This window comes from Delphinus delphis, chromosome 3, assembly GCF_949987515.2.
Source record: "Delphinus delphis chromosome 3, mDelDel1.2, whole genome shotgun sequence".
Taxonomy (NCBI): domain Eukaryota; kingdom Metazoa; phylum Chordata; class Mammalia; order Artiodactyla; family Delphinidae; genus Delphinus; species Delphinus delphis.
The window spans coordinates 40,358,251-40,430,339 of NC_082685.1; the positions used below are offsets into that span (position 1 = coordinate 40,358,251).

The 72,089-nt window shown below is 38.6% G+C and overlaps 1 protein-coding gene across 2 annotated transcripts; it reads left to right on the top strand.

The window, feature by feature from the left end:
- Positions 1–22,465: 22,465 nt before the first annotated feature.
- On the top strand, positions 22,466–55,434 carry SOX30 (SRY-box transcription factor 30). Of its 2 annotated transcripts, XM_060006829.1 has the most exons (5): positions 22,466–23,477; positions 25,468–25,707; positions 26,924–27,103; positions 33,230–33,722; positions 54,395–55,434. In XM_060006829.1, the coding sequence occupies exons 1-5, from the start codon at positions 22,466–22,468 to the stop codon at positions 54,774–54,776; spliced, it is 2,307 nt and encodes a 768-aa protein (XP_059862812.1). In that variant the 3' UTR covers positions 54,777–55,434. The 2 variants fall into 2 exon arrangements, with proteins under 2 accessions (XP_059862812.1, XP_059862813.1); XM_060006830.1 differs by lacking the exon at positions 33,230–33,722 and having other exon boundaries at positions 54,395–54,513.
- The last annotated feature ends 16,655 nt before the right edge of the window (positions 55,435–72,089 follow it).

Sequence of the window (72,089 nt, forward strand, 5' to 3'; positions counted from 1 at the left end):
TTATAGTTTTCTGCATACAGGTCTTTTGTCTCCCTAGGTAGGTTTATTCCTAGGTATTTTATTCTTTTTGTTGCAATGGTAAATGGGAGTGTTTCCTTAATTTCTCTTTCAGATTTTTCATCATTCATTAGTGTATAGGAAGGCAAGAGATTTCTGTGCATTAATTTTGTATCCTGCAACTTTACCAAACTCATTGATTAGCTCTAGTAGTTTTCTGGTGGCATCTTTAGAATTCTCTATGTATAGTATCATGTCATCTGCAAACAGTGACAGTTTTCCTTCTTCTTTTCCAATTTGTATTCCTTTTATTTCTTTTTCTTCTCTGATTGCCATAGCTAGGACTTCCAAAACTATGTTGAATAATAGTGGTGAGAGTGGACATCCTTGTCTTGTTCCTGATCTTAGAGGAAATGCTTTCAGTTTTTCACCATTGAGAATGATGTTTGCTGTGGGTTTTGTCGTATATGGCCTTTATTATGTTGAGGTAGGTTCCCTCTATGCCTACTTTCTGGAGAGTTTTTATCATAAATGGGTGTTGAATTTTGTCAAAAGCTTTTCCTGCATCTATTGAGATGATCATATGGTTTTTATCCTTCAATTTGTTAATATGGTGTATCACATTGATTGATTTGTGTATATTGAAGAATCCTTGCATCCCTGGGATAAATCCCACTTGATCATGGTGTATGATCCTTTTAATGTGCTGTTGGATTCTGTTTGCTAGTATTTTGTTGAGGATTTTTGATCTATATTCATCAGTGATATTGGTCTGTATTTTTCTTTTTTTGTAGTATCTTTGTCTGGTTTTGGTATCAGGGTGATGGTCGCCTCATAGAATGAGTTTGGGAGTGTTCCTTCCTCTGCAATTTTTGGAAGAGTTTGAGAAGGATGGGTGTTAGCTCTTCTCTAAATGTTTGATAGAGTTCACCTGTGAAGCCATCTGGTCCTGGACTTTTGTTTGTTGGAAGATTTTTAATCACAGTTTCAACTTCATTACTTGTGCTTGGTCTGTTCATATTTTCTATTTCTTCCTGGTTCAGTCTTGGAAGGTTATACCTTTCTAAGAATTTGTCCATTTCTTCCAAGTTGTTCATTTTATTGGCATAGAGTTGCTTGTAGTAGTCTCTTAGGATGCTTTGTATTTCTGTGGTGTCTGTTGTAACTTCTCCTTTTTCATTTCTAAGTTTATTGATTTGAGTCCTCTCCCTCTTTTTCTTGATGAGTCTGGCTAATGGTTTATCAATTTTGTTTATCTTCTCAAAGAACCAGCTTTTAGTTTCATTGATCTTTGCTATTGTTTTCTTTGTTTCTATTTCATTTATTTCTGCTCTGATCTTTATGATTTCTTTCCTTCTGCTAACTTTGGGTTTTGTTTGTTCTTCTTTCTGTAGTTCCTTTAGGCGTAAGGTTAGATTGTTTATTTGAGATTTTTCGTGTTTCTTGAGGTAGACTTGTATAGCTATAAACTTCCCTCTTAGAACTGCTTTTGCTGCATCCCATAGGTTTTGGATCATCGTGTTTTCATTGTCATTTGTCTCTAGGTGTTTTTTGATTTCCTCTTTGATTTCTTCAGTGATCTCTTGGTTATTTAGTAACATATTGTTTAGCTTCCATGTGTTTGTGTTTTTATGCTTTTTTCCCTGTAATTCATTTCTAATCTCATAGCGTTGTGGTCAGAAAAGATGCTTGATATGATTTCAATTTTCTTAAATTTACCAAGGTGATTTGTGACCCAAGATGTGATCTATCCTGGAGAATGTTCTGTGCACACTTGAGAAGAAAGTGTAATCTGTTTTTGGATGGAATGTCCTATAAATATCAATTAAATCTATATGGTCTATTGTGTCATTTAAAGCTTCTGTTTCCTTCTTTATTTTCATTTTGGATGATCTGTCCATTGGTGTAAGTGAGGTGTCAAAGTCCCCCACTATTATTGTGCTACTGTTGATTTCCTCTTTTATAGCTGTTAGCAGTTGCCTTATGTATTGAGGTGCTCCTAAGTTGGGTGCATATATACTTATAATTGGTATATCTTCTTTCTGGATTTATCCCTTGATCACTATGTAGTGTCCTTCCTTGTCTCTTGTAACATTCTTTATTTTAATGTCTATTTTATATGATATGAGTATTGCTACTCCAGCTTTCTTTTGACTTCCATGCAGTGGAATATCTTTTTCCATCCCATCACTTTCAGTCTGTATGTGTCCCTAGGTCTGAAGTGGGTCTCTTGTAGACAGCATATATATGGGTCTTGTTTTTGTATCCATTCAACAAACCTGTGTCTTTTGGTTGGAGCATGTAATCCATTCACATTTAAGGTAATTATCAATATGTATGTTCCTATGACCATTTTCTTAATTGTTTTGGGTTTGTTTTTGTAAGTCCATTTTTTCTCTTGTATTTCCCACTTACAGAAGTTCCTTTAGCATTTGCTGTAGAGCTGGTTTGGTGGTGCTGGATTCTCTTAGCTTTTGCTTGTCTGTAAAGTTTTTGATTTCTCCATCGAATCTGAATGAGATCCTTGCCGAGTAGAGTAATCTTGGTTGTAGGTTCTTCCCTTTCATCACTTTAAGTATATCATGCAACTCCCTTCTGGCTTGTAGAGTTTCTGCTGAGAAATCAGCTATTATCCTTACGGGAGTTCCCTTGTATGTTATTTGTCTTTTTTCCCTTGCTACTTTCAGTAATTTTTCTTTGTCTTTAATTTTTGCCAATTTGATTACTATGTGTCTCGGCATGTTTCTCCTTGGGTTTATCCTGTATGGGACTCTCTGCACTTCCTGGACTTGGGTGGCTATTTCCTTTCCCATGTTAGGGAAGTCTTCGACTATAATCTCTTCAAATATTTTCTCAAGTCCTTTCTCTCTCTCTTCTCCTTTTGGGACCCCTATAATGCGAATGTTGTTGCGTTTAATGTTGTCCCAGAGGTCTCTTAGGCTGTCTTCATTTCTTTTCATTTTTTTTTCTTTATTCTGTTCTGCAGCACGAATTCCATCATTCTGTCTTCCAGGTCACTTATCCATTCTTCTGCCTCAGTTATTCTGCTATTGATTCCTTCTATTGTAGTTTTCATTTCAGTTATTGTATTGTTCATCTTTGTTTGTTTGTTCTTTAATTCTTCTAGGTCTTTGTTAAACATTTCTTGCATCTTCTCGATCTTTGCCTCCATTCTTTATCCGGGGTTCTGAATCATTTTCACTATCATTATTCTGAATTCTTTTTCTGGAAGGCTGCCTATCTCCACTTCATTTAATTGTTTTTCTGGGGTTTTATCTTGTTCCTTCATCTGGTACATAGCCCTCTGCCTTTTCATCTTGTATATCTTTCTGTGAAGGTAGTTTTTGTTCCACAGGCTGCAGCTGTAGTTCTTCTTGCTTCTGCTGTCTGCCCTCTGGTGGATGAGGCTATCTAAGAGGCTCGTGCAAGTTTCCTGATGGGAGGGACTGTTGGTGGGTAGAGCTGACTGTTGCTCTGGTGGGCAGAGCTCAGTAAAACTTTAATCCTTTTGACTGCTGATGGGTGGGACTGGGTTCCCTCCCTGTTGGTTGTTTGGCCTGAGGCAACCCAACACTGGAGACTACCTGGGCTCTTCGGTGGGGCTAATGGCAGACTCTGGGAGGGCTCACGTCAAGGAGTATTTCCCAGAACTTCTGCTGCCAGTGTCCTTGTCCCCATGGAGAGCAACAGCCACCCCTGCCTCTGCAGGAGACCCTCCAACACTAGCAGGTAGGTCTGGTTCAGTCTACCCTGGGGTCACTGCTCCTTCCCCTGGGTCCCAATGCGCACACTACTTTGTGTGTGCCCTCCAAGAGTGGAGTCTCTATTTCCCCCAGTCCTGTCGAAGTCCTGCAATCAAATCCCACTAGCCTTCAAAGTCTGATTCTCTAGGAATTCCTCCTCCAGGTTGGGAAGCCTGATGTGGCGCTCAGAACCTTAACTCCAGTGGGTGGACTTCTATGGTATAAGTGTTCTCCAGTCTGTGAGTCACCCACCCAGCAGTTATGGGATTTGATTTTACTGTGATTGCGCCCCTCCTACCATCTCTTTGTGGCTTCTCCTTTGTCTTTGGATGTGGGGTATCTTTTTTGGTGAGTTCCAGTGTCTTCCTGTCGATGACTGTCCAGCAGCTAGTTGTGATTCTGGTGTTCTCAGAAGAGGGAGTGAGAGCATGTCCTTCTACTCCACCATCTTGGTTCCCAACTCTGCATTTTTACTTCCCCCCTACACATTTAATGTTTTTGACATCATATGTTACATCATTTTATTTTGTGCATCCCCAAATACTTATTGTGGATATAGAGGATTTTTACTATTTTTGTCTTTTAACCTTCCAAATAACTTCATAAATGGTTGATCTACTACCTTTACTATATGATTGCCTTTACTAATGAGATTTTTCCTTTCATAATTTTCATATTTCCAGTTGTGGTCTTTTCTTTTCCACTTAGAGAAGTCCCTTTAATGCTTCTTTTAAAGCTGGTTTGGTGGTGCTGAACTCTTTTAGCTTTTGCTTATCAGTAAAACTCTTTATCTCTCCTTTAAATCTGAAGCAGATCTGCCTTGCTGGGTATGGTATTCTTGGTTGTAGACTTTTTCCTTTCATCACTTTGAATATATGATGCCATTCCCTTCTGGCTTGCAAAGTTTCTGATGAAAAGTCAGCTGAGAGTCTTATGGGAGTTCTCATGCATGTAACTAGTTGCTTTTCTCTGCTGCTTTTATGATTCTTTATTTTTTGTCATTTTAATTATTATGTATCTTGGGGTAGACCTCTTTGGGTTGGGTTCATCTTGTTTGTGACTCTGTTTTCCTGAACCCTAATATCTGTTTACTTTCCTACGTTAGGAAGGTTTTCAGCTATCATTTCTTCAAATAAGTTCTCTGCCCCTTTCTCACTCTCTTCTCTTCTGGGACCCAACGTTAGTACACTTGATGTTAGTACACTTGATGTTAGTACACTTGATGTTGTCCCAAAGGTCTCTTAAAATTGTAGAGACCTGATTTTTAAAAATTCATTTTTCTTTTTTTCTGTGCAGCTTGGGTGATTTCCACTATTCTCTCTTCCAGTTTGGTGATCTGTTCCATCTAATCTACAGTTGATTCCTTCTAGTATATTCTTCAGTTATTATTTGGTTCTTCTTTATATTTTATAATTCTTTGTTAAACTTCTCACTGTTTTCATATATTTTTCTCCTGGGTTCATTGAGCATCTATATGATCATTTACCTTGAGCTCTTTATCAGGTAGATTGCTTTTCTCAAATTCTCTTAGCTCTTCTTCTGGGGTTTTCTTCCTTTGTTTTGAACATATTCCTCTGTCTCCTCATTTTGCCTAATTCTCTGTTTGTTCCCGTGTTTTTGGTAAGTTGGTTATGATTCCTGACCTTGGAGAAGTGACCCTGTGTAGGAGATGTCCTGTGGGGCCCAGTGATTCATTCCCCTCTGATCACCAGAGCTATATGCTCTGGGGTGCCCCCTATGTGGGCTGCATGGGCCCTTCTTGTGGTGGGAGTGGCCCCCAGCTTGGTTGGCTGTTAGGCCTTGCCTCATAAGGTGGCTGCTGGTCTACTGGTGGGCAGGTTCAGACCCCAAAATGGCCAGCTGTGGGACCCTTGGGGCCCAGAGCTGGTGCTGGCCTGCTGGTGGGCAGGTAAGTCCCTGGTGCTAAAAGGCTGGAATGAGGCTCCAAAATGGTGCTTTCCAGCACCAGCGTCCTTGTGGTAGAAAGAGTTCCCAAAAATGGTTGCCACCAGTAACTATGTCCCCAGGGGGAGTCCTAGTTGCCTCCCGCTCCTTTGGGAGGTTCTCCAAGATCAGCAAGTGGGTCTGACCCAGGCTTCTTTTATTTTTAATTAATTAATTTATTTTTGGCTGCATTGGGTCTTTGTTGCTGCACGTGGGCTTTCTCTAGGTGCTGTGAGTGGGGCTACTCTTCGTTGCGGTGCGTGGGCTTCCCATTGCGGTGGCTTCTCTTGTTGCGGAGCATGGGCTCTAGGCGCGCGGGCTTCAGTAGTTGTGGCTCACAGGCTCTAGAGCACAGGCTCAGTAGTTGTGGTGCACGGGCTTAGTTGCTCCGTGGCATGTGGGATCTTCCTGGACCAGGGCTTGAACCTGTGTCCCCTGCGTTGGCAGGCGGATTCTTAACCACTGTGCCAACAGGGAAGTCCCCCAGGTTCCTTTTAAACTGCTGCCTCTGCACTAGGATTCAGAGCATGTGAATTTTGTATGCAGTCTTTAAGAGGGGAGTATCTGTTTCCTATAGCCATCTGGCTCTCCTGCATGCAAGCCCTGCTGGGCTTCAAAGCCAGACATTCTGGGGGCTCATCTTCCTGGTACAAAACCCCTGGGCTGGGAAGACTGATGTGGGCCTCAGATCCCTTGCTCCTTGGGGAGAGCCTCTGTAATAGTTATTTCATCCCATTTATGGGTTGCCTATCCTGGGGATATGGGTCTTCACTCTACTGCATCTCCACCCCTCCTACCCGTCTCATTGTGGTTCCTTCTTTATATTTTTAGTTGTGGAAAACCTTTTCTGCTAGTCTCCAGGTCATTCTCTTAGACATTTGCTCTGTAAATAGTTGTAATTTTGGTGTGCCCATGGCAGGAGGTGAGCTCGGGGTCTTCCTACGCTGCCATCTTAGTCACACCTCCTCCATGTTTGACTTTTATTACTGGTTCTGACTAGCTGGGGAACAAAAGTGGTTGAATGCTAATACACAGAATTTCCCCTCTAAATATTTCCAGCATAGCTTTCCTCTGTTTCCGTGAAGAAACATCAACTTGGGAAGAGAATTCAAGGGATTTCAGAGACTAAACCACATCACATCACTGATACTGCATGAATTTACACCATTTAAGGAAATCTTTTCTCTCTGTAATATTTTGTTTTTGAAGATCACTACTTGAGAACACATTTTTAGGCAGAATCTCAAAAACTACTACCTCCTTGGATTTGACTCATCATGGATGCAATCTGGAAGTTATCCTCCTCTTTAAATTACTATATTTAAAAGTACAATTCTGTGATTATAGAATTTCAGGATGAGTAACTGCAATTAAATCAGAATCTAAGCAGAGTAACTCTCTCTATATCCAAAATATCTTTACTCTCTAATTATATTTAGGCTTTGTTTTACATATGTCTGAAGATGAACATCATCTTTTCCATTTCCACACTGAATTTTGGCCCAGCTTATCTTTATTTTCCCAGTTAACCAGGCTTGAAAATTTGGAATCATTGTTGGCTCTTCTCTATTTTTCTCTAATAATAATGGCTAACGTGTTCAGTGTTTGTTACTTGTGAAATTCTGTATTGGGCCCTTTATATAGAATATTTAATATCCTCACAACAATTCTTTTAGGTATATAGTATTATTACACCCATTTCATAGCTGAGGAAACAGCTTTATAGAAATTAAGTGACTTGCCCAAGGTCACATAGCTAGTAAGTGGTATAGCCAGGGTTGGAAGCCGGAAATGTAATACGTGAGGTTATGCTCTTAGCCATTTTTTCTATACTGCCTCCTAATAACATCATCACATTGATTTCCAGATTTATCCATTCATTTATTATTTATTCATTGCACAAACACTTCTTAAGCAATCATTCTAAATCAGAGACTATAGAAGGAGCTAGGAATTGATTAAGACAAGGTCCCTACTCTGACAATTTAGGGAGAGAAGCATGTTAACAAAACATTCAGGCATATTACAAGTGTTTAATTAATGTTGTTTTTGTTTCCCTTTCTATCAATTTGCATGCTTTGGGATGAAAATAACTTGGAACCTGACTTACAAAAACTTAAACAACGTGGGAAATTTACTTACATCACAGAAAAGTTTGGAGTTTGGCAGTTCCATGGTCCATTCAGTGGCTCAGTGATGCCAAGGATTGGAACACTTTTAATTCTTCTGCTTCACTATCCACACAATATATATGAGAGCTCTCTCCTCGTGTTCTGAAAATGACTGCCATGGTACCAGACATAACATCCTCACACTATAACATCTAAAGCAGAGGGAAGGAAATGAACAGAAAAGAGCTTTTTTGTATATCTGCTCTTTTACAGGGAAAAAAATTTCCCTCCAGAAGCATCCAACATACTGCTGTTTATGTCTCAGTGGACAGAGCTTGGGTCACATGCCCACCACTATACCAATCTCTGACCATAGGGAACAGTACTTGGCACAGTGCCTTCTGAACAAAAGCAGGGTTCTGTTAGCAAGGAAGAATATGGAGGATAGGCAACCAATAGTATTGCCATATCCCCTTTCCAATATGAGTGCCAAAACAGAGGTATACAGAAAGTGCTGTGAAAGCATTTATTAGATAAAGAAATGTTTCACTCTGGCTAGAACTACTGGCTTTTTTAAAAATTGAAGTATAGTTTATATATAAGTTATAGGTATACAATATAGTGATTCACAATTTTAAAAGATTATGTTCCATTTATAGTTATTATAAAATATTGGCTATATTCCCCTCTAGGAGCTTTATGGTATTTGGTCTTACACTTAGGGGTCTTTAATCCACTTTGAGTTTATTTTTGTATATGGTGTTAGAGAATGCTCTAATTTCATTCTTTTACATGTAGCTGTCCAGTTTTCCCAGCACCACTTATTGAAGAGACTGTATTTTCTCCATGGTATATTCTTGCCTCCTCTATTGCAGATTGATTGGCCACAAGTGCATGGGTTTATTTCCGGGTTCTCTATTCTGTTCCACTGATCCATATGTCTCTTTTTGTGCCAGTACCATACTGTTTTGATGACTGTAGCTTTGTAGTATAGTCTGAAGTCAGGGAGTGTGATTCCTCCATCTCTGTTCTTCTTTCTCAAAATTGTTTTGGATATTCAGGGTCTTTTATGTTTCCATATACATTTTAAAATTATTTGTTCTAGTTCTGTGAAAAATGCCATTGGTATTTTGATAGGGATTGCATTGAATGTGTAGATTGCTTTGGGTACTATGGTCATCTTAATATTAATTCTCCCAATCCAAGAACATGAGATATCTTTCCATCTGTTTGTGTCATCTTCAATTTGTTTCATCAGTGTCTTATAGTTTTCTGAATAGAGGTTTTTTTATCTCCTTAGGTAGGTTTATTCCTAGGTATTTTATTCTTTCTGACGCAGTGGTAAATGGTATTGTTTCCTTAGTTTCCTTCCTGATAGTTCACTGTAAGTGTATCGAAATGCAACAGATTTCTGTACATTAATTTTATATCCTGCAACTTTACCAGATTCATTGATGAGCTCTAGTAGTTTTCTAGTGGCATATTTAGGATTTTCTACGTATAGTATCATGTTATCTGCAAACAGTTTACTTCTTTCTTTCGAATTTGGACTCCTTTTATTTATTTTTCTTCTCTGATTGCTGTGGCTAGAACTTCCAGAACTATATTGAATAAAAGTGGCAAGAGTGGGCATCCTTGTCTTGTTCCTGATCTTAGAGGAAATGCTTTCAGCTTTTCACTGTTGACTATGATGTTAGCTGTGGGTTTGTCATATATGGCCTTTATTACGTTGAGGTATGTAGAACTAATGACTTTTTGAGGACTGGTACATTTAAGCTGAGTCTTGAAGGGTAGATAGGAGTTTACCAGGCAAAGGATGAATATCTCAGAACACTAGGGATGATGGACCTTAAAGAGTATTTAGTGCAAACTCCATTCAACACATGCATTTCCTTCACAGTATTTTCCAAATCTGCCTCATTCCTTTCTATGACCTATGCCTCCAGCCAAGTCAAAGCCAACAGTGCTTTGGCCTCCTCAATTTGGTCAACAGTGATTATATGTAGTAAGAGGTCCAAGATAAAATAAATGCGATAACCACATTTTTGCCAGCTGACCAAATACTCTTTTGATCAAAATAAGGTAATAAAGGACATAATAGGCACACTGTAAGGGGCCTTAAATATTTGTTCCTTTCTCAGCTTCTTTCCTCTCTTTTCCCATCTTTCCCATTTATTAACTATCTTACACTCCTAGGGAACACCAAAATTGAAAAGCTATCACTTACTTTTATTCCTCTGATAGAAACGAAATAGAAAGTGAAGGGCACCATATAATAGAGACCAAAGAGCTCTACTTACTCGTTATTCAGTATTAAAACTATATTAGTTATCCTCTGCTGTGTTACAAATTATCCCCAAAACCTAGTGGTTTAAAACAATAATAAACATTTATTATCTCACATAGTTTCTGTAAGTCAGAAATTCAGTAGATTAGCTGGGTGCTTTCAGCTCATGGTCTTTCATGAGGTTGTAATTAAGATGTCAGCTGGGTGTATAGTCATTTGAAGGCTTGAATGGGGCTAGAGGATCTACTTCAAATATGGTTCACTTACATGACTGTTGGCAAGAAGCTTAAGCCCTCTCCATGTGATCTCTTCATAGGGATCTTTGATACATAGAAGCAGGGTAAATTAGCAGAGAAAACATGAATCATTAGATGGTGTTAGTATAACTAGATTACTGTGTGAAATTAACTTGGATCCCTATTTTATATCACATAAAAGTTCCATATAGATTAAAGGCCTAACTATAAAGGTAAAATTATAGAACTAATGGAAGAAAATATAATAGAATTTCTTTGAGAAATTTGGGATGGAAAAATATTTCTTAAACAAGACCCTGTAAGCCTAAAATATAAGGTGAAAAAATGATGGATGCAACCACGTTAAATTAAGGATTTCTGTTCAACAGAGGATGTCAGAGACAAATGAACAGATGAGTCACAGATAAGATATTTTCAATGTTTGAATATCTGTAATAAACAAGGGACTCATGCATATCAACAAGGAAAAAGTGGAAAACACAATAATGAAGTGGCAAAGGGTCTTAATGTACACATCATTGATGGGGAAAGGTGAAAGACTAATAAGTTTATGAAGAGATGCTCAACCTATCTAAAAATCAGAGAAGTGCAAATTAAAACAATTGGATGCTTCTATACACTGATAAGGTGGGCAAAATTTATTGAACAAAACCAAATGTTGGTAAGGAAGTTGGAAAAAGGAAATCCTTATGTACTGCTGTTAGAAGTTTGAAGTGGAATAGCCACCTGGGAGAGCAATCTGTTAGTGAAGAGTGGGTATATCTGCAGAGCAACTGCTGTATAGGTTTATGAGGTCTTGTCCACAGCAACACTGCTTGTGGTAGGAGCTCACTAGAGGCACCCAAGAGTCCACCATTACAGGAATGGAGAAGTAAAAAGTGATGCACAGAATGCATAATTCAGAAGCTCAGAACCAGATATACCTATACGACAAGGGTAAACTGTTTAAACTTGTGCTTCATAAGGGCAGAAAGTAGATCAGTGGTTTCCAGGGCCTGGGAAAAGGGGAATGGGGAGTAACTACTAATGGGTTTGAGGTTTACTTCTGGGATGATGAAACTATTCTGGAATCAGATAATGGTGATTGTTGCACAATGTTTTGAACATACTAAAACCCACTAAATTACACACTTAAAAAAACACTAAAAAAAAAAAATCAGGGCTTCCCTGGTGGTGCAGTGGTTAAGAATCCGCCTGCCAATGCAGGGGACACGGGTTAAAGCCCTCGTCCGGGAAGATCCCACATGCTGTGAAGCAACTAAACCCATGCACCACAACTACTGAGCCTGCGCTCTAGAGCCCGCGAACCACAACTACTGAGCCCATGTGCCTAGATCCCATGCTCCGCAAAAAGAGAAGCCACAATGAGAAGCCCACATGCAACAACGAAGACCCAACACAGCCAAAAATAAAAACAAATAAAAGTTTTTTTAAAAATCAGTGAACATATCCACTGTAGAAAATACAGATAAGCAAAAAAATTTCCAAAAAGTGAAAAAAAAAAGAAACAATCTGAGTCTATATCTAGGATGACATGTGTAAATTAAAAAACAAATACATGTATACACAAAACATTGTATATCACTAAATGGTACATATATAACCGAGGTTCCATTAAGTATTTTAAAGGGGATGGGGGCTTCCCTGGTGGTACAGTGGTTAAGAATCCATCTGCCAATGCAGGGGACACAGGTTCGAGCCCTGGTCCGGGAAGATCCCACATGCCGCAGAGCAACTAAGCCCCTGTGTCACAACTACTGAGCCTGCGCTCTAGAGCCTGTGAGCTACAACTACTGAGCCTGCGTGCCACAGCTACTGAAGCCTGTGCACCTAGAGCCTGTGCTCTGCAACAAGAGATGCCACTGCAATGAGAAGCCCGTGCACTGCAACAAAGAGTAGCCTCTGCTCCCTGCAACTAGAGAAAGTCCACATGCAGCAACAAAGACCCAACACAGCCAAAAATAAATATATAAATTAATAAATTTATTTAAAAAATAATAAAGTGGGTGCCTGGGGGATGGAGGTGAGGGAGAGTAGAACTGGAATGGGAATAGAAATGGTGAATGAAGAAGTGTCATAAAAAAATGACATGATATGACATGACATAAAATAAAACAGGAATGAGGACTGCAGCAGGTAGAATAATAGCACCTCCAAAGATGTCCATGTCCTAATCCTAGGAATGAGTGAATGTTTTACCTTATATGACAAAAGAGATTCTGCAAATGTGATTAGGGATTTTAAAATAGTGAGACTATTCTAGATTATCTGGGTGGGTCCAATGTAATCACAAGGTTATGTAAAAGATGGAAAGGGAAATAAATGAGCCAGAGAAGATGAGGTAGTGATGGAAGCAGGGTCGGAGCGATCCAGCTGTTAGCTTTGAAGATAGAAGAGGTTCATGAGCCAGGAAATGTGGGCAGCCTCTAGAAAGAGGAAAAGTTAAGGAATGGATTCTTTCCTAGAGCCTCCAGAAAGAATGCAGCCTTCATGACATCTTGGTTTTAGTCCCATGTGGCCCATTTCGAAATTCTTACCTAAAGAACTATGTATGTGTTGTTTTAAGCCACTACATTTGTGGTGATTTGCTACAACAGCAATAGGGAACTAATACAGGGACTTGTACAAACCAAAAATAATAATCTGCTGGTCTATGGAAAACAGTTAACTCAATTCTCTGCACTGAAAGCCTCCCCACCAAAGTCTATCTTCCCCCATAAACAATTAGCACTTGGTTCATTCTATGTCTGTTCTAAGAATTACCGTGACACCTATAATATGAAATTTCTAAAATGTAAGTTCAATTAAACTCATAATTTTTAAAAGATAAAAATACACCTTTTCCACTAATTTCCATGGATATTTGGTTCCTCTATGTATTAATCTGCTTAGGCTGCCCTAACAAAATACCACAAACTGCCTTGCTTAAACAACAGACATTTATTTTCTCACAATTATGGAGGCTGAAAGTGCCAGATCAACATCCGGTAGAGGTGGTTCCTGGTAAGAGCTCTCTTCTCGGCTTGCAGATGGTCATCTTCTCACTATGTCCACATATGGACTTTCCTCAGTGTGTTTTTGAGGTGATCATAGGAATGGAAAGAGTTCTCAGGTGTCTCTTCTCATAAAGATACTAATCCTGTCAGTTCAGGACCTCACCATTATGACCTCATTTAACCTTAATTACTTCCTTAGAGATCCCATCTCTAAATATAGGCACACTGTGGGTGGGGGTGTAGGGTTTCAGCACAGAAATTTGGGGGGCCTCAAACATTCTGTCCACAACATTGCTTTATTCGATTCATTTTAAGTAACCTTCTTTGAGGACACTGTTGTGACCCTGAACAGTTTTGGTATGAATTTAAAATTTCTCTTAAAAACGTAAGTTGTGTAAGGGAAGAGGAATCATTTGTCTTATTCTCTGTTATATTCCTAGTGCCTAGCACAGAGCTTGTCACATTCTAGGGGTTCAGTAAATATTTATGGAATGAATAAATCAGTCAGTCAGCGAATGGAAATTCTCCTCTAAGCCTTCCTTAGTCAATGGAAAAGAACCAATCCCAGAACTTTCTGTAACACATTACCTATTAAGAAAAGAAAACAGAATATATTAGTTTCCAAGGGCTGTTATAACAAAGTATCACAAACTAGGTGGCTTAAAACAACAGACATTTATTCTCTCACAGTTCTGGAGACTAGCACATTCAAATCAAGACTGATTCCTTCTGGAAGCTCTGAGGGAAAATCTGTTCAATGCCTCTTCCTAGCTACTGGTGGCTCTCAGCAATCCTTGGCATTTCTTGGCTTGTAAATGCATCCCTCCAATCTCTGCCTCCATCTTTATATCATCTTCTCTGTGTCCTCTCCTCTTCTTATGACACTAGTCATTGGATTTAAGGTTCACCCAAATCCAGTATGATTTCATCTCACTTGTTAAGTAATTACATCTCCAAAGACCGTATTTCCAAATAAGGTCACATTGTGAAGTTCTGAACACTACAAGGAATCTGATAGCAGATAGATTTCCATCATTAAGTAAATAAATAAATAACACTTCGTGCTATGCCTTATATAAACTGTCAAGGAACCAACTACTGAAATTAATATTTTATGTTATTTGACAATTATTATTGATGCCCTTCCATGAGAGATAAGAGAAGAGAGCAAGAGTCTATCAGATCCATTAGCAAATCAAAAGATAGCTTTCTGTGAATAGAAACTTACTGTATGTGAGTGGGATTCAGATATTGAATTTAGCAGGTAAAAACTTCAAAGGAGCTGTTAAGAATATGTTCAAAGAATTATAGAAAAGTATGATAATAAATAGGAAATCAACAACTAGAAGTTATTAAAATTTGGAATTCTAGAGTTAAAAAGTACTACAATTAAAATGAAAATTTCACTGGACACCTCAAAAGTAGAATTGAGATGGCTGAAGGAAGAATCAGCAAGCCTGAAGATTAGATTAGATCAATAGAAATGATCTAATCCAAAGAATACAGATAAAAAGGACTGAAGAAAAATGAACAGAGCATCAGAGACTTACAGGATAACGGTAAGGGTCCCAACATGTGTTAATGGGAGTCCTCAAAGGAGAAGAGAAAGCCAATGGGTAGAAAAAAAATACATGAAGAAATAATGGTTAAAACTTTTCCAAATATGATTTAAGAGAAAACAAAACATACAATCCAAATGTCAACAAATCCCAAGTAGGATAAAAATAAAGAGAACCACACCTAAACTTATTACAGTCAGACTCCTGAAAACCAAAAACAAAGAGAAAACTGTGAAAGCTGCAAAAGAAAAATGACTCACTATGTATGGAAAAAACAAAAGTATAATTACTGGCTGACTTCTCAGAAACAGGAGCATAGTGGAATGACATATTCAAGGTGTTGAAAGAAAAACAAGTCAACCATGAATTCTACATCCAATTAAACTAGCCTTCAAAGATGAAGGTGAAATAAAAATATTTGCAGATAAACAAAAATGAGAGAAGTTGTTGCTAGCACACCTGCCTTCCAAAAAATACTAAAGGAAATGATGCTTGACAATAACTTGGATCTGTGGGAAGGAAAGAAGAACGTGGGAAATAGTAAATGTGTGGGTAAATATAAAAGACTACATAATTTTTCTCTTATTTTCTTTGAAAACCACAAGTTTGTTTAAGGCAATAAATATATTACTCTATTATTTGGTTTTAATATATATTATAATAGCATAAAGGAAGGAGGAGGAAATGGAGTTCTACTGGTGAAATAGTGCAATATTTTATCAGAATCAAGTCAGTATAGGAAGACTGTAGAAGACTCTGATAGGTTAAAGATGAATATTGTAATCTAAAGAGCATGCACATTTGTGTGCACACATATACTCTCATACACACACACTAAACCTCATAAACTCATCTAAAAAAATCAACAGAGGAATTAAAATTGTAAGCTAAAAATATTTAACCAAAGGAAAGCAGTATAGGAGAAACCAAAGAACAAAAAGCACAGAGAAAACAAATCCAGAACAACAGACACAATTCTAAGCATATCAATAATTACATTAAATTGTACTGGACTAAAACCTCCAATTAATAGGCAGAACAATCAGATGGGATTAAAAAGCATATTCTGTTTACAGGAGAAATACTTTATATTTAAAATACAACACATCAAATGTAATAGGATGGGAAAAGGTATACCAAGCAAACAGTAACCATAAGAAAACTGGAGAGGCTATATTAGAATAGATTTTAATAACAAAAATATCGCTACAGACAGAGAGGGATATTTCATAATGACAAAAAGGTTAATTCATCAAAAAGTTACAACAATTACAAATATACTTGCACCTAACAAGAGAGCCCCAAAATATGTGAAGCAAAATTTGACGAAATCAAAGGAGAAATAGACCATTCAGTAACTATAGTTGATATTTCAATATTTCTCTCTCAATAATTGATAATACTAATAGATATGACAAGAAGCAAATCAGAAAGGATACAGAATACTTGAATATTATTAAACAGCTAGAATGCTCTACCCAACAACAGTAGAATATACATTCTTCTCAAGTACACATGAAACATTCTATAGAATAGACCATATGCAAGGTGATAGAACAAGTCACAATACATTTATAAGGACTGAAATCATACAAAGAACATTCTTTGACCACAGTAGAATTAAATTAGAAATAAAGAGCAGAAGGAAATCTGGAACGTCTCCATAGAGTTGGAAATTAAACAGTACACTTCTAAATAAATCATAGGTCAAAGAAGAAATCACCAGAGATATTAGAAAATATCTTCTACTGAATGAACACAAAATCATGCCATAGCAAAAGTAATGGAAAGCAGGTAAAGCGGTGCATAGAGAGAAACTTATAGCTTTAAATGCTTCTATTAGAAAAGAAATGATTTAAAATCAATAACTTAAAAAATCAACTAACTAAGCTTTCATCTTCAGAAATTAGAAAAAGAAGAGCAAATCAAACCCCAAGTAAGTAGAATGAACAAAATAATAGTGCCCACAGCAGAAATTAAAAGAAAAAAACTAGCAGAACAATAGAGAAAAGTCAGTGAAACTGATGGTTGGTTCTTTGAAAAGACCTATGGAATTGACAAAACTTTAGTAAAATGACCAAGAAAAAAGAGAAAAGATACAGATTACCAAAATTAGGAATGAAAAGGAAACATCCTGAACTCTACAGAAATTTAAAAGATTATGAAGAAATATTATGAACAACCTTATGCCAACAATTTGATAGCTGAAATGGGCAAATTCATAGATAGAAATTATCAAATTGACTCGAGAAGAAATATAAAATCTGAATAGACCTATATCAAAGACATTAAATTATCTGACTTACTAAAAAATCTTCCTATAAAGGAAAGTCCAGGCCCAGATGGCTTTACTGGTGAACTCTATCAACATTTAAGGAATTGATAATACCAATACAACACAAATCCTTTCAAAACTAGAAGCGAATGGAACACTTTCCAGCTCATTTTACTGATACCAAAGTTTCAAAGATATCACAAGAAAACTACAGACCAATATCCATCATGAATATAAATGCTAAAATTCTTAGAATAGTAACTGTGTATAATACTGTATAAAAAAGATTATACATTATGACCAAATAGGTGTATCCACTAAGGCAGGCTAGTTTAACATCTGACTATCAATTAATGTAATACATGTAGTAGTAACAGACTAAAGCAGGGGTCAGCAAACCACAGCTCAGAGACCAAATCTGGCATGACTTTTGTTTTTTTAAATAAAGTTTGATTGGAAAACAATCATGCCCACTCATTTACACGTGCTCTATAATTGCTTCCATTCTACAATAAAACAGAGTTGATCGGTTGCAACAAAGATCATATAGCTCACAAAACCAAAAATACTTACTATATGGCCGTTTCTGGAAAATGTTGCTGACCCCTAGACTAAAGGGGAGTATGACAATCTCAAAATATGTAGAAAAAGCTTTCGATAAAGTATCAATATTTACAATACATCAGAAATCAAATCATTTGCAACTGTGTAAATTTAAAATGAAAAAATTTAGATGTGAATTTAAAAAAAGAAAAAGCATTTGATAAAATGCAACAAACATTCATGATAAAGCTCTCAACAAACTAGGAAAGAGAGAAAGAAACATCTTTAATTTGATAAAAGGCAGCTACATAAAACCTACAACTAACATCACGCTTAAAGATAAAAGACATTGCTTTTCCCCTGACACTAGGTACAAAGCAAAGATGTTCACTCTCACTACTTGTATTCCACACTAGACTGGAGCTTCTAGCCAGTGCAGTAAGGCAATGAATACAAAATCAGTACATAACCAACTAGAAATGAAATTAAGAAAACAATTACATTCATAATAGCATCAAAAATTAAAGTATTTAGAATGAAGTTAACAAAAGAAGTGCAGAACTGTACACTGAATATTATACATTGTCAAGAAAAATTAAAGACTGAAATAAATGGACATATATCCCATGCCTGCAAACTGAAGACTCAATATTGCTTAGAAGTCCACTTTTCTGAAATTGATCTATAGATCCAGTGCAGGCTACCTAAATCAGCAGGCTTGTTTTTGGTGAAAATTGATAAGCTGATACTAAAATTTATATGAAAATCTAAAGGATCAAGACTAGCCAATATGATTTTGAAAAAGAGCTAAGTTTGAAAACTTATATGACATAATCCCCAAATTTACCATAAAGATATAGTAATCAAGACAATGTGGTATTAGCATAAAGACAGACATAGATCAGAGGAACTGAACAGAGTTCAGAAATAAAGTCATGCATATATTGTCAATTAATTTTCAACAAAAGAAAGTAATTCAATGGGAAGAGGATAGTTTTTTCAACAAATGATACTGAAACAACTGTAGAGTGTTAGGTAACGAACTAGTTCTTTCTTTGCATAAAAATTAACTTGAAATGGGTCATAGTGCTAAATGTAAGAACTAAAACTAAACTCTTCTAGAGAAAATCACGAGAGAAAAATCTTTAATCTTAGGTTAGGCAATGATTTCTTAAATATAATCAATGGCATATTGACAAATTAGACTTCATCAGAGGTAAAAATGTTGCTCTTCAGAAGACACTACTAGGAATGAAAAAAAAACAGAACAAAAAGACAAGCCACAGACTGAAAGAAAATATTTGCAAAACATATATCTAATAAAGAACTTATATCCAGAATATATTAAGAATCCTTAAAAATCAAAAATAAGAAAATCAACAACACAATCTAAATAGGCAAAAGAAACTTAAACAGAACTAGGCAATAAAGATATATGAATAGCAACTAAGCACATGGAGAGATGCTCAACATTATTATTCACTGTGAATTATTATTCACTGTTTTAAAACACAATTATTTACTATTATATTCTACTACTATAATATATTCTATATATACTATATAGAATGGATAAAATTTTAAAGGCTTTTGACACCAAATATTGGAGAAGAGGTAGAGAAACTGGGACCCTCATATGTTGTAGGTGGAAATGTAAGATGATACATTTTGCAAAGCAGTTTGGCAGTTTTGTAAAATGTTATACATAAACTTACCACATAACCTAGTAAGTCTGCTCCTAGGTGCCTACCCAAGTGAGATGCAAACCTATGTCCCCACACATATTTATACATGAATGGGCATCATATTGATAGCAGCCAAAACCTAGAAATAATCCAAATGCTCATCAGCCAGTCAGTGGATAAACAAAATGAGTGGGAGACATCTTACAATAAAATATCCCTGAATAATTAGGTATTTCCATACTATGGAATACTACGCTGTAATAAAATAATTACTGATACATTAAACTTGGATGAACCTCAAAAACATTATGCTAAGTTAAAGAAGCCAGACATATAAGCCTACACATTATTTGATTCTATTTATATGAAATATCTAGAAAAGGCAAAATTATAGAGACAGAAAGCATACAAGCGGTTGTTTGGGGTTGAAGGTGGGAGCAAATGGGAACAAGAGGACTTTTAGAGTTAACTTACCCCAACTTTTTTGAGTTTATGAAAATGTTCTGAAACTGGATTGTAGTGATGGTTACACAACTTTAAATATTTATTAAAACACATCAAATTGTACATTTAATTGTAAACATTATATATAAATCAAACCTCAGTAAAACAGTTTTTTGTTTTTTAAAAAGATTGCTTTCTGCTTAAAATATACTCCCCATATACTATTTGCACTGCTACCACAGAGGACTGACACATCACGTGCCTTGAATTACTAATTCAGATTGGAATATGTATTAGTCTTGCACAAAATCAACACTAACATGATTTATTCCTTTGCCTCTTTCACTAGCCTTTGTTTTGTCAGTGGTTCTCAAAGTGTGGTTCAGGGACTTACTCAGAGTGTCTGCTAGGTTAACAGTACTTTCATAATAATTCTAAGACAATATTTGCCTTTTTTACTTCATACTCTCATGAGTGCACAGTGAAGCTTTCTAGAGCCTATATGGCATGAATTACAACAAACTGAATGCCGAAGCAGCCGTGAGAATCCAACTTTTTTTTTCCACTAAGACAGTAGATTCACAATTCCACTCTTCTAATTTTGGGGAAAACATAGTTTTATCATGATAATGTGTTATGTTAATATGTAATGGGTTTATTATAGATACTTAAAATGAACTGATAACTATTCATTAATGAATGAATTAAAATGAATTGATAACTATAACTAGTCCTCAGTTTTTATTTATAATATGGCAAATATTGACAGATAAAACCACATAAATAAAAGCTCTTTGGAATCTTCAATCATTTTTGTGGATATAAGGGGTTCCTGAGATAAAAATTTGAGAACCACTGCCCTTGACTACCTGCCAGTTGTAAGAACTCCTATTTGCCACATTTGACAACAGGGCATTAGAAAGAGAGTTGGGTCAGGTCTTCTTTGAGAGCTAACTTGTTCTGGTGGCAAAAAATTATCTGCTTCAAGATAAATTTATAGCTTTTAATCAGGACATCACTTAGAAATGTAACAAATGTTAATACAAGATTTCTTCTTTCTCTTGGTGATATTTAATGGAAACAAACACAATACAGTACTAGTAAAAGGAGAGGCATAAGCACGCGAAGGACTTGAAGCAATGCCTAGCATAAAAGTAAGCCCTTAATATAGGTAGTGATTATTACTATTTTATTATCAGACTACGACAGTCTTTATTCATTTAACAGGTATTTACTGAATGTCTACTATACGCCAGGCTCTATGATTGGCATTGGAGATTTACAAAACACAGTCGGCCCTCAAGGAGTATAAGTAAAGTGGAGGAGGCAGCAGAATAATGCCATAAAGAAATATGTAATTACAAATTGTGGTAAGAACTTTAAAAGAGGTGATAGAGGTACGAGTCCATAAAGGAGTTTTGACCTGATTTTCAGAGTCAGAGAACACGACTTTGAGGAAGTACTAGTTGAGGTGCAATTCGGAATAGGAGCAGGAGGTGTTAAGGAGACACAAGGGAGAAATACAAGTGAAGGCATATTCAAACATCTTTGAAGTAGGAGAAAGAATGAGGAGAGGCAGTGTAGCTAAAGCTGGGGCTAGAGTGGTAAATAGGAGAACTACAGCCCAAGCCATTTGGGGCCTTACGGACCTTGCCAAGACTTTAAACCTTTACTGAGTGGCCTGAGAAGATTTGTTTTTGGAGAGAGGGTGTGGGAAGACTAGATTTGTATTTTTCAAAGATTCTTGGCAGCTGGAGCGTAGTGAGACAAAAGCGAAAAGCAGGGAGACTATTTACAGAGCTATAGCAGTATCCAGGTGAAAGATCCAGGTGAAAGGTGAAAAAAAGATACTGCTATAGCAGTATCCAGATGTAAGAGCAGAACAGAGTAATGGTGGGAGAAACCGAAAGAGGTGGATGAATTTGGGATGTATTTTGCAAGCAGGGCCCACAAGAGTGGTGATAAATATAAAGTTTAACTAGCACAGTAATGGCCAAGTCGAACACTCTTCCCAGCAAGATCAGCTAAGGGGATTATTGAGAAGTTGCAAAATTTGCCTTCTTTTCCCTTGGCACAAATCCAAAGACCCCGGTGAGAGTCAGGGCCCACGAGGTATTCTGGAATTGCAAACCGCGTGTACAAGGCAGGTATGTCCAGCTCTTGTGCAGAACTCACACGGCTTTATCTCCTGGAGGTCAGTGGCGTGGAACCGCTCTGTTTCCTGGGCAACGCCATTGTCGGGCGCTCCGGACTGGGGAGAGGTAACTAAGGACAACGGACTGAAGAGAACACCGGAAGAGAGGGAGAGTCACAGGGGGAAAATGGGCAGCACGTGCCGCGGCCCGGCCGTAGCGGGCGATTCGAGGGCTCGGTACCAGGGGTGCGTGGAGGGCGGGAGGAGCCGGAGAACGTGCCTGTGATTGGCGGACCGCGGGTGGGGGGGTACCAAGACACTTGTGGTTGGGCGAGGCCAAGACCAAGGGCTGCTTTTTGAACCGCGTAGGGTTCTGGGTAGCAAAGGCCGTGGAAGGGTCTTAACTGAAAGGGGGAGGGGAGAAGGTCGCCAACAAACGGCTGAGCTTACAATCCGGGCCGGGAGTAGGCCGGGGCGTCCCCCTCCCCCCATGGAGAGAGCCAGGCCGGAGCCGCCGCCTCAGCCGCGCCAACTGCCGCGGGCGACCCCGCCGCGCCCGCTGCGCCCCGCTCCGCCCCCGGTGGCTGTCGAGGGCGCCTTCTTTCGGGCAGCGGCCGCGGAGCCCTCTGCGTCGCCGCTCGCCCCGTGCGCGGCCGCCATTGTGACGTTAGGCTCGTCGTGCGGGGAGGCTCCGGCGTCGGGCGTACAGCCCGCGGCACGGCGGGTACTGCAGGTGAACCCGGAGCAGGTGTTACTGCTGCCGCCTGGGCCACCACTGCTTCAGGCCCGGGAGGAAGGCGCAGCCGCCTCTCCCGCGCAGGCGCGGCTGCTGCAGCTGAGGCCCGAGCTGCTACTGCTGCCGCCGCCGCCGCCGCCCGAGGGCTCCCCCTGCAGGCCTCAGTTGCACCTGGGGCAGCCCCTGCCGGTGCACGTTAAGGCAGAGAAGCAGGAGCTGGACCCCAGCTTGGATCCGTCAGTGGGACCTCGGAGGGCCGTCAAGGCGGGCCCTAAAGCCTCCAAGGCGGCGAAGGCAGGAGGCCCCGGGCCGGCCATCGACAGCCCCCGAGGGGACGAGAAGGGCAAGATGGAGGAAGAGGAGGAGGTCATGAGCTTCACGGCGGCGAAAGGAGGGGAAGGCAAAAGCCTGGCGGCTATCAGCGAAGGAGTCATCAAAACGGAGGAGCCTGAGAGACTCCGCGAGGACTCCAGGCTCGGCACAGAGCCCGCGTCCAGTGGCCTGGTCCATGGCAGCAAGGATGTCATCCTGACCCAGCCGTCCATTGCCTTTGGGCCGCACCAGCAAGACCTCAGGATCCCTTTGACTCTTCCTACCGTGCCCCCCGGAGCCCGGATCCAGTTTCAGGGACCTCCACGTTCAGAGCTGATAGGATTGACCAAGGTCCCCTTGACACCAGTGCCTATTAAAATGCAGTCCTTACTGGAGCCTTCTGTAAAAATTGAAACCAAAGATGTCCCACTCACCGTGCTTCCCTCAGATGCAGGTATTAGACGGCAGGGGAAACAATCTGGTTTTTTAAACTTCGGCTGTTGCCCCGTAGCTGACATGTCAGCTGTTGAGAAGCATAAACTAGAAAAATAAAATCATGGGTTCAGGGCAAAGTCTGCAAAGATCACTTCTGACTTGTACATATACCAGTAAAATACGCTAACACGTTCAGGATTCCCAAACATTAAAAATAATTATTTTTTTTAAGGCCCAGTGGAGGATGAGATTTAGATGTGACTAATGTTTATACACAAAAATAGAAATATTCTTGCTAGATAACACAAAGCCCTCAGTTTATATGCTACAGATAATCAACATTTTAAAATATTGTATTATAGTAGCTCAGTATTTTTACATGTATCAAGAAACAAGAAAAAATAGTGTTTAATGAAAAAATAAACAGGAAAGTTTATACTGGATATAGAGGTGATTTATCTTCTTTAAAAATGAAGAGTAAACATTTTCTAGGCGAGAACAGTACATAATTAATTGTAATGGTATTCTAAAAGCTAAGGACTTACAGAAATATAGAAAATGAAAACACTGTAGAATAAGTTGTTTTCAAAGAAATGACCACAGTTACAGTAGTAACAATTACAAGTAGATATTTTATTTCTATCCGTTATTTCCAAATATATAGCTAGAAAATTCTTATTTTAAGATGTAATTCAGACAGAATACTATGGCAGTAAATGTCAATGGAACGTCATATTAATCTTCAGTTCATATCTTCATTGACTTTTATCTTCATTGTTTTCTTATTTTCTTTACTGATTCTTCCTCCCCACCCCACCCTCTTGCTTTTTTTTTTTCTAAAATTTTATTGGAGTATAGTTGCTTTACAATGTTGTGTTAGTTTCTGCTGTACAACAAAGTGAATCAGCTATACGTATACATATATCCCTTTTTTGGATTTCCTTCCTATTTAGGTCACCACAGAGCATTGAGTAGAGTTCCCTGTGCTATACAGTAGATTCTCATCAGTTATCTATTTTACACATAGTAGTGTGTATATGTCAATCCCAATCTCCCAATTCATCCCACCCTCCCCTTCCCCCCCGTGGTACCCGTATGTTTGTTCTCTCTACATCTGTGTCTCTATTTCTGCTTTGCAAATAAGTTCATCTGTACCCCATACTCTTGCTTTTTATCGTCAGTAATTTTTAAACTTTGTTTTCATTTTCTAAAGGAGAGAAAGGGGAAGCTTTCTTTATAATACTTATTTCATCCTTTGTGCATTTTAAAATTTTATATATCAAGTAGCCGTAAAATAAAGAGAAACAGTATATGAAGTGTATAGGCAGTGGTTTTTGATGAATTATGTAAGAGATGTGAATTTAAACAACTTCCTTTATTGTAATTTCAGCTGTCTCTGTGATTTTCAAAAAGTCACCTTTCTTATTTTCCTCTTATTTTTTCTCCTGGGACATGGAACTAGTGTTAGTGACCCACCTTGGCAGGTGCTTCACCTTCATAACAAAATATAAATAATATAGTATATTAATATTATAAGTATTTTTGCTTGAATGGGCACTCCAGTGGCATGTAAATGAATTCCTTTAAACATTTAGGGTACACCCACCTAGCGCTGGGATTATAGTCATTAATAAGTCCTAATTCCTGTCCCCCAGTACTAGAATATTTTAATGGGAAATAAACTAAATGTTAATTATTGTTAGAGATATTAATATAGCTCAAAGAAGTAGTAAGCCAGCAGTTTACTGTGTCTTCAACATTATTACTTCCACAGTATCTTCAACAATATTATTCTTTTTGAGGAAGAGAAGAGTCTTTCTAAGCCACAGTTTAGAATGCAGAGTTCAGGGGTTATGAGGAATTCTGGAACACTGGCAGTTCCTTGGCTATATTGAAGTGTATATTTTCTCCAGATATTTAAAAAGTAAATATAGGTGGAAGTGCACTTCACTTTAAAATTGTGTGTGTGTGTGGCACATTAATTTAGTCTCTTAATTTTTGTCATGTAGGAATACCAGACACTCCCTTCAGTAAGGACAGAAATGGTCATGTGAAGCGACCCATGAATGCATTTATGGTTTGGGCAAGGATCCACCGGCCAGCACTAGCCAAAGCTAACCCAGCAGCCAACAATGCAGAAATCAGTGTCCAGCTCGGGTTAGAGTGGAACAAACTTAGTGAAGAACAAAAGAAACCCTATTATGATGAAGCACAAAAGATTAAAGAAAAGCACAGAGAGGAATTTCCTGGTAATCAAATGAAATGAACAAAGCCTCTTTCTAATTTCTTTAAATTTATTTAGGTAAAGAATAGGTTAGTTTGAGACTGAAATACAAAAATGTAATTTTTTTCTAATCTGATATGTACAATAGAGAAAATACTGGCTAATATTACAGTAATGATTTAATTGATACTGGGCATAAGTTTCCTTAAACAGCACAAGGTAGAGGGATATCTGGTCTCATATTTGCCAACTAATGCAAACCTGAGGACAAACAGTTTTACTGTCGTTTTGATTAAATATATAAATATAAACGTAATGAAGGTAAAGCTCCAGAGTTCTAGGCTATAATTTTTCAAATATGCTAGAAAATGAAGTTCAGATCAGAGCAACAGAGAAAATATGCAGCGCATGCTACAGGCATTAACACCATGCTCCATTTTAATATTATATGATTATCAGAATATAGTGCTGCCTTCTGATTGATAAATTTATCCTCATCATGATGTAGTTTGAAATAAATTCTGATTCTCTCCCCAGCAGTGAGGAAATTGATATTAAGCTTGGTAAAAGCACAGTGTATGGCCAACATATTGTGCATGGTGGGAAAAGAATAACTATTTTTCTAAAGTAGTAGGAGAAAGGTTCTAGGGGGGAATCATCAGAGCAGTGGTTACAGGGAACCAGTGATTCTCTTGGTTATGCAGTGGCTACAACTGCCCTAACTCCACTTTTCTGAGTTTGGAAGGAAATTGGGTGGTTTGTGGACTTGGAGACTGCCAAGTCTAAGAGAGTGACTCTTTCTGAAGAAGGCATAAAAATAGTGACTGGTCATTAGTAACCACTTCATCGTAAGATATAGATAATTGTGTCTTATAGAGAGTGAGGAAACAGGAGGAGACAAATAGTATCTTACTGGGGCATTGTTTTATGGGTAGAGGAAAAGCTTTGGGATTCAAACTCAGTGCCTTTAATGTTGATTTTACTATAAATTCATTATGTGTCTTTGGATAAAAGACATTTGCCCTTCCTCTTCCTTTGTATTATGGGTTACAACATTGGCCACTACTTAGGAGCCATATGGATATATATGCTAAAATGCACAGAAATGGTATCATAGAGCTGGAAAAGATACTTTAGACAATGAAGACTTAGAAGTGTTTTGGACTTTTAATGTGCAAAGAACTATTTAAAGGCTAAATAGGATCTATATGTTCAAATTAAAAATAGTTTATCTTCTCTAGGTTGGATTTATCAGCCTCGTCCAGGGAAGCGAAAACGCTTCCCTCTAAGCGTTTCCAATGTACTTTCTGGTACCACACAGAATATCATCTCTACAAATTCAACAACAGTTTATCCTTATTGCTCACCTACCTACTCTGTGGTAATTCCCAGCCTACAGAACCCCATCACTCATTCAGTTGGTGAGTTGATTTTATTGTAGATTACAAATTTTTTAATGGCTGTGTGATCATTTTACCTCTTAACTTGAAATTTTGTTTCTGTTAGCTTAAGAGTTTAGGACAACAATGTTAAGAAAAAATCAAAAATAGAGTGAAAACATTAAATCAGGGAAAGAAAGATTTCAGTAGACATCAAAACCCTTGGTTTGCTAGAGTAGCAAATATTCTGTGTCAGACCTTTTAAGCAAATCAGGATGAGTCCATAGATTATGCAGATAATGCAGGAAATGACTGAGGTAATTCAATAGGAAATAGGAATATGTTTTTACTATTAGCATAAAAGAATGCCTTGCTGATGGGGTATGAGGCATCCTGTCCTGGAATATAGTAGTAGTGACTGATCTCTTAAGACCATTTTTTTTTTTTTTGCTGCCCTAGAAAAGCAATGGAAGTTATCTTCTACCAGATATTTCGTTCATTACATTGTCTTTCCCTAAATTTCTCCTCTGTTATCAGTTCTTCACAACATTCCTGTCTTTTGCTTTTAAGAACCCAAAATTGAGAATCTAGTATCTTAAGAACTTGTTATAGGTCTATCCATCATTAGTTTGTTCTTCCAGAGCCTATTTTAGTCATCTCTTAGGCAGAGCTTTGTACGTTCACTACTTGCTATCACTTGTCCTGAAACTACTGTTCTTTCCAGTTTCTGCCTCCTCATATCTATGTGATGAGAGGTTTAGATATCTTGAAAATTAACTTATTAGGATCTTAGACATTTTCAGGTTTTTTCCTGTGTATCATTGTAGCAATGGATACCAACAAAGCCACTTTCAGGGTATCTAGGCTCAAGGCAAAGAAAGCTGATCCTATCACCCTGTCCTCTCCCAGAACAGGCAGGCACTTTCACCCTTTGCTATTTGGTAGTATCTCTTTTAATCCTGTATTTCAATCTAGGCTTAATTGTGCTTTTTTTAAAAACTTACCTTGTTTTATCTGTTATTTACGATTTACACTTTTATCATCTGTTTCTTCTTTTTACCCCTTTTTCTAAGACCCCTCTTCCATGTCATTCTATCCACAGTTAAATGCTGTATGTTTTCTCTCCCCAGAAATATATTTATCAGTGTTCTTACTTGAGACAGCTGACAGTTTTATACAATATATTAATTTTATGCAATTCTGAGCAAAGATTTGGGGAGATAGAAAGTGGTAGAGCTCTCGCATACATGATGTTTTATTTAAGTATGAGAAGCAGAATTATAGGAAGCATTTCAGAGCCATATACAAAGTAATCAAATCTAAGGAAAATGATCTTTTGTTTGCTCTTTTCTTTTTAAATTTCTCTTATTTCTAGTAATATGTAGTGTCAGTAAAGATTTAATTGGATCTCAAATGATTAAAAAAATCATTATCTTTTAAGTATAAAATTTGGGAATTATTTTCCCAGATATATAAAGTTATATGTATAATAATTATGATATATATATATTTAATAGTTATATAATAGTTATGATGAGATTTATTGGCTACTCTGCTGCCCAATCATACAACTTTTGAAATATGTTCTTTTAGTTTGTACTCATCAGTGTGGCATTATATTACTTGGAGGAGTTGTTATCAGTTGCAAATTTCACTATATATTTTATATTCTAAATCATTTATAAAATTGTTAAGTAAGAACAAATTATAGCACAAATCCCTAAGAGAATCTACTTTTAATCGCTTATTACCTACAGATACAAATTTTTACACCACCCCTTTTTTTGTTTCTTTCAATTAATTTTATATTATGTTCTAAACATAAAGTCATGGTAATTGTGTTTTTCAAACTTGTTTTGTTTATTCCCATGGAAGAAAGATATCAAGTTAGTGAGGAGTGAGGTATAATTTATCTCTTATCAGAAAAAATTTGCTCTCTTTTTTCCTAGCAACCTTTATACACTAATACATTGTATAGATTTCATCAGCTTTTTAAGTGTAGAAAATAGACTTACCAAACTATAGTTCTCAAGTTCACTACTTCCAATAACAAGTTCACTACTTCCAATAACTTGGAAAATGCTCTGGCATAGCATTTTTGGCAGAGAGACCATTTGTATTTACTTCATCTAATATTTTCTCAGCTCTAACTTTGAGTTTCTCTAAAGTTCTTCAGTGAATGCTACCTAAGATCTTGTGATATTTTGATCTTGTGAGCTTGTCTCCTGTTTCTAGTTTCTGAAAGTACTTACAGCCAGATAGTCCAGAATACTTTTTAGATACTTTCTTTTATCATATGTCTTTGATGCCAGTTATGCCAGCATTTTCATTTTACATTAAGTGGTCAAATTTATTTTAAAGGATTCTGGAAGTTTGGTAGAAGCTATATTTATTTTAGCCTGGCTTTTAAATGTCAGTTTTATATATTTAGGAATTTTCTGGTGAGATTATTTCATTTTCTACATTTTATTTCTCAAACCTGAAATGGGTTTTCCTTATTACATCCAAACTCAGTTGACATCTTTCATTCTTCTGAATTCATACATTTTCTCTAAATTTTTACTTTAAAAATGTTTACTACTATTTTAATTTTTTGGTAGTAAACATGTGATGTGATTTTGGTTTACCCATCTGTTCTTATTTAACAGAAACAGAACAAAAAAAACCCTCCAATGTTCTGATACTGTTATTATAATGCAAAAAAATCTGGTCTTGTCCCTGACTTAAGATCAGTTCTAGCAAAGTTTTTTTTTTTTTTTTTGCGGTACGCGGGCCTCTCACTGTTGTGGCCTCTCCCGTTGCGGAGCACAGGCTCCGGACGCGCAGGCTCAGCGGTCATGGCTCACGGGCCCAGCCGCACCGCGGCATGTGGGATCTTCCCGCACCGGAGCACGAACCCATGTCCCCTGCATCGGCAGGTGGACTCTCAACCACTGCGCCACCAGGGAAGTCCCCTAGCAAAGTTTTATATCCATAAGAAACAAAGATATGGCTTGAAAATTCCTTGAAAAGTGATGTAGCTCATTATTGTAGGTTTTCTTATGAGGCAAGGAAGATGGAATCTTATGGTTCAAACTATAGTAAGTCTTCTTAGGTTCCTCATTACCATTTCTGTCCCCAAAGTTCCATCTTTCTTAGCAGTTGTCTAACTGTTCTTCCCAAGTCTCCATTTCCCATCTCTGTCTCTATGTCTCTGCTCTTACTCTCTTTCTCTCTGTCCTCTCCTCCTCTCTCTGCCTCTGTTTCTCTCTCCTCAGCCATATGCTCTTCTTCCTGTTCTTCTTTCTACCTCTATACAACTTTTTCTTGTAGAGAAATTTGGTCTGTCCTCAGTTTATGCCATTCTCTACTCCTTCCTGTTTATCCCAGTCACACAACAAAAGCCTGGTTGCATCCTTCATCCATTCAACACAGGCAGTAGAGTCTTCCTCTTTAGGAGTGGGTGGGAGAGATTTGCCAGAATTGTTGAAAGTTATTAATAACTTTAAATTTTTTCTTTTCTTCTCATATTGTACTATAGATCTAAAATTCTGCTCTGTAGCTCATGTAACAATTAGATAATGCTAGCTGCTTCAACACTCATCTAAACATAACGGTTTAAACAGAATCATGGTTTACTTTTTTACGCATGTAAAGTGCAAAATAAGTATTTCTGGCTTTCTTCCAAGGGATTCATGGACACAGTTTTCTTCTAACCTATGGCTCTTCCATCTTTGATATGTAGCATCCAAGTGTGCATGACCTGCGGAAGGGAAAAGAGCGTGGAGGATCATGCATGAGAGTTTTTTATGGGCCAGTTTCAGAAGTGGTGCATATCACTTCTTCTTACATCCCATTGGTCAGCCTGAGCCACAGGACCACTCCTAACTGCAAGGGAGGCTGAGAAATGTAACCTAGCTGTATGCTAGAGGAGAGAAACCAGGTGACTGGCTGGTCTTTTCCATACTTTATCTACAGCGTGATATATTAGATCTCTGCCCGTTCCACAAGTCTTCCCTATTCACTGACAGTTTATCAGTGATGACTAGGTGTTGCAGACTTTAACCTCTTGTTTAGCAACATGAATTTTGACATTTAGGACATCTTCATTATACTACCATATAACTCTCTATGCACCTGATTTATCTGATTTTTTACCTCAGGCCAAAATGGTGCTTGACACATGTTAGTTGCTTAGTGAATATTTGTTTAGTTAAATAGATGCATGATTTTATCACCTCATGCCTCACCGGTACCCCTTATCTTATAAAAATATCTTTGGTAGAAAAGAACATTTGTATCAGCTAAAGGATGAGTCCCTTCCTTCTTCAATAACTGAAATAATATCATTGTTCTCTATGGCTCCTATAATTTGTGTTTCCTTTGCCTAAAATGACCATACTTCTTTTCTGAGGACTAAGAGCCTCTTGTACTGTACAGGGAAAAGAAATCTGCATCAGAGTAGATTTTAGGAGCAGATGTCTTGAGTGCAGTGATAATTCAGTGAATAAAACTGAGAGATTTTACAGGTCAGCCTGGCTTCATAGTTGCATGGAGGAGGAGATTTTCCTTATACCAGATGAATGGTAGAGGTTCTGTCAGCTATAGGTTTATTTGTTAGTTTGTTTTTTCTTTCATCTAGTCATACCTTTCTTAACTATTATTAACCAAGTTCTGTGCCAGGTAATGGGGATACAAACATGAATTAAACTGTTCCTGCTCTTGAGCTCCCAGTTTTGTGATTGTGGTAAGGGTGGCAGACCTGCAAATTTACACTATTTTGTGATGTTTGATAGATTTATAGGTTCTGAGGGAACCTGAAGAGGGAAATTATGTTTGATTAATCAGGAAAGGCCTAAGGCCTGTGCCTCACAGATTGGAGGGCTAGTCCATGTAACCCCATTAACTGAGAATCAGTGCCGCTTCATCTACACCCTGCTCCTGTGTTGCCTCTACTTCACTGGGTCAGAGTCCAACTTGAAACAGATATACCCCTTAATTCCCTACCTCCAGGTTTAAAGGGGAGGAGGGGTAGTTATTTGACTTATCTGGAGAGAAGGAAGGAGAGGAAGGTGTTATCTGGCCAAGGCTGAGAGAAGATTCACAATCCTTTTGGCCTCTGACAGAAACATTTCTAACCACAGGGTCTGTTCTTGGACTGCATCTTCTATATTAATAGAGACCTAACTGCATGGAAATAAACTAGATCATGAATCTATTGCTTTGGCTTCTCTCTGTATTTCTGTGGAAAACTTGAGTTAAATTTAGGCTAAGTGTGTCATTTGGATAACTCAGCAACTCGGTCAGCAGTCCTCTCTTCTTCAGGATCAAAAAGATCAAATACATGATTATTTCACTTGCCTCTAAAAATTCTGCTATATCCAGCATGCCCTGCTGCGATAATATTCCTTTCTTATCTGTCACAAATTGCTGACCTATGGCAAGTCTTAGTCTCACTTGGGAATTTCCTTATGTATTCATATTGAATGCAATAAAGCAAAATAATTTTACTGATTGTTTCTTTAGTTGTTTCCAATTAAAAAATTAAATGTCAATTATAATTTAGTTTAATATAGAGAAGTATACAAAATAAAAGAAAAATGACCCATACCACTAGGATGAAACCTCTATTAATATGTAAAATAAAATTGATATATTTAGAGAATAGAAAGTTCAAATAGTACCAATAGGTATAAAATGAAAGTCTGGCGTCCCACGGCCCTGTCCCCTATTCCAGATGACCACCTTTTAAAAGTAACCACTATCAGTAGTTTCATACTATTTCTTTTAGAAACATTTTTATGTATGTGCCAGCATTTGTGTGTATTTGTCTTTCACTCAATCACTCAATCATTTTATTCATTTATTTATTAATCCAAAAAATATTTTTTAAGGGCCTATTCTGTGCCAGGCAGAATTTTGAGGCCTGGGGATACAGTAGTGAGCAAAACAGAAAAGGTCTCTCCTCTTATGGCACTTAGAATCTAGGTGGGAAAGAGAGACAAGAATGTAAAATAAATGAACAAGATGGCTTCAGTTTGTTCAAGATGGTAAAATAGAGTGGTGATGTTCTTAGGTAAGGTGGTTAGTGAAGGCTTCTGGTTGTATAGTTTATTAAGTTCTGCTGAAAAAAGAAAAATATGGAGTGACTCAGTTCATGCCTGACCCATGCTATTTTTATTTCTAAAGATGAAGCTCCACCTGCCATCCCGCTGCCCACACCTGCAGTCCAGCGCCCAAGCCCCATCACAGTTTTCCAGCCAAGCATCTCCAGTACTGCCCAGGTGGCTGTCCAGGCTCCAAGTTTGCCCCTCTGTCCACCACTCCTACCCCAGTGCTTTGCTGGGCCCTCCGAAACGGACACTCATCAGCTGCATTCTGGAGCCAGTCACTCTGTGAAGAGACCCACTCCTGTCTTTCTGGAGAGCACCAGCAGGATTCCAACTAGTGCAAGTACTGCCCACGCCAGATTTGCAGCCTCTACCATCCAGCCTCCCGAGGAGTATCCCAGCATCTCCACTTGTCCCAGAAGTGCTCCAATCCCCCAAGCTCCTCCTATTCCACACTCACATGTCTGCCAGCCCCCTCCCCTTGGCCATGCAGCCACATTATTTGGGACGCCACCGCGATTCGCTTTTCATCACCCTTACTTCCTACCTGGACCTCACTACTTCCCATCAAGGTAAATGAACAATTTATTTCCTTTCACGTAAAACTACTTATAGCTAATGAATTTTTACCTCTGAAGGCCTCTCTTATTTACTGAAAAAGGAACTTCCTCATTACTGCTTGGGATCTATATAATTTAGATTAGTGGCTAAATAGGGGGCAAGCAGTTAATATAAATACATGGAGGGGCCAGATGAGGACTGGGGAAGCCAAGGAGAGTGCATGCCCCATCTTATGAGGCAGCTGCTACTCAGTTCCAGCCTACTGTTGCCGCATGAGAATACAGGCGCCAGTGTTGTCAGATCTGATTTTTCTCTTGAAAAAATAATCAGTTATACGTGACCTTAATTTAAGATCATTTAGTCAAACCCCCTGATTGTATAGAGGTGTGGTTCTGAAACTTTCATATATATATATAAACCACATGTGATCTTGTTAAAATGAAGACTCTTGAGTCAGCAGGTCTGGGGTATAGTAGTTTCCTATACTGAGTTATAGTAAGCGTAATATTCTGCATGTCTAACAAGCTCCCAAGTGATGTCAGTTCTGCTGATTGTGGACCACACTTTGAGTAGCAGGGATATAGAGAGCACTTGATCTAAGAGGTTAAATGACTTGTCTGAAGTTATATACCCTCTCAGTGCCCTTTTTAACAAACCAAAACATTTCTTACATAAATTACCAGTAAAGGAATTTATTTTCACAGGGAAGTATCTAGGGAAAACAAATTTGTAACTTTTCATTTTGGAGTGATAGAATTTAACTTCTTTGCAAGCATTCTAATAAAGTGGCATTAACCTCTACTTTTCAGTTGCTGTTAAGTGTGTAGACAGAGATGGTTTCTGTTGAGAATGGAGTGTTACGTGTTTAACACAATCTTTTATGGTTACTTACTTAGAAAGTAAAACTACTCCCCACTTGGGTACCAAGGCCTCAAAGAACTTTTGAGGTATATATTATGTTGCTTCAATTCATAATGGGATTGCTTGCTTTCAAGTCCTTAGCCCAGAACTGGAAGAAAGTGGAACTAGGGGATCAGATCAGGAGAAAGGGAGATTTTGCTATTTGTTGTTTTGTTTTTCGCAATAGGCTCTTCTTTAATAGCTTTCAGAAGTCTTTTAGTTCAAGAAATCAAACTTCAAGAGACTCCTAAGGACAGGGGTTGATAATCTCTTCTCATTGCTATTTCCTAGGATCTGAGATGTTGCAGGAATTTTAGAGAATTTTACAGTGTTTTTTTTTTAGTTATAAGAAGAGTGCTAGGACATAGCTGGAATTTAATAAGTGAGTAGGTTTGAGAAGATCAGCCTTAGTTAGAACCTCGAGGTCCACAAACTAAAACTGCGGAAATTTTATCTTTGTTACATAATTCATTTTGTAATAAAGGAAAGACTTAGACAGTATTTACTCACATTAAAGGAGAAAAAGAGGCATCTAGAACAGGTTGTGTACCACAATCTCACTCTAGTTGTTATTGTTTTTTTCTTTTTAGCATTTTGAGAACTTGGCATTTTTATCTATAATTCTCACAACAATCCTTTGTTTTAGGCATAGTAATCCCTTTACTTTTTCAGATAAAGAAACTGATCAGCTGTTAAATAGCTTTGTTAAGGTCACACACTAGTAAATGGCAGAGCCAGTAGTCAAACTTAGATTTGCTGTCCGATTTTGAATTCCATGTTTGTTTTTTTCACTGTATCAGTAAAGGCTTCTCAATATAATGGCTTCTCTTGATTGGTAGCTGTTAGTTGCTAGCAGAGAATCACATGGAAAATACATACTGTATTTTTGAATGGAAAAATCATGTAGTCAAGTAGACTTTTGGGCAGGAAATGTTTCCTTATATAATAAATAGATAAAATCATAGGAAATTTCTCTTCCTTACTCATGACAAGACTTATGGGATTTAGCTGTTAATGTACAAATCATCTGATAGTTTAAAGAACATTTTGAAAAGAAACTCTGAAAAGTATGTCCTTAGAAGACAGAAACTATACCTTTATCTTTACTACCATTATTGCTAATTAATAATAATGCTATTGGGCTTCCCTGGTGGCGCAGTGGTTGAGAGTCCACCTGCCGATGCAGGAGACACGGGTTCGTGCCCCGGTCTGGGAGGATCCCACATGCCGCGGAGCGGCTGGGCCCATGAGCCATGGCCGCTGAGCCTGCGTGTCTGGAGCCTGTGCTCCGCAACGGGAGAGGCCACAACAGTGAGAGGCCTGCGTACCGCAAAAAAACAAAAAAAAAAACAAAAAAAAAAAACAATGCTATTAAAGGAACCAAATGAAGTGAGTTGGTAGTTTTATACTGAATTTTATTTCATGTAAGAATTTCAAACAAGTATGTCAGCTTTAAACATTAAGTTGCTCCTAACTTCTACCTGTATGTGTGTGATGATAATTTTTCCAAGGATATGGATGATCTTATTTATGCTTATTTAGATAGTATATTTCAGTAAAATCCAGCCTGGCTAAATAACAAAATTAATTGATTTCCTCTCAATTTTTCTATTGTCTCTTCTCCCAACTAATAATAGTCTTCTATAAAGAATATTTCCTCCCTAATCTATTCCATTTACGTGTGAATTATTCAACCATTTCAATACCATAATTGTAATGACTTTTGATATATATATTAAATATATACCAAATATACATATTTGATATTTTGCCCTGTGTATCTAGAGTAAAAATCAAGGAGGTTAGGCAGTTTAATCAAGGAGTCACTTTATGAAACAGATGGACACTTAGAAATGCTGATCCCTAGCTGTGAGGGCTAATATCCTCCTACCTTCAAATATTAACCATCTTCATACTGTGCTTATTGAGACACTCTCTTTCTGTACTATATTAATTTCTTAGTTATTCTTTTCACTCCCCACCTTTTCTTCTTTTTATTTATTTATTTATTTATTTATGGCTGTGTTGGGTCTTCGTTTCCGTGCAAGGGCTTTCTCTAGTTGCAGCGAGCAGGGGCCACTCTTCATCGCAGTGCGCGGGCCTCTCACTGTCACAGCCTCTCCTGTTGCGGAGCACAAGCTCCAGACGTGCAGGCTCAGTAGTTGTGGCTCATGGGCCTAGTTGCTAGTTGCATGTGGGATCTTCCCTGACCAGGGCTCGAACCTGTGTCCCCTGCATTGGCAGGCACACTCAGCTACTGCACCACCAGGGAAGCCCCACCTTTTCTTCTATACCTCCGCCTTCTTGTAGTATTTATACTTTCATATGCACAAGAGATATCTAGGATCTTCATTCTCTTGGCCATTGAGTAAATAAATGTGTTCAAAAAGTGTATTGCAGGGACTTCCCTGGTGGCACAGTGGTTAAGAATCTGCCTGCTAAGGCAGGGGACACGGGTTTGAGGCCTGGTCCAGGAAAATCCCACATGCCATGGAGCAACTAAGCCAGTGCGCCACAACTACTGAGCCTGCGCTCTTAGCCCGCGAGCCACAACTACTGAGCCCACGTGCCACAACTACTGGAGCCTGTGCCCCTAGAGCCTGTGCTCCACAACAAGAGGAGCCACTGCAATGAGAAGCCCGCACACTGCAATGAAGAGTAGCCCCCGCTCGCCGCAACTAGAGAAAGCCCACGCGCAGCAACAAAGACCCAATGCAGCCAAAAATATAAACAAATTAATTAATTAATTTTAAAAAAGTGTATTGCAGTTAGGGATATAGAAAAGATACGAATGATAAATGGGAATTTATTAGCTTGAAATGTATAAAAAAATATAATCAGACATAGCTATATCTATGTATCTATTAGGGAAGGTAAGTCCAAAGAATTCTAAATTTGTGGGATTATATAGCATCTTAACTGTAAAATTTTAGACAAACAGATCTAAAGTTAAAAGCAATTATCCTTAACCCTTGTTTGGTTTGTAGACCTATTTAAGAATTTAATTGAAGTTTTGGACCTATTTTCTGTAATAATGCACATCTACATACATATACAATATTTTGCCTAATCCTTATTGGAGGATAGAATTTATAGTCCCAAAACATGATAGATTTAGCTAATATGGAATACCTTCTGCTGTAACTATCTATAACTGTTGAATTTATATATGAACAATTTAATACCTAGCTGAAATCACAAGAAAGGAAAATAAATCCCCCTTCATCAAAATGACAAACGAGCTGAAAACTAGTACAGTGGTCTTGGGGGTAGTTTGCAGGTTCATATAGTCTCAGCATTTATAAACTTGGGTTTTAATGCCTACATAAGGAGAGGATATGAGGTCATGACTCTGCTCAAGGTGAGGAGCTGAAACTAAAACCTCTTCATAAAGCTAAGACCCTAGAGGACTTCCCTGGTGGCCCAGTGGTTAAGAATCCGCCTGGCAATGCAGGGGACATGGGTTTGACCCCTGGTCCAGGAAGAACCCACATGCTGCAGAGCAACTAAGCCCGTGCACCATAACTACTGAGCCTGCGTTCTAGAGCCCACAAGCCACAACTACTGAGCCCACACACCAAATCTACTGAAGCCTGTGTGCCTAGAGCCCGTGCTCCATAACAAGAGAAGCCACCACAATGAGAAGCCCATGCACTGCAATGAAGAGTAGCCCCCACTTGCTGCAGCTAGAGAAAGCCCACACACAGCAATGAAGACCCAGTGCAGCCTAAATAAATAAATAAATAACTTTTAAAAAAAGCTAAGACCCTAGAAAGGCCTCTCAACCTTGATAAAGTAATAGAAGATTTTTATCATTGACCCAGAGAAAGCACAAAGGAAACTTGTTTTTATTCAGGGCTATATATGGAAAAAAGTCTTCTGTTAGAAATCAAAACCCTAGATTATACTGCACACTGGTTGAGAATCTGAAATCAACCTATCCACTTGATAAACTGAGAAGTTAGGGATTTCCCTGGAGGTCCAGTGGTAAAGAATCCACCTTACAATGCAGGGGACATGGGTTCAATCCCTGGTCAGGGAACTAAGATCCCACATGCTGTGGGGCAACTAAGCCCACGTGCCACAACTACTGAGCTCACATGCCTCAACTAGAGAGCCCATGTGCCACAAAGTACAGAGCCCACATGCTCTGAAACCTGCGTGCCACAGCTACAGAGCCCACGTGCCCTGGAGCCTGTGCACTACAACTAGAAAAGAGAAAAAACCCACATGCCACAACTAGAGAGACGCCTGGGCACCACAACGAAAGATCCCTCATGCCTCAACAAAGATCCCACGTGCCACAACTAAGACCCGATGCAGCCCCCCCCATAAAATAAATATTAAAAAATAATAAAAAAAATAAACTGAGAAATGAACATAGAAATTAGTTCTTGGATGACTTACCTGGGACAACTATTCTAGAGGAACATTTCCACCATTCAAGCCACTTGGAATTTCCAAAGGGAGGAAATTGTTATTAAAGGTGAACTTTAGAAAATTATGGAACACGAGGAAAGTATTCATTAAGAACAAGAGTCAGTAGATGGTACAAATAGGAGAATTAACGCCCCAAGAATTTGAAATAACTGAAAATCAGGGAGAGACTAAAAATCAATATTTCAAATGTTTAAAGAGGACTTCTGTACCAGCCAAGATGCAATATAAGGAACTGTATCTACCCTCATCTGAAATGATAAAAAACAGACAAAATATATGAAGATATGGTTTTCAAGACACTATTTACCAGGCAATGAATATGAAGATCCCTGAGAGACAGAAAATAAATGAGGTAAGCCTTTCAATCTAACCAGCTTACTGACCTGGAAACCGTGGCACAAGCAGATCCTTGCAGACACCCTGAGTTGAGGAGATGGAGCTGAGAGACCAGTGAAACCAAGTCAGTTAGAATTCTCAGGATAGAGTAGTGGAGAGAAGAAAGCTGCACAGTGCAAGAACTCTGGATCTCTGCATAGGTTCCATCTTGAGTATTCAGCTGAATACTGATCAGTGTATGCCTGTGAGGAAAATTACCCAAGGCTAATGGAAAAACTACCTGAAAAATCAGAAACAACAGTTCCCAGCAATCACACCAGGCTGGAAATAGTTCCTGTTCTCACCAAACAGATTGGAAAACCTTGATGGGGTATTAAATACTTAGAGAGTCTTGTTTCAGCTAGGCCTAGACTAAAAATTTCTAATCAATTTTTATCTAAAAAATTTTATCTAAAAATTCGTAAGATCTGAAATGATCAAACTGTTTTCAAGTAATTAACTGCATCCAAAACAAAGCTCAAGGATATTAATAGAAATAGTATGATTAAAAAGATAAGTGAGAGGGAGTTTCATTTCTGAGGTGGCAGCATGAGGAGCTCTGTGAAGCTGCTCCCAAGCAAACAAGCATGACTCGTGAAAACTATTTTAAAAAACTAACCGCTTAAATTCTCTGGGCAGTGTCCTAAGGGCATACAGCAGATGAAGAAACATTTATTCAAGAAAACATCCTAAAACTTGGTGAGAACAGCAAGAGTCTATGACCCTTGAGCCATGACAAATACCATCCCTCACTCCCACCCTCAGTTCATCTGGATGGAATGCCAACTCTGGGTGGGTATGGCCAAGAAGGTAGCTCTCACTCCCCTCAGCTCCTAATCAAGGGATACAATATCTTACAGAGAATGGTAGCATTTCTCATCCTCTCCAGCTCTTGAGTTAAAGAAACTAAGTTGATGGTGAGTGTGACCAAGAGGTTGGGGGTTCCTTTTCTTCGCTCAGCCCCTACTAACAGGATAGCCACTCAACTCTAAGGATGACAGGCAGAGAATACTGCAACCCTGAACACGCTTGACCCAGGTCACTTGTAGAAGAGATGTTCTATGCTGGCAGAGGCAAGCCAAGAAGACCAGAGATTTTGCCATAAGAACAGAGAGCTCAGAAGCTTTCCCCCAAAGGAATTTGACTTTATCTGAAACAGTGTGGGGAAGTTCAACCCTAAGGACACTCTTGAAAACAATGAGATTTTGGTGATAAGCAAATAAAAAGAGACTCCTCTTAATTGAGACCAAGCAGCTACTGTATGCCAGCTAGTACACCAAAGAGAACTAGGGAAAGAAACAGCTAAGAAGAGCCCTCCTGCAGTCAGAACAAACCTCAAAGACTCCTCAAAATTTACCCCTTCTGAATTTAATTGGATCAGACTGTGGAACAATCTCTGCCCCAAGGCATTTCGAAAACAGAGCAATCAACCAGCAATTAGTGGAATCTTAACAGCTGTATGTGATAACAAATGAGTCAGAGGGCTTAACACAAAAATCAGGGAAAGAGATAGTCAAAGAGAGTCCTGCTAAAACCAATATCATCCTAGGGTGACTGTATTCATGTCCAAGTCTGTGCCCTCTGAGGAGTGACACTCAAGGTTCACACTGCAGAGGAAATAGACTTCACTAAAATAGTCTGTCCCTGGTGGTCCATTGGGTAAGACCCTGTGCTCCCAATGCAGGGGGCCTGGGTTTGACCCCTGGTCTGGGAACAAGATCCCGCTTGCATGCCACAACTAAGAGTCTGCATGCTGCAACTAAGAAGTCTGCATGCCTCAACCAAGACCCGGTATAGCCAAAATAAATAAATAAATAAATAAATAAATAAATAAATAAATAAATAAATAAATATTTTTTAAAATAAAAAATAAAATAGTCTAGTCAAGTCAGTAAACAAAAAACAAGCAAAAAAACCAAAAAAAAGTAGCCCTGGAGAAGCGAAAGAGTCATTGTCCAGAGTTCCTACAGTATATTACCTAAAACGTCCAGACTTCAACCAAAAATTATGACATGCACAGAAACAGGAAAGCACGATTTGTACATGGGGGAGAAAAACAGGCAAAAGAAACTACCTGTGGTAGGGCCCAGATTTCAAATTTGACAAAGGCTTCCAAGCCATTATAAATATATTCAAACAATTAAAGGAAACCATTCTTAAAGAAGTAAAGGAAGTTATGATGATGATGTCTCTTCATAGAGATACTATCAATAAAGACATAGAAATTATAAAAATAGCCAAATGGAAATTCTGGAGTTGAAAAGTACAATAACCAAAATGAAAAATTCACTAGAGGGGCTCAACAGTAAAATTGAACGAACACAAGAATGAATCAGAAAACTTGAAAATAGACTGGTAGTGATTATACAATCTGAAGAATAGAGCGGAAAAAGAATGAAGAAAAATGAACAGAGCCTCAGAACACAGTAATCATTAAGTGTACCAGTGTATCTATAAAAGGAGTATCAGAAGGAGAGAGGAGAGAGAAAGAAGCAGAAAAAAGTACTTGAAGACCTAATAGCTGAAAACTTCCCAGATATGATGAAAAATATTACACATTTAAGAAATTTAATGAATTATGAGTAGTGTAAAAGCCAAGAGATCCACAGCGAGACACATCATAGTAAAATACTGAAATCCAAAGCCAAAGAGAAAATCAAAGTGAGAGAGACAGACAGACAGACAGACACTCATCATGTACAAGGAAACCCCAGTAAAATGAACACCTGACATCCCATGAGAAACAATGGAGGCCAGAATACATATTTAAAGTACTGAAAAAAACCTGTCAACTCACATTTAGTGAAGCCATGTTTCAAAAATGAAGCCAAAGTAAAGAGATTCTCAGATAATCCAAAACTGAGATTGCTAGCACACTTGCATTTTGAGAAATACTAAAGGGAGTTCTTCAGGCTGAAAGTAAGTGATCACTAATGGTAGTTGGAATACAAACAAACAAAATGCCAAAGAGCCCAGTAAAGGTAAAAATGCAATTATAAAAGATAGTATAGGAAATCTAAAAAAGAGTGGATATATGTAATGTATACGTATAACCAATTCACTTTACTGTACAGCAGAAACTAATACAACATTGTAAAGCAACTATACTCCAATAAAAATAAAAAAATAAATAAAAGATAGTATAAAAAAGACAGTATAAATCTTCTTTTGACTGGTTTTAAAAGCAGTTGTATAAAACAATATGCAAATAATTGTTTGGGGGGACCTATAACATATAGAAATGTAATATATTTGATAATAAAAGCATAAGGAAGTAGGTGGAGGCAAAGTTGTTTTAGAGTTAAGGAAATGATGGCAGATGGTAACTTGAATCCACAGGAACAAATGAAGAGAACCAGCAGTAGTGAATAAAAAGGTTAATATAACAAACTTCAAAGTATATACTTGCTCTCCTTTCTCTTCTCAGCTTATTTAATAGGCATAAAATTATATAAATTAATAATCATACCAATAGATTGCTGGTTTGATAACATATAGCTATAATTTATATAACAATAGTAGTACAAAAAGGGGGAAGAAGGAGTAGAGCTATATACAAGCAACATTTCTATATTTTGGGACTTCCCTGGTGGTCCAGTGGGTAAGACTCCACGCTCCCAACGCAGGGGGCCTGGGTTCAATCCCTGGTCAGGGAACTAGATCCCGCATGCATGCCGCAACTAAAGATCTTGCATGCTGCAATGAAGATCCTGTATGCTGCAACTAAGACCCAGTGCAGCCAAAATAAATACATATTTTTTAAAAATTTCTATATTTTACTGGAATTAAGTTAGTAAAAATCTGAAGTTGATTCAGGTAAGGTAAGATTATATGATTAGCCCTAGAGCAACCACTAAGAAAATAACGAAAAAATAGTGGAAAAGTTGTTAAAGGAACTAAAAAGTTATTTAGAAAATATTTACTTCATGCAAAATAAAGCAGTAAAGAAGGAATAGAAGGCCACAAGGAAAATACAAGACACATAGAAAACAAAAAATAAAATGGCAGACATGAATCCAGCTGTTTCAATAATCACATTAACTGTTAATGATTAAACAATCAAAAGGCAGATATTGTATAACTGGATAAAAATCAAGATCTTAACTATATGTTGTCTACAGTAGACACACTTCATAGTCAGACTGTTCCGAAAAATGGTAGGGCCTCATTCCATGAGGCCAGTATTGCTCTGCTACCAAAACCAGAGAAAGACAACGTAAGAAGGAAAAACTGCAGGTCAATATCTCTAATGAATACAGAGACAAAAATCCTCAACAAAATACTAGCAAACTGAATTCAGCAGCATAACAAAAGGATTATACACTGTAACCAACTTGGATTTATTCCAGGAATGTGAGTTGTTTAACATTTGAAAATCGATTAATGTAGTATAGGATAAGGGACAAAAACCACACAATCATCTCAATAAACCCAGAAAAAAAGCATTTGACAAAACTGAGCACTTCTTCATGTTGAACATGAAGTATTCCAGCAAACTAGGAATACAAAGAAACTTCCTCAACTAGTTAAAGGGCATCTAACAAAAAAAACCCTAACTAACATTACACTTAATGGCAAAGACTGGAGATCAGCAAGACCCACTTAAGATCAAGAATAAGACACGGATGTACATTTTTACCACTTCTATTCAACGTTTTATTGGAGGTTTAATCCAGGACAATTAGACATGAAAAGTAAATAAAAGGTATCTAGATTGTAAAGGAAGAAATAAAACTATATTTATATATTGCACAGTCTTATATATAGAAAATCCTGAGGAATCCACAAAAAAAGCTATTATAAGTAACAAATGAATTCAGCAAGTTTTCAGGATATAAGACTAATATATATAAAACAGTTGCATTTCTGTACAGTAGCAGTGAATAAATAGAAAATGAAATTGAGAAAACAATTCCATCTACAATAAAATAGAATTTAAAACCTTAGGAATCAGTTTAACAAAATAAGTGCAAAACTTATATTCTGAAAAGTACAAAACACCACTGAGGTAGAATGTCACTGAGACTTACAGAATAGGGAGCCCCAAGAATCTCTCTCACCACTGAAGCAATAAGTAAGCTGGCAAAACCTGTCAGAATCAGCTGGAGGGGTGTTTAATGAAGAAAGAAGCTGCTAAATTCTGATAAGAGAGCACTGTGGTATTTTTGCCACAGCCATCTCACATTTTCTACTTCAGTGATGGCCAAGGGGATGGTGACCCATGTTCCTGGTGTGACTTGTTGCTATTAGAGGAGGCAGTACAGACCTTGTTCTTAAAGCATTATGGTTGTGCATTTTTGACCTGTCTGGTGACTTCCTGAGGAATTGGCTCAGGGGCTTACCTTAGTTTGACTCTCCCAAGCATTCCCGTAGAGCTGGAGTGGCCTCACAGCTAGTGTTTGTGGAAAATATTTAAAGGTATGTACTGTCCACAGCTGCCTGGGTTAAGGGACAACAGACAGGACAAGCAGCAGACAGACTGAAAAGCCTAGAAGAGACTGGGAAAGGAGATATATGGGGAATAGAGTCTTTGAAAATCTCCCATGTATACTGAGGAATCAGTACACAAGGGCACAAACATATCCAGAGCTAGCATATCCAGAGCTAAACACATGTTCAGCAAACACTGGAGAAGACCCTAAGCTTTCACCTCTGACTGCTTTTTAGGCTCTATGTAAATAGGAAATCAAGGCTGAAGAAGACTTGTAAATAGCTTGACCCAAAACTTCCAAAATTTAAAGAAAGATAGGAATCCAAGACGCTCAATGAACACTAAGTAGGATAAATTCAAAGAGATACATTATAATCAAGCTGTCAAAGCCAAAGAAGGAGAGAATCTTGAAAACAGCAAGAGCGAAGTGACTAATCTTGTACAGGAGATTCTCAATAAGGTCAACAGCTAGTTTCTCATCAGAAACCAGGGAAGTCAAAAGACAGTGGCATAGCATAGTGCTGAAAGAAAAGAAACCATCAACCAAGAATTCTATAACCGACAAAATTACCCTTCAGAAATGAAGGAGGGCTTCCCTGGTGGTGCAGTGGATAAGAATCTGCCTGCCAATGCAGGGGACACGGGTTCGATCCCTGGTCTGGGAAGATCCCACATGCTGCGGAGCAACTAAGCCCATGCACCACAACTACTGAAGCCTGTGTGCCTAGAGCCTGTGCTCTGCAATAAGAGAAGCCACTGCAGTGAGAAGCCCGCGCACCACAAGGAAGAGTAGCCCCCGCTCACTACAACTAGAGAAAGCCTGTGTCCAGCAACAAAGACCCAACACAGCCAAAAATTAAAAAAAAAAAGAAAGAAAGAAAAGAAATGAAGGAGAGGGAATTCCCTGGCAGTCCAGTGGTTAGGACTCGGCACTTTCACTGCTAGGGCTCCAGATATGATATCTGGTTGGGAAACTAAGATCCCACAAGCCACACAGTGTGGCCAAAAAAAAAAAAGTAGAGGAAGTTCATCACCAGTAAACCTACCCTACAAGGAATGCTAAAGGAATGCTAAAGGAAGTATTTCAGAATAAAATGAAAAGGCAGTAGACAGTAACTCAAAGCCAGACAAAGAAATAAAGAACACTGGTAAAAGTTACTAAAATAACAGATAGAAAAGCCAAGTATCTTTTTTCTTTTGTTTTTTTGGCCTCGCCAGAGACATGCAGGATCTTAGTTCCCCCGACCAGGGATCAAAGCCATGCCCCCTATAGTGGAAGCACAGAGTCTTCACCACTAGACCACCAGGGAAGTCCTTCTTTTGTTTTTAAAAGCCAAGTATATTGTATTTTTGGTTAACAACTTTCTTCTGTGTGATTTAAAAAGCAAATGCATAAAACATCTATTATAAAATCTGTTAATAGATATAAAATGTATGACAGTAGCAATACGAAGGAAGGAAGGCACTGTATACAAGCAGAATTTTGATATGCTAATGAAGGTAACAGTATCAATTCAAACGAGATTGGTATAAATTTAAGATGTTAATTATAATCCCCATGGTAACCACTTAAGAAAATAACTTAAAAATATTTGAGGAAATTCCCTGGCAGTGGTGGATAGGACTCCATGCTTCCACTGCACCCCTGCACCCCAGCTCAGGAACTAAGATCCCACATGCCACGTGGTACAGCCAAAAAATAGAAAAAAGGCAGAGTAAGTATTTCCTTATCAGTAATCCCCTTAAATGGATTAAATTAAAAGGTAGATTGGCAGAATGAATTTAAAAAATAATCACACTAAATCTTGTCTCTAAGAGACTCACTTTATTTATTTTAAAAAATAAACATGATATTCACTGAGCAGATTTTTTTTTTTTTTTTTTTGGCTGCACCATGTGGCTTGTGGACATCTTAGTTACCTGACCAGGGATCAAGCCTGTGCCCCCTGCAATGGAAGTGCAGAGCCCTAACCACTGGACCACCAGGGAATTCCCACAAGAGACTCACTTTAGATCCAATGACACAAATAGGCTGAAGTGAAAAAATAAAAACAGATATTCCTTACAAGTAGTAACCAAAAGAGAGCTGAGGTGGCTATAATAGTATTTAACAAAATAGGTTTTATGTCACAATTGTTACAAGAGACAAAGACATTACATATTTTATTTATTTATTGGCCACGCTACGTAACATGTAGGATCTCAGTTCCCTGGCCAGGGATTGAACCCGGGCCACAGCAGTGAAAGCCTGGAATCCTAATCACTAGGCCACCAGGGAACTCCCACATATCTATTTTAAAACGTTAAGAAGGGACTTCCCTGGTGGCACAGTGGTTAAGAATTCGCTTGCCAATGCAGGAGATGGGTTTGATCCCTGGTCTGGGAAGATCCCACATGCCATGGAGCAGCTAAGCCTGTGCGCCACAACTACTGAGCCCAGGCGCTGCAACTACTGAAGCCCACGTGCTCTAGGGCCCATGTGCCACAACTACTGAGCCTGCATGCTGCAACTACTGAAACCTGTGCACCTAGAGCCCATGTGCCGCAACTACTGAGCCCACATCCTGCAACTACTGAAGCCCGCGTGCCTAGAGCCCATGCTCTGCAGCAAGGGAAGCCACCACAACGAGAAGCCCGCGCACCACAATGAAGAGTAGCCCCCACTTGCTGCAACTAGAGAAAGCTTGCGCGCAGCAACGAGGACCTAACGCAGCCAAAAATAATAATAAAATGTTAAGAAGGTATAGCAATTATAATCACATACATATATAACAACAGTACCCCAAAATATATGAAGCAAAAATTGACAGAATTGAAAGGAGAAATACTCAGTTATGCAATAATTGTTGAAGACTTCACTACTTAATTTTATTTATTTTTTATTTAGATATAATTGACATATAACATTATATTAGTCTCAGTATACAACATAATTCTTTTCTTGTGATGAGAACTTTTAAGATTTAATCTCTTAGAAACTTTCAAAAAAACAATACAGTATTATTAACTATAGTCACTATGCTGTACATTACATCCTGAGGACTTACTTATTTTATAAATAAGAAGTTTGTATATTTTGACCACTTTTATCCATTTTTCTCACCTCTCACTCCCAATCTCTGGCAACCACAAACTGTTCTCTGTATCTATGATTTGGTTTTCTTTGTTTTTTGTTTGTTTGTTTTTAGACTCCTCATGTAAGTGAACCCATATGGTATTTGTCTTTCTCTGACTTATTTCACTTAGCATAATGTCCTCAAGGTCCATCCATGTTGTTGCAAATGGTAGCAATGATATCATTGTGGTTTTAATGTGTATTTCCCTGATAATTGTGAGCACCTTTTTTTTTTGGCTGCATTGGGTCTTCATTGCTGCGCATGGCCTTTCTCTAGTTGTGACGAGCAGGTGCTACTCTTCATTGAGGTGTGTGGGCTTCTCATTGTGGTGGCTTCTCTTGTTGTGGAGCACAGGTTCTAGGTACACAGGCTTCAGTAGTTGCAGCACGCAGGCTCAGTTGTTGTGGCACATGGGCTCTAGGGTGCGTGGGCTTCAGTAGTCGTAGTGCGCAGGCTCAGTAGTTGTGGCTCGCGGGGTCTAGACCGCAGGCTCAGTAGTGGTGAGTGGTACACAGGCTTAGTTGCTCCACGGCATGTGTGATCTTCCCAGGCCAGGGGTTGAACCCATGTCCCCTGCATTGGTAGGTGAATTCTTAATCACTGTACCACCAGGGAAGTTCTTGAGCACCTTTTCATGTACCTGTTGGCCATCTGTATGTCGTCTTTGGGAAGAAAATGTCTGTTTAGCTCCTCTGCCCATTTTTAAATCAGATTTTTTTTTTTTTTGCTATTGAGTTATATGAATTCTTTATATATTTTGTATATTAATTGTTTATCAGATGTATGATTTGCAAATATTTTCTCCCATTCGGTAGGTTGCCTTTTCATTTTGTTGATGGTTTCCTTTACAGTACAGAAGCTTTTCAGTTTGATGTAGTCCCACTTGTTTATTTTTGCTTTTGTTGCCTTTGCTTTTGGTGTCAAATAAAAAAAAAAAAAACCAAGAAAAAGAACTTGCCAATTCAGTTGTCAAGGAGCTTATTGCCTATGTTTTCTTCTAGGAGTTTTAAAGCTCTGGGTCTTACGTTTAAGTCTTTAATCCATTTTGACTTGATTTTTGTATATGATGTAAGATGGGGTCCAGTTTCATTCTTTTGCATGTGGCTGTCCAGTTTTTCCAACACCATTTATTGAAGCTACTATCTTCTCCCAATTGTCTATTTTTGTTAATTAATAGCCATGAATTAATTAGCCACATATGCATGGGCTTTTTTATAGCTCTGTTTTCTGTTCCATTGATCTATGTGTCTGTTTTTATGCCAATACCATACTGTTTTGGTTACTATAGTTTTGTAATATAGTTTGAAATCAGAGAGTAAAATGCCTCCAGCTTTGTTCTTCTTTCTCAAGATTGCTATGACTATTCACTGTCTTTCATATTTCCGGAAAGCATTTGGGATTGTTTGTTCTATTTCTGTGAAAAATGCCATTGGATTTTGATAGGTATTTCACTGAATCTGTAGATAGCTTTGGGTAGTACGGATATCTTAACAATATTATTTCTTCCAATCCATGAGCACAGAATATCTTTCCATTTATTTGTGTTTTCTTCAATTTTTTTCATCAGTGTCTTATAGTTTCCAGTGTACAGGTCTTTCACATCCTTGGTTAAATTTATTCCTAGGTATTTTATTCTTTTTGGTGCAATTGTAAATAGAATTGTTTTTCTTAATTTCTTTTTCTGACAGGTTGCTATTAGTGTATAGAAATGCAACTGATTTTTGCATATTGAATTTGTATCCTGCAACTTTACTGAGTTCACTGACTAATTCTAACAGTTTTTTTGGTTGAGTTTTTAGGTTTTCCTAGATATATTATTATGTCATTTGCAAATAGAGACCGTTTTACTTCTTTCTTTCCAATTTGGATGCCTTGTATTTCTTTTACTTGCCTAATTGCTGTGGCTAGGGCTCCCAGTACTATGTTGAATAAGTGGCAAGAGTGGGCATCCTTGTTCTGTTCTTTATCTTAGAGGAAAACCTTTAAACTTTTTACCATTGAGTATGATATTAGCTGTGGATACTTTAAATAATGAATGGAAGACCATCCATCCAAAAATGATGAAGATCAAAAATGAAATAGAAGACTGTATGATACTTTAAACCAACTAGATCTAACAGAAATACATGATCTCCACCCAACAACAGGATATAGATTCTTCTCAAGTGAAAATGTATATTCTGTAGGATAGACCATATGTTAGATCACAAAATGAGTCTCAGAAATTTTGAAAAGATTGGAACCATACAAAGTTTCTTCTCTAACCATGATGGAATGAAACTAGTCATCAATAACAGAAAGAAAAACTGGAAAGTTCACACATATTGGAAATTAAACAACACACTCTTAACCAATGGGTCAAATAATACATCACAAGGAAAACTAGAAAATACTTGGAGAGGAATGAAAGTGAAAACACAACATACCCAAACTTAGGGAATTATATAGCGAAAGCAGTGCTGGAGGAATTCATAGCTGCCCTAGCCTACATTTAAAAAGAAAGATGTCAAATTACAACCTAACTTTATACCTTAAGGAACTAGAAAAAGAAGAGCAAATAAAACCCAAAGCTAGCATAAGGAAGGAAATAATAAAGATTAGAATAGAGATAAATGAAATAAAAAATAGAAAAACAATAGAGAGTTTAATGAAATAGAGAAAAAAAGGTCAACAAAAGTTGGCTTTTTGAAAAGATCAACAAAATTGACAAACTTTTATAGCTAAGCTAAGAAAAAAAAGAGAGAAGACATAAATTACTAAAATCAGATATGAAACTGGGTACATTACTCTGACCTCATAGAAAAATGATTATAGGATAATAATAAATAATTGTACACCAACAAGTTAGATAACCTAGATGAAATGCACAAATACTTGAATTACCAATACTGCCTCAAGAAGAAATAGGAAATCTGAATAAGTATATATCAAGAGATTGAATCAGTAATTAAAAACCTCCCAACAAAGTAAAGCCCTGGACTAGATAGCTTCACTGGTGAATTCTACCAAACTTTTAAAGAAGAATTAACACTAATCCTTCTCACAGTCTTCCAAAATATATAAGAGGGAATGATTCTAAAGCCAGCATTACTCTGTTACCAAAGCTAGAAAAAGATATCACAAGAAAGAAAATTACAGAATCAACAAAATACTAGCAAACTGAATCGAGCAGCATATTAAAAGGATTATACACCAAGACCAAGTGGGATTTTCCCCAGGAATTGTAAGTGTGGTTCAACATCAGGAAATCAATCAGGGTAATACATTTCATTAAAAGAATGAAGGAACAAAACCACGTGATCATTTCAATTGATGCCGAAAAAGCATTTGATAAAATCCAACACCTTTTCATGAAAGAAATCAATTCCTGATTTCAAAACTTAGCAAACTAGGAGTAGAAGGGAACTTCTTCTACATGATAAAAGGCATTTATCAAAAACCGACAGTTAACATCATACTCAATGGCAAAGGACCAAAAGCTTTCCCCCTAAGACTGGGAACAAGACAAGGATGTCTGCTTTCACCACTGCTGTTCAACATTGTACTAGAAGTTCCAGCCAGAGCAATTAGGCAAGAAAAAAAGACATCTAAAATGGAAAAGAAGTAGAATTACCTCTTTTCACACATGATACTATATATGGAAAATCCTATATATAGAAAATCCTAAAGAATCCACAAAAATTTATTAGAGTGAATGAATGAATGCAGCAAAGTTGAAGGGTATAAGATCAATATACAAAATTCACTTGTATTTCTGTACACAAGCAATAAGCACTCAAAAAAGGAAATTGAGAATACAATTCTTTTTACAATAGCATCAAAAAGAGTAAAATACTTAGGAATAAATCTAACCAAGGAGATGCAAAACTTGTAAACTGAAAACTATAAAACATTGCTGAAATAAATTAAAGAAGGCTGAAATAAATGGAAAGGTATTCGTGTATATGCATTGGCAGACTTATTATTAAGATGGCAATACTTCCCAAAGGGATTTACAAAATCAATATAATCCTTTTCAAAATCCCAGCAGCTTTTTTGCAGAAATGGAAAAGCTGATCCTAAAATTTACATAGAATTTTAAGTGACCTGGAATAGTTAAAACAATTTTGAAAAAGGTAAACAAAGTTGGAGCACTCACAATTCGTGACCTCAAACTTACTACAAAGCTACTTTGTATCAAAAAACATGGTATCAAGAGAAAGAGGAGACAAGCCACAGACTAGGAGAAAATATTTTTAAAAGATGTATCTGATAAAGGACTGTTACCCAAATATACAAAGAACTCTGAAAATTCAGTAATAAGAAAATGAACAACCCGGTTAAAAATGGACAAAAGACCTGATCAGATACCTCACCAGAGAACATATACAGATGACAATTAAGCATATGAAAAGATTCTCCATATCATATATCATTAGGGAATTGCAACTTTAAACAACATTGCAACATCACTACACACCCATCAGGATTGCTTTTCCCACTACACCATGATGCTTCTGTAGGTATTCATTTTCATCCATGTAACCTTTTAGGATTACTCTTTTTTTTTTTTCCCCAATAAATTTATTTATTTATTTTTGGCTGTGTTGGGTCTTTGTTGCTACATGCGGGCTTTCTCTAGTTGTGGCAAGCAGGGGCTACTCTTCGATGTGGTGCGCGGGCTTCTCATAGGGGTGACTTCTCTTGTTGTGGAGCACTGGCTCTAGGCACATGGGCTTCAGTAGTTGTGGCATGCCGGGTCAGTAGTTGTGGCTCGTAGGCTCTAGAGTGCAGGTTCAGTAGTTGTGGCACACGGGCTTATTTGCTCCACGGCATGTGAGATCTTCCCAGACCAGGGCTTGAACCTATGTCTCCTGTATTGGCAGGCAGATTCTTAACCACTATGCCACCCGGGAAGTCCAGGATTACTCTTATCTTTACTGATCTTTTTGTTCTCCAGATATAACACTAACTTGTTTTTACCACACCAATATAGCCGTGTGATGTTTGCATTATAGCACACTTTAGCACATATCAAGTATATACTACCTGGATTTTAGATTTTTTTTAAATTAAATTCTCCACCAAACCTTGTGTAATATCTTGCCTATATTGAGTCCTAAAAGAACAGTTAGTAGGTGAATTGTTCCTAGCTGAAGAGAAGAAGGCTTTGTGAAGGAAGCAGATTTGAGCACACCCTTGAAGTATTTGTGGAATCCAATGGATGAAGAGATCTAAAGGTGGAAGAGCTACCAAGCAAAGTCATAGTAGCTGCAAGTACAATGCATTCAGGATGTATGTATTAAAGTAAAAATGCCTGAATAAGGATGTGGCAGTAGGAGTGGAAACCTGAAACGTTTCAGAAACTAGGTCTCATATTTGTGATATTGAACACGGGCAAGGTCCCTAGCACTTGGAGATTTGGGGGTAGGACACCAACCACTGAAGAAACCCTATATTTACAAAGAATTTGAGATGATAGTCTATTATGTCAATCATACTTATATTTTTAAAGGGAAGGAAACAAAGTTGACCTTTTAAAAAAAATGTGGGAGCATGAAATGAAACACCCAACTTGTCTTGGGTTTTGCTAATGAGCATGGTTATTATGCTTATATTATCTGTCACTAGATGGAGTCCATGAGTCCAGGCAACTTTTGGTTGGACTTTTCTACATAACTCTTCCAATGATTCCTGTTCTGTGCCTTTGAAAAGTGGAGTAATACTGTTTTAAAAAAATTGACAAATGGGTTTGAATGGCAGAATTTTTAGATTTGCCTTACAAGAAAAACCATTAGTTTATAAAACAGCAAAGTGATCTTTTCAATTCTTCACATTCCCACACTCCAAATTTTTTTTTGGAAAAGATCTCTAAAAACCACAGTTTAATATCAGTTCTAAATCTTTCTGGTATCGAGTGTTTTAATATAATTAATTATTGAAAGTGAGTTTAAAAATTAAGTTGTTATCCTCTGTTCGAGTGCCCTCCCCCATCCCCAAGAGCTCTTGATTTCAACCCAGTTACACATTTCCCCCCACCTCCTGTAAATTTTGCTTCAAATACTAGTAAGAACAATTGTTACACTGCTTACTAAGTGTCAATATTTAGCACAGCACAGCAGGTGTCTGCATTTCTAAAACCTTACATGGCATGAGGCATCATGAGAGAAAGGCCCAGATAAGTAATTTTTCTTTATTAAGGCTGCCAAAGGTAAGAAACCTGAGGCTGATAATAGGTAATAGTTATAAGCTTACTTTGCTTTATGTTGTTTACTTTGTTTTATGTTGGGACTAGGCAACATGTGGATGAGTACATGAAGTAGTTGCAGAAAGTTATCTTAGGAGCTCTCTAGGCCCCAGTTAAACTTGCTCAGTTAGTCTGTATACAAGGCAACATGTGGATAAGTTATGATCGAATTCCTTTTTTGTCTTTCTGATACAGCACGTGCCCTTATAGTCGGCCTCCTTTTGGCTATGGAAATTTTCCAAGTGCAGTGCCAGAATGCCTTGGTTATTATGAAGACAGATGCCAGAACCATGAGGCTATGTTTTCAGCTTTAAATAGAGACTATCCTTATGGAGACTACCCAGATGAACGTGCTCACAGCGAAGATTTTTGGAGTTGTGAGAGCATGGATGGGACCTCTTACTGTAACAGTCATAGCCACAGTGGGGAAGAATACTTAAATCTCGTGCCTCAGCTGGACACTGGAGCCTTGGAAAGTGTCTTCACAGCCCCGACATCAACTCCCTCTAACATCCAGCAAGTCAATGTCACTGACAGTGATGATGAGGAAGAAGAAAAAGTGCTCAAGAATTTATAATTATAAAACAAATATGTCCAGAAAATAAATATTTCTTAAAATATATTCTGGGTCACTTGATGTGAAAAAAAGAGCCTAGAATACTTTGCTGAGAGTTTTCAACTGTGATCTGAGGAGTCAAAACCAAATGCAATTTATGCCTTCATAAACTTTTGATTAGTGAAACTGGAATCCTGATGTTTCATCGTAGGAATATTTAAGATATGAAGTAGTTTATTTTTATGGCTGAAATTTGCATCAGCGTATATTATCATCACTTTATCTTGGAACGTGCAAAACACTGAATCCTCACAATTATATGTGAGGGGAAAGGGGGTGTATAATCTGGCATGACAAGTGTGATTTGTATTTTATCTCAGGATACATTTATTTTTCTTTATATGATGTTTTGTTTGGTGTTTATGTAATACTTATGGATGTTTCACTTTTTATGTAACATTTTGAAAATATTTTGATAACTTTTAGTAGTAAATTGGGACTCAGTTACTAAATTTAATTTACACTAATAACCAATTATAAGTTGCAAGTATGTTTTAATGGAACCTGAGTAATTCCTTCAGTTAAATTAGTCATTTCTGTTCCTAAACATTTTCATCATCTTTTTTGGATATCTTTTTACATTTGGTATGCATTGTTCTACTTTTTTTATAATTAAATAAACATAGAGAAAATTGTTCTTGTTGGATGTTTTCTGTTTGGGAGACAGAAATAAGCAAAATGAGTATTGCTCAAATGAGAATGGGTTCCATACCACATGCGATATTCATTTTAACTTAATAGTCTCTAGAATTGTACAGATCCTATTAGCTTCCTTGAAACTGTATCAACAAAGATGGTGTACACATATTATGATGCCATTTCCAAACTCTTTACAGATGTGTACCTATGACTTAAACACTCCCTAAATGGAAGAACTCTTCCAGATTTGGTTCAAGCAGCTGTCTTTAAAACCATGGAGTTCATTTAAGAGCACATGGAATTTGTTTAATTCATAATGAGCAAAAAAATCCTATTTGCGATGTGGCCTCTGGGTAAATGCCCACTTATGGATGGAGAGAACCATATTAGAACAGGATCAGAACCACCAGAATTGGGATCAGGGTAAAAGAGATCTACAAGACACAAAGTGAATTGATGATCAGAAATCACCACAAACCAATACACTTTTCTCTCAATGATCTGTATAATTTATGCAAATTGAGATCTTTTACTTAAAACTGCTTGGAAATTATGTATGGAAACCTATACTAAGCTTCCAACTTCTTCCTTTACTAAACCTGTTCCTTAAGCAAAGGCTGTTACTGTATGATACATTTCATCAACCATATACTTAATTGTATGTAACATTTCCTCTTCCCAATAAAATTTTTATTTTCACATTTTATATTTATTATTACTCTGTGCAATATCATCTGCATGTGGTTAAAGACCAAAACTTGAATTTCTTGGTAGAGAATAAACATGTAACTTCACATTGGAGCTACAGCACATTTGATGTCTACACCATGACAGATGTCTACACCGTTGTATGTGACAGTTTGAGCCATTTTATCCCATTTCATTTTAATCGCACCTTAGTGACTGAACTGGGTTTTGATCACAGACCTTATTTTTTTTTTTACTGAATTATAGCTCATTTACAATTTATATTAGTTTCAGGTGTAAACAGTGATTCAATGTTTTTATAGATTATACTCCATTTAAAGTTATTATGAAATACTGGCTATATTCCCTGTGCTGTACACTATATCCTCGTAGCTTGTTTTATACATAGTAGTTTGTACCTCTTAATCCCCTATCCCTATCTTGCCCCTCTCCCATTCCCTCTACTCACTGGTAATCACTAGTTTGTTCTTTATCCTGTGAGTCTGTTTCTGTTTTGCTATAGTTGTTTGTTTTATTTTTTAGATTCCTCATATAAGTGAAAACATACAGTATTTGTCTTTCTCTGTCTGACTTATTTCATTAAGCATAATAGGGAATTTCCTGGCGGTTCAGTGGTTAGGACTCTGTGCTTCCACTGCAGGGGACATGGGTCCCTCATGGTCGGGGAACTAAGATCCTGTGCTGTGTGATGCTGTGTGATGTGGCCAAAAAAAAAAGGCATAATACCCTCCAGCTCCATCCATGTTGTTGCAAATGGCAAAATTTCATTCTTTTTATGGCTGAGTAATATTCCATTGTGTGTGTGTGTGTGTGTGTGTGTGTGTGTGTGTGTGTGTGTGTGTCTTTGTCCATTCATCTATTGATGGACACTTAGTTTGCTTCCACATCTTTTATTTCCCAAAATTATTTGACCGAATATTGTCAGAATATCTAAAAGGCTTGGGTTCCAACTAACACCTTTAGAGAAAGACTGCTCTTGACTTTCTAAATTTGATAATTCAGCTACTTGAAAGTTGGGACTAAATCTATTTTCAGTCTATTTGCAGTGAAAAGAATAATGCTGCTGTGAACATTGGGGTGTGTATATCTTTTCGAATTAATGTTTTCCTTTTCTTTGGATATATACCCAGGAGTGGAATTGCTGGATCATATGATGGCTCTACTTTTAGTTTTTTGAGGAACCTTCATGCTGTTTTCCGTAGTGGCTTCACCAGTTTACATTTCTAAAAACAGTGTACTAGGGTTCCCTTTTCTCCACGTCTGTGCCAACATTTGTTATTTGTAGACTTTTTGGTTATAGCCATTCTGAGAGGTGTGAGGCAATATCTCCAACGGACCTTGTTCTTATAGACAAATTCACTGGGGGAATCCCTTTGTAAGGCAGTGGAATAATATAGAGGATAGTTCAGTGTGTCCTAACTAACTGTCTTCAGGCTAGTCCTTCCCCAATCTTCATTTTAATGGCTGTTGAGTCAGGGCTACTCTTTTAATCTTCTTCCTTCTCTCCCTTAATGCTGGGGTCAGAAGTCAGTTTAGATTGTTTACAGATCCACAATATAATTTGGGCTGGGAAATATGGGTCTCTCTTAGGTGAAACAATATCCAATAGCAGTTAAGCATGCCTAGCTGCAAATGCCCATATCTGCTCATTTATAGCTCTTCAAACCACTGTTAGCTCTGAGTAGAGACCTATAGACTAAACAAAACCCTGCCCTATTGGAATGAATTCATTTGCCTCTCCAAGTCATCAAAGTGAAATTCTCTAAGCTTGAAACCACAAGCACTTTCTAATAGGTTTCAAGGCCTTATTTGTTCTTATTGTAAATTGGAGGTAACCATATTTGTGATAAGAATAACTTCCTTTCAAAGTGTGTTGAATGTCACTCAGACTGTTCTGTGCTTTGGACAAATCTGCCCTTCTTATTTGCAAATAAAAATTCTTTTCACTGCAAATAGACTGAAAATAGATTTAGTCCCAACTTCAAGTAGTTGAATCATCAAATTTAGAAAGTCAACAGCAGTCTTTTTCTAAGGGTGTTAGTTGGAACCCGAGCCTTTTAGATATTCTGACAATATTTGGTCAAATAATTTTGGGAAATATATGCTGTGTTCCCACCTTGGAGAGTGCCAATGCCTATTGTCTTTACAAAGCTTCTCAAAAATCTTGACATGACATGTTGAGCTCTGTTTATCTCAGTGCTCCCCTACTTGAGCGTGAGTATCCTTTTTTCTTTTAACATAATGTCTACTAACAGAATTCACTCTGGAAAATGCTGCTTATGGCTGTTGCTTCGGTTTTCAGTCGTTGGCTTCACATATGGTTTTCTGCATTGATCGGAAAAAATCCTTAAATCATTTACTGAAAGAAGGTGGTGACTAATTAACCTGTATTCTGCATTAAGTATCTGATGGTCTTAAAAGACAGAAGAACTGAAACCTAGAATTGTTATAAATTTTGATTGTCCACTAAACTGACTTTTTAATGAAAGTTGATATTGCACCCAAGAATTTGAGTGGGCAAATGTGCTAAATTCCCATATAAGTGTATTTTTCACAGTGAAAACCAGCTGTCAGAAGGATTATTCCTGAGCCAAAAATACAAGCTACTTTTGAAAGTTCCATTTTGGAAATGATTTCAAAATGAAATTCTGGGGATTCTATGCATTACTTGCAATATTTTAAAGTAGTATAATTTTGATGTGAACAGCGTAATTCTGAAAAATCTGTCCTACATGTTAGAACAGAGTCTGCTGAGGAACATCCTGTTCCAGCTTTCTGAATCATCTTAACTTTTTAGGATTTTAGAGAAATTCCAAGAGTTTCACAATAAAACTACTTTTCTGAAAACAAGTGTGGAAGGAGTTACTTTCTAATTCTACTTGATGAAAAATTCCACATCCTCTAGACAGATTTACCCTTTATCTCTGCTTTCCTCATTCTAACTGCCTGACCGAACCCTACATGTCTCTTTTCTGATGGGTAACACACACAAATCTTAGTAAACTTTTCATTAAATGATGAATGCTTGCAGGAAAAAGGGGGAGATGGAGATGTAGGAGGAGGACCATTTGCTGCACCTTAAATCCCTGGCTCCTCTGAAACCACTTCAGGGAAATGTTTTATTTCTAACAAATAATGAACAGCATTTTATATGTATTCTTTTTCAGAGGAAGATCTTCCAAAAGCGATGTTCGTGCCTGTATTCCCTGGGACACTGTCTGTGGAGGCTGATGACCCCTCCTGGAAAGGGTCTTTTAAGCTGTGCGTAATTACATGGGTCACAGGCAATGGAAAGGTATGGGGGTGACCAACCGTCCTGGTTTGCCCAGTACTGAGGGGTTGCAGGGGTGGAGGTCATGGGACCTAGGACCAGTGATAAAACCAGAAAATTCCTGGGCAAACTAAGATAAACTGATCATTCTAGTGAATACAGTGAGTACAGAATCAACTGGATCTATGCAGATCTATGCTTATGCACATTGTGCAATGCAGATGTCGAATTTGAAATGACTGAGCTTCACTCACGATGGCAGATTATAGCTGAACTTGTGTTGGGCCTATTAGAAAGGCATGGAGTAAGTTACAGGATACATGGGGACTGTAAGAGAACTGGAGATACATAACTGTTAGTGCCTGGGTTGCTTTTATTAGGTAGCTTCAAGTTTGCTTAAAGACAAAAGAAAAATGATCAAAGCTGTACCTTTTAGTGATATTACACTATATAAACCAGGGAGAGAAAACATTTTTGTGAATATGGAGTCTTTGTTTTAAACTTTCTTACTGTTTCCCCAACAATGATAGTGGAATATTGGCCAGAGTCCTTAGGACAATGCAAAGCTGGGCTGTCTTGGCACACATAATATTCCAACTCTATACACTGTTAAGTGTCTCTGAGACACTAGATATGGTGGTGTTTTTCAGATGTGGTCAGTGCACTGCTTCCAACAAAATGACCTGGGATGCTTGTTAAAAATGCAGCCATTCCCTAGATCTATAGAATTAGAATCTCTCTGGCTAGAGCCTGGGAATATGCATTTTTAATAAGCTCCTCAGGTGATTCTTAAGCACTCCTACCTTTGACACCATGTAAAGTTTGCAAGACATTTAAATTTTTGTTATGAAAACAATATAACTGTACTAAAGGGAATCTTCAGAGAAGAAAAAACCTGTAATCCATCCAATAATTGTTTTTATTTTATGATGGTCTTTCTATATTTGCCCATATGCACACATTTTTCACACAGTTGTAATCACAACACATACACAATTTTGCATATACACAAATTGGCATTTCCTCAATATTTTATCACGAGCTGTTTTTCATACTCTGTAGCTTCCTAAGTGATGACTTTTCTTTTTTTTTTTTTCGGTGCGTGGGCCTCTCACTGTTGTGGCCTCTCCCGTTGCAGAGCACAGGCTCTGGACGTGCAGGCTCAGCGGCCATGGCTCACAGGCCCAGCCGCTCTGCGGCATGTGGGATCTTCCCGGACCGGGGCACGAACCCATGTCCCCTGCATCGGCATCGGCAGGCAGACTCTCAACCACTGCACCAGCAGGGAAGCCCCTAAGTGATGACTTTTCATGTTTGCATAATATGGCTTCAGGCAGATGTGCCATAATTAATCATATGAAAGTGTTAGGTTTGCAGTTTCAGTAATTTGTCCTAGTAAATTTCAATGATGAGATTTCAGAGTGAGCACTCGTACAGACTAGAAGCTTTTATATGAGAGAAAAGTAAACTTTTAACTAGTTTAATCCACTATAATTTTGTGTTTTCTGTCACATGCAGCTGGAGCAGATTCTAACTCATTCAGGATTCTTCCCCTCCAGAAAGTTTTCTCTAACCCTCAAAGACTTAGTTGTTCCTGCTTTGTATTCCCACAGCACCTTCATTTATATCTCCCACTACATTCTAAGTTCCTTGAGGGCCAACCAGGGCAAGTATTTGAGAAATTAGAAAAATAAATATATGGTGGCCAGCAGACTAACAGACATAGCTCTGTATTCTCAGCTTCAGTGACTAATGGAATTCATAAGTTGCCTGACAAGCACTGCTTCCCATGATTGATTGCCCATAAGAATTACCAGTGAACTTAAAAAAAAAAAAAAAAAGCAACAACAACAAAAATTCCTGGATCTCCAGAATTTGAATATTTGAGGATGGGAACTAGGAGTCTGTATCTTTTTTTTTCTTTTAATAAATTTATTTATTTTATTTATTTATGTTTGGCTGTGTTGGGTCTTCGTTGCTGTGCGCGGGCTTTCTCTAGTTGCGGTGAGTGGGGGCTACTCTTCGTTGCAGTGTGCGGGCTTCTCATTGCGGTGGCTTCCCTCATTGTGGAGCGTGGGCTCTAGGTGCGCGGGCTTCAGTAGTTGTGGCACACGGGCTCAGTAGTTCTGGCTCACAGGCTCTAGAGCACGGGCTCAGTAGTTGCGGCGCACGGGCTTAGCTGCTTCGCGGCATGTGGGATCTTCCTGGACCAGGGATTGAACCCGTGTCCCCTGCATTGGCAGGCGGATTCTCAACCACTGTGCCACCAGGGAAGCCCCGGGAGTCTGTATCTTTAAAATGCTCCCCAGGTAATTCTGAATCCCACCAGGCAATGATTCACAAATGGCATTTGGGAGCTATGGTACAGCTTCAGGATTTTCCTCTCACCAACATTTCATTTTTCTCTCTGTCTTCTTCATGTCGCTTTAAGAGTCAATAGTTCAGTGAATTTCCAAGCTCAATTGAAGTCATTGTTGAGCTCTCTTTAATTTGAGAGTGGCTCCTAAAACATAAAGGAGTAGAGAGAGATTGACCAGGAAGGTTTTTACACTAATAGTAAATATAACCACAGAAATAATTTTCTTTTCAAAGCACTTATCACCAAATGTAATTATCTCATTTATTTGTTTCCTTGTTTATTTTCTCCCCACCAACCATGGCTAGAAGCTTCAAGAGAACAGGGACATTGTGTTTCTTGCTTGACGAATTATCCCTAATACCTAGCACTGTGCCTGCAGTGTATTGCATGCTCAATAAATATTTGTTGGATTAATTAATAGATAGAAGCTACACTTTACTGAACACCTACTATTTGCAACTGTATCTGGTATGTTATGGGATTATCTCAGTCTTCATAACAAGCTTGTAAATAGTTGTTTTCTTTATTTAACCAATGAAAAAACTGAGGACTTAAAGAAGTGAAGTGACTTATCCAAGGCCACCCACCAAGTGAGTGGAAGAAACTGAGACTCAGGAACAATTGACTTGTCCCACATCAAACATCTCCTCTGTGGAGGAACAGAACTCAGGTTTGCCAGGGAACTGTTCAACTTTGTACAGAAATAGAGTGCATAAATTGGTAGTTATGACGTATTCAAACATTTTCTTAAAATATCTGTGATATTATGATTTATAACAATAAATGCAGATTTGGTCTTTGTCTCTGGCACAGAGCTTCTAAAACCCTTGGAATCTCCAAAGTGATCAGAGAACTAGGAACATCTTTTTTTCTAATAGTTGGTCTTTGACCCTGGTTCCTGATGCAGGGCTCTTGAAACCCTTGTAGCTTTCTGGGTGATAGGAGCGTCTTTGTTCTGATGAGGTGACTCTGGGTGGGCTCCTGGATGACGGCTGGATGAGTGCTGGTCAGCCACCAGAAAGACCAAGCCATGATTAGAAGCTTGGAATTTTCGGCCCCGCCCCCCATTCTCTTGAGAAGGGAGAAGGGCTGAAAATGGAGTTAATGATCTATCATGCCTATGTGATGAAGCCTCCATAAAAATCCCCAAAGTATGAGGTTCAGAGAGCGTCCAGGTTGAATTTATGAAGCTGCTGGGAGAGTAGCATACCTGGAGAGGGCATGGAAGCTTCATGCCCTTTTTCCTATACCTTGTCCTGATGCATGTCTTCATCTGGATGGTCCTGACTTATATCCGTTTATTACCATTTATAATAAACTGGTAATCTAATAAATAAAATGTTTCTCTGAGTTCTGTGAGCCACTCTAACAAATTGGTTGAATCCTAGCAGAGGGTCACTGGGAAGCTTCATTCTATAGCTGGTCAGTCGGAAACACAGGTGGTAACCTGGGGATATGACTGGTGTCTGAAGTAGGGTGGAAACAGTCTTGTGGGACTGAGTCCTTCACCTGTACAGTCTGACATTATCTCCAGGTGGATGGTGTCAGAATTGAGCTACATTGTAGAATACCCAGCCAGTGTCATGGAGAATTGCCTGTTGGTGGTGTGGGAAATGCCCCCCTGCCCCAGGTTGGAACTGGTGATCAGAACCATTTCAGTGCCCTAAAATGAAGCCAACTTTTCTTTGTTCTAAATTTCTTGTTATAAGAAATTTTACTCTTTTCAGTGAATTAGGAAAACACAGGAAAGCCCCAAATCCTAGAAGACTATCCTCCCATAACTTTTCTGTGCAAATATAGTTATGCATATATTTTTTCTAATTTTAAATATATTCATTGTTATTTCATGCTTATATATGAGTAATAATGATTATTATAAAAACTTATAGCAGTGAACACACCAAAAAAGTATAATCACTGTAATTCAGTCATTCAGAATTAATCATAGTTCATCAGTCATTTTGGTTCATATATTTTTGCAGACTTTTTCACACATACACACAGTTACAAAAATGAGATCATAATAGTACTTAAGATACAACTCCCTCTTTCTTTTAATGTAATATGCCATAAACAGTTTTCCATGACATAAGATTTCTTCCACAACATGATTTCCAAAAACTTTTTATTATGAAAAATTTCAAACTATATAAAAGTAGCATAAGACTTCCCTGGTGGCGCAGTGGTTAAGAATCTGCCTGCCAATGCTGGAGACATGAGTTCAAACCCTGGTCCGGAAAGATCCCACATGCTGCGGAGCAACTAAGCCCGTGCACTACAACTACTGAGCCTGTGCTCTAGAGCCTGCGAGCCACAACTACTGAGCACACGAGTCACAACTACTGAGCCTGCATGCCACAACTACCGAAGCCTGGGCGCCTAGAGCGCATGCTCCGCAACAAGAGGAGCCACCGCAATGAGAAGCCCATGCACAGCAACGAAGAGCAGCCCCCACTCACCACAACTAGAGAAAGCCCGCGTGCAGCAACGAAGACCCAACACAGCCAAAAATAAATAAATAAATAAAATTATTAAAAAGAAGCATAAATACTATCATAAAATTTCTGTACCTATCACTCACATTCGACAATCACCAATTCTATACATTCTTACCCTCCCGCCCCCACCCCCCATGGAGTTTTAAAAAGCAAATTGCAAATATTATATATATATATATTTTTTTTTTTTTGCGGTATGCAGGCCTCTCACTGTTGTGGCCTCTCCCATTGTGGAGCACAGGCTCTGGACGCGCAGGCTCAGTGGCCATGGCTCACGGGCCCAGCCAGTCTGCGGCATGTGGGATCTTTCCGGACCGGGGCACTAACCCGTGTCCCCTGCATTGGCAGGAGGACTCTCAACCACTGCGCCACCAGGGAAGCCCTACAACTGTATGTTTGAGTCAGGATTCAAGAAAGGTCTTCCCATTGCATTTGGTTCAGATATATCCTAAGTCTCTTTCTCTGTATGTTCCCATTTTGTCTTTTGTTTTTCTTGTATTTTTTTATTGTTGAAGAAGAAACTAGGTTTGTTTTGTAGAGTACTTGCATTCTGAATTTTCCTGATTGCATTCCCTTGCTGTCATTTAACATGCTTCTCTGTCCTCTGAATTTTCTATAAATTGGTGGTTAGATCTAGAGTTTTGATCAGAACACTTCTTGGTAGTGGGTTGTACTTCTACCAGGAAGAACTAATCTAGAATACAACTTTTAATGGTTTACTTGTATTGATATAACATAATCCCTTTAATCAATCCCTTTCTATTGGAATTTAAATTATTTCTGACATGTATTGTGATTACCAACATGGAGAGGACAACAAATTCTTTTGTTTAGAATAGATTCCTGTAAGTAAATTCAGTGCCAGAGCTTAAAAAGTTTGACCTTGTAAAAGTTTCCATGGAGTTAAACTTTCTTTTTTTAAATATATATAAATTTATTTATTTATTTATTGGCTGCATTGGGTCTCCGTTGCTGTGCGCGGGCTTTCCCTAGTTGCAGTGAGCGGGGGCTACTCTTTGTTGCGGTGCACAGGCTTCTCATTGCAGTGGCTTCTCTTGTTGTGGAGCACGGGCTCTAGGCATGCAGGCTTCAGTAGTTGTGGCACACAGGCTTAGTTGCTCTGCGGCATGTGGGATCTTCCCGGACCAGGGCTCAAACCCGTGTCTCCTGCATTGGCAGGTGTATTCTTAATCACTGCGCCACCAGGGACGTCCCGGAGTTAAACTTTCTAAGAGGCTCTCTTGTTTCCTCTGAGCTAGGCCAGAACACAAAGGCTGGTTGTGTCTGGGAATAACTGAGAAGATGTCCCATTCTACTGAGGTCGCTCTCACTTTGGTTCACTGTTGCCAATGCCAGCGAGCAGGGCAGAGGCTGCACATAGAACCAGGGCTCCATGATGGCAGATGCAGCCACTCTCCACCTCAACCCCAGACCTCACTTTGTCTCAGGCCAGCAGCCCACACATCTCAGTCTCAGCCCCTTCTTCACACTGAGTGAAGAGACTCAGCATGTGGAGTGAAGGGTCTGCCAGGCCAGAGGAGCGCTTGTTCCCTTGGATCCTTTATTAGGTTTATAATGCCTGGATTCTGGGTTCATGACTTCTGGTGACACCCCAGGTACTTAGCTTAGCTCCTCCCACATGATAACTTGTTTGCCATTGGGCCTAGTCAAGGGATCAGTGCAGCAGGCCAGCCTAAGTCTCCCACACAGCTTTTGTTGGGAACCAAGACATCTGAATCATTCTGGAACCTCTAAAAGCTCAGTTCTTCACCAGAAGATGAAGCAGCCCCTTCTCCACTCTGGTTTGTAGGAGAATGGAGGGGCAATCCCACCCCACTTCCAGCCTGGGAGTGTTGAACTCTTGTCATATAATGGTGCAAGCCTGTAACAGGCAAGATAGAGCAGGTCAACTTCTGACTCCCCTTGGCCTGGGAAGACGGTCCAAAGCACTGATGAAGACAGAAGCACTTCACACTTGCAAGGGATCTTACTGAGAAAGCAAGAAGACCAAGCAGGTGACTTTAAGGAGCTGGGAGAAGTGACTCGAGCAGAGGCCCTGTGCTCCGGTTGCCCCAGTCTCGGGTGAGACCACACCTTGCAACAAATGGGCAGAGGTCGGAGTAGATCTGGAAGTAGGTAAAGATGCTGAATATAAACAAAAATGATAATAGAGCCTACTGATTCAGGACACTGAATTCTGCTGCCTTGAGAGGAACTTTGTAACAACATTCCAGCCTTGTTTAGCTTATCAAACCTGGATGGAGCAAAAGCCCCAGGATCCACCCGCTCCATCAGAAACAAGTCTGAATAAGCCAGGCACTGTCCATCAGATACCCAGGCATTCTGATGGTTCAGTTCTGACTGCCAGCCAAATGTAGATCGAGAGCTCCAAGTCATCCATCATGCTTTAGCACACGTGAGGTTAATACCCTGTCTTTGAGAAGCACACAAAGGGCCATTTGAGTAGGAAAGTCCCACCTAATCCCACTGAAACACATAGCCCACATTTGGATCATCTTTCCGAACAACGTTTTGGTTTGGAAGGCACAGCTGTCGCTGAGATGCCTGAATACAGCCTGCTGTTCTCTGTGGAAGTGAGGGTAGACTAGCGTGGTTAACTTGAGCTGCACTAAAGCCCTCCAGACTGCCCCTTCCTCCAAATAGCCAGGCTGCTGGGAGCCAGATGCTGGTGTTTGCCATAGTGTTCATCTCTGCTTGCCAGTGGGCAAAGCTGGGTAGTAGCTGAACTTTTCGTAGGACTTTAGGGATATCAGCACCCCTCTCAGGGGTTTGGTTCCACTGAACCAAGGCACAAACGGGCTCTGCTTCACGCTGGAAAGTCCCCTCAGGAATAAGCACTCAGCACTTCTGTTTTCTGGAAGGCTGGTGGTTAGGAGAAGCGGCCTTCTCTGACTCAACTCCCAGAGCGTGGCTTTTGGTGAGTTCCATGAAACATGAGACGTGGATCAAGGACAAAGCCAGAATCAGGTTTATGCCTCTAACAGCTGTGGTTTTCAAATTGTTTCAGATTGCAGAAGTTCAAACAACAGCTGCAGATTTATTCCTTCTTCTTGGGATGGGAGGTGATGGGTGCAAATACAATGGAAACACAACTGCCGTGACTATTTTCTATGTCAGTAAATCCCAAGTCATGCCTTGGGTTCTGTGAAATAAGATGGAAAATTAGTGATCTGCTACAGCCTAACTAAACTGAATACATGGAGTTAGGTACCCCTAACCCCTATGACTTTCCAAATTCAGATTAATATTTTCACTTAAATATGCCCCAGACTCCTGGGGCTCTAAGAGACCTTAAAGTTATCTAGTCTACATACAGAAATGGCATGGTCCTCCTGTGTCAGTCCTCCATGACAGACAGATTGCTTTCTTAAGGACAAACACATTTTAAACGCTTTTGACACACACTGACAAATTCCTCTCCAATAAAGCTCAAAGCAGGGGGCCAGCAGTATCTGAAAGGCTAAATTGCATGTTTCTTAGCAACTTCACTGACGTGAGATTTCATTACTTCTGTTGTTCTTTTATTCTCCTGCCTGTATGTTTTGAGTGTCAAAATGGAATATAGAATTCCCAAAGGCAAAACCACACTTTTGCAGTCCCCATGGTAAGAGGCATGAGTGAACACATAATAATAATGAATCAGCATTTACTGAGTATTTACTAAGTGCCAGACATTAGGCATTAGCTCACAGGGTTCACAATGACCCATTCTGTAGAGGAAGCACAGAAGGGCTGAGCAACTTGCCTTACGCAACACAGGGACCAAGCTCAGATCAGTCTGATAAGAGTCTGCAGATCAGCCCATTGCCATGCTGCTTCCACATGGTCACTACAAATAAATATTTATACATAGGTTGATTAATTGGTTGTTTTCTTCTGGTAGGACAGACCTGAGCAGCTCAGAAGGGAACAGCCATAAGAATGGGCTAAAAATGCAATCCTAATTCTCCCAGTCAGTCCTGACTGGAATAGTCCCAACGGATTTCAACAATGCTGAGCTGGGTTTGAGGGTACGACCTGAGGTAGTATTTTTATTAAGGATTTCTTATGACTGGAAACTCTAAGAAGGAAGCTTGAATTATCCCATATAAAAATACAGCCATCTAAGATCATCAGTGGCATTTCCTTTTTATAGTGTGTGGTGCTAATAATAACCCCAAACTCCTCAACCCAACTTTCCAGCTTTTTAAAAGAACAGTACTTATGAGAATGTTTGAATGCTTGTGATTGGCGGGATTTATTCCATCCAATGTGTCCTGTGGCTTCCCTGAAGGAGAAGGTAAAGGGTTCAGAGTTGATGGCTATTGCAGTCTCTGTTCTGCCCAAGGACCTGTGAGGGGCCCCTGGCTGCTGAGTGAGAGCTAGAGACAGAGACAAGCCCTCTAAGGAAGTGAGGCAGAGATGTGAGCCCAGAGGAGGAGCAAGGCCGTGAGGGTTTTTGTGGGGAACTCAGAACTAAGTCAGATGATGTGTCCTAGGTTCAGGGAGGTACCTGGAAAAAACAGTCCCCTTTCTCCATATTGTTGTCCTTTGGGCAGCCCTGCTCCTGCCGGCCCAGCACTCCATGTCTGACAGGACCTGAGGAGGGACTGCAACTTCTAAGAGTGTGAAAGGTCTTGGCAAGGTGGAGAGTGACTTATAAACTAAATAATTTCCGGAAGGTTTCCCGCCCATGCCAACTCCACGTCTTCCACAACAAGTCTACCTGAGGAGGCCCTCTCCCCGCCGCAGAGCCTGTGGAACAATTCACCATGTTTTAAGGTTCTTTTAAAAACTATTTCTGGAGGTAGAGTTTACATACAGTGATATGTGCCCATTTTAAATGTACAAATAGCTCAATAAATTTTGACAGAAGTGTGCACCAATACAACCACCACCACAATCAAGATTTAGAAAATTCTTACCTGCCCCTTCCAAGCAATGCCCACCCCCCAACTCCCCACCCCAGGCCACCACCGATGTATCTTCTGCCGCTGCAGCTTAGATTTGCCTTTTCCAGAATGTCTTTTACATCGAACCACGGAGAATGTAGTATTTTGTTCCCGGCTTCATTCGGCAGAAATTTTGTGAGATTCATCAGTGTTGTTGTATATATGAATAGTTCTTTTTTGTTGCTGAGTAATATACTATTCTATGGGTGTACAATGATCTGTTTAGCCTTTGAGTTAGCCATTTTTTGATTATTATGAATGAAGGTTCTGTGCACATTCATGTAAAACTCTCTTTGTATGTGCACTTATTTCTCTTGGGCAAATACCTAGGAGTGAAATTGCTGTGTCATAGAATAAGTATATATATTTTTAAAATATTTATTTATTTATTTGGTGGCTGTGTTGGGTCCTAGTTGCAGCATGCAGGATCTTTTATTGCGCCGTGTGGGCTCTTCGCTGTGGCGCGCGGGCTCCAGAGCACGTGGGCTCTGTAGTTGTGGCACTTGGGCTCTCAAGTTGTGACGCAACGGGCTTAGTTGCCCTGCAGCATGTGGGATCTTAGTTCCCCGACCAGGGATTGAACCAGTGTCCCCTGCATCGCAAGACGGATTCTTAACCACTGGACCACCAGGGAAGTCCTGTATATTTTCAACTTGATAAGAAACTGCCAAACTGTTTTCCAAAGTGGAATATCTGAAAGTTCCAGGTGCTTCATCACATCCTCCCCAATGCTTGGTATTGTCAGTCATTTTAAATTTAGTCATTCTCAGGGGTATAAAGTGGTATCTCACAGTGGTCTTAATTTGCATTTCCCTGATAACTAATCATGTTGAACATCTTTTCTTGTGCTTGTTATCCATTCATGTATCATCTTTTACAAACCTTCTGTCCTTTTTAAAAGATTGAGTTACCTTCTTTTTATTCTGGTTGCAAGCCCTTTATCTGATATTTACATTGCAAATATTTTCTTCCAAATTGTGGCTTGCTGTTTCTGCATTCTTTCGAAATGCAGAAGTTTGGTGGCTTTTTTTTGAAGTCTAATTTATCATTTTTTTCTCCTATGGTTTATACTTTTGTATTCTGTCCATGAAATCTTTGCCTACCTCAGGTTGTGAATATATTCTCCTGTGATTTCTTCTAGAAATTTGTAATTTTAGCTTTACTTTTAGCTGTATGATTTACTTCAAGGTAATTTTTGTATACAACGTGAGGTAAAGGCCAGGATTCCCTTTTCTTCGTACAGATATCCAGTTGTTCCAGTACCACTTATTGAAAATATAATTTTTTTCTCCTTCTGTCAACAATCTGCTAAGCATAAATGTGCATTTACTTCTGGCTCTGCTACTCACCAGCCTCATGACCTTACAGAAGGACTTAGCCTCTCTGAGGTTCCATTGCCTTATCTGTAAAATGGGATAATAGCACCTACTTCTAGGGTACTTTTTTTCCTTCAAAGAATATGTATAAAAGATTTGCCACTGTGCCTGGCACAGTAGGTCCTCCATAACTGTGGACTGAACACTAACATCAGTTATATATACAAAGCTGTTTACCATTGCTAAAGCACTTTTGAATATATTATTTGGTATGGTCTTGTCCGATTCTTCTGTCTCATGCTTTAAGACCCTCTAAGAGAAAGAACTGCAAGATAGTCATCCTTGCACTTCATCTGTGCTCACTAGAAGTTGTAGGTGTAATTTCCTGAAGGTCAGAGATCGTGTTTGCTCTACTTTGCATTCTCTCCTGGTGCCTAGGCAGTGCTCAGCCACACGCACTAGGTGCTCGGTGGTAGTGTGATTTCGTTTAGTGGGACAAGAATTTATCTAAGTTCTTCTTGAAATCAGTCATGTTTCCAGTCTTTTCTCTCATCTCTCTTTCCCTCCCTAGAGATGTCATGGGTTCTGAACCATCTTTGATGATCAGCCTGTGACTCCCACATCCTACCCTCTGCCTGGCTTGCTTCCATCCTCCCTTGCGTTTCCAGCACCCTCACACTCAATATGTCTGAAACCACATGCGTTGGCAGTATCTGAATCAAAGCTCTTTTGGCTGCAAGAAGCAGAAACTCACTCAAATTAACTCAAGTAGAAAGCAGTGTTTATTGAAAGGCTGCAGGAGGACTGTCTCACAAATGAAGGGCGGGGGGCTTGCAGGAGAGCTTCCTTGACTTGAGTGATCAAGGACAGTCTCATAGAATAACAGCATTTGAAACAAAGTCAGGCCATATTTGAAGAAGTGAACATGGTGTGAGACGTCTTTTCCAGTAGCTGGAACAGCTTGGATAAATTCAAGAAGATAGGAATGTGATACTCATTCTTGAATACTGCTTGGTACTGTGGTTATTTGGGAATCCAGCTTATTTTTCCAACTGGAATCTGAGTATTAACCTGATCTTATATCTCTTCATATTGCTTTAGGACAAAATAATAAAGGTTATCACAACCACCATCATCATCATTGTCATCATTACTACCACAACTATTTATCCAACACATGATGTGCCAGGTACAGCACTACATTTTTTTCCACATTTTTTTTCCAATCCTCAGAGTACCTTTGAATTTTTATAGCTGAGATATTTGAGGCTTAGAGAGGTATGTTCTTTAACTTGACCAAAGTGATTACTTAAAAGGTACAGGGGAGAGAATGGAATCCAACCCAGGTCTTGCTCCCAAAGTCCCTTAATCTTGAACCTTAGCTTTCAAACATTGTCTTAACCCTTGGCTTGCTTTTTTTTTTTTTTATAAATGTATTTATTTTATTTATTTATTTTTGGCTGCATTGGGTCTTCATTGCTGCACATGGGCTTTCTGTAGTTGCAGCTAGCAGGGCTACTCTTTGTTGCGG

What these genes read in the sequence shown, in the direction of transcription:
- SOX30 (XM_060006829.1), top strand. Translation starts at nt 22,466, where the DNA reads ATGGAGAGAGCCAGGCCGGAGCCGCCGCCTCAGCCGCGCCAACTGCCG. An exon ending in GCACAGAGAGGAATTTCCTG is followed by an intron (nt 25,708 to 26,923) that starts GTAATCAAATGA and finishes TATCTTCTCTAG; the next exon opens with GTTGGATTTATCAGCCTCGT. An exon ending in CCTCACTACTTCCCATCAAG is followed by an intron (nt 33,723 to 54,394) that starts GTAAATGAACAA and finishes TTTCTGATACAG; the next exon opens with CACGTGCCCTTATAGTCGGC.